The sequence below is a fragment of the Neltuma alba genome, unplaced genomic scaffold (assembly GCF_004799145.2).
Source record: "Neltuma alba isolate B1F8T4 unplaced genomic scaffold, ASM479914v2 tig00011348_pilon, whole genome shotgun sequence".
In the NCBI taxonomy this organism is placed as follows: domain Eukaryota; kingdom Viridiplantae; phylum Streptophyta; class Magnoliopsida; order Fabales; family Fabaceae; genus Neltuma; species Neltuma alba.
The window spans coordinates 617,148-689,236 of NW_021636048.1; the positions used below are offsets into that span (position 1 = coordinate 617,148).

At 36.9% G+C, this 72,089-nt stretch overlaps 3 protein-coding genes, 1 long non-coding RNA gene and 1 pseudogene across 4 annotated transcripts; 3 read left to right on the forward strand and 2 right to left on the reverse strand.

Annotated features, from left to right (window-relative positions):
- Positions 1-10,718: 10,718 nt before the first annotated feature.
- LOC114712349 (uncharacterized) lies at positions 10,719-11,703 on the forward strand. The gene is made up of 2 exons (XR_003737229.1): positions 10,719-10,755; positions 11,519-11,703. It is a non-coding gene; the product is annotated as an uncharacterized LOC114712349 (long non-coding RNA).
- Positions 11,704-17,966: 6,263 nt separating this feature from the next.
- On the reverse strand, positions 17,967-18,320 carry LOC114712354 (uncharacterized). Its single transcript, XM_028896874.1, has one exon. The coding sequence runs from the start codon at positions 18,318-18,320 to the stop codon at positions 17,967-17,969; it is 354 nt and encodes a 117-aa protein (XP_028752707.1).
- A 17,414-nt stretch (positions 18,321-35,734) lies between these two features.
- On the reverse strand, positions 35,735-38,136 carry LOC114712356 (uncharacterized; the record flags this gene model as incomplete). Its single annotated transcript, XM_028896875.1, has 2 exons — positions 37,561-38,136; positions 35,735-36,400 (listed from the first exon to the last, which is right to left on the reverse strand). Coding segments are annotated over exons 1-2 (1,242 nt in total), but the record flags the coding sequence as incomplete, so codon positions are not given.
- Positions 38,137-40,311: 2,175 nt separating this feature from the next.
- LOC114712357 (uncharacterized) lies at positions 40,312-48,288 on the forward strand (annotated as a pseudogene).
- A 51-nt stretch (positions 48,289-48,339) lies between these two features.
- LOC114712358 (uncharacterized) lies at positions 48,340-48,726 on the forward strand. The gene has a single exon (XM_028896877.1). It carries the CDS (start codon positions 48,340-48,342, stop codon positions 48,724-48,726), a length of 387 nt encoding a protein of 128 aa, XP_028752710.1.
- The last annotated feature ends 23,363 nt before the right edge of the window (positions 48,727-72,089 follow it).

The window sequence follows — 72,089 nt, forward strand, 5'->3', positions numbered from 1 at the left end:
TCTTATCGTGTGCATACGGTTAAGAGGCTTTCTTATTACTTGGATATTGTTGTTGCTTTAGGTTATTTTGTAGGTGCACGAGGGATACTGTAACATCCCAAATTTTGGCTCATAGATACAAGTAATAGCACAAGGAAAGGATGATTATTAAGTCCAATGCAACGAAAGTCCCGGAGATCCCTTAGAAGGAAAAAGAGATTTTCTAAGGGCAAACATGTAAAACAATAGTGTTCGGGGACTAAAGAATGATGAACTGGAAACAACTAAGGGCCAGAGGTTATGCCAGAAACTTGCAAGAGATGGCTCCAAAGGTTAGGCCTAAGGAGGGACTAAATTGCAAAGAAGAGATTCCTAGGCCAAGTAGGGACCTAATTGTAAATAATAAAAAATTCTGGCCAGCCAATGCTCAGAGTTAGCAAAAAGGGCCCAAATGACTTAGAAAAATTCCAGAAAAATGGAAACAAGATCCCAAAGCTGATATAAGGCTGGAAATGACATAAATGCCCTGAAGTCATTCCAGGGTTTTAAGCAATTTGAGATAGTAACTTAAATTGAATTATTTAAGCTATGAGACAGCCTCAAATAATCAAGAAAAACTGGGAAACAGTAGTTGAGGAATTTACACAGATTGTAAAATTAATTCCGTTCCCAGAAACTGACGAGGTTAGCTTTAATTAAATTTAAAGTCTATTTATACCTTATCCAGGGAAAGTCAAAATAGTCGTTTAAGGTTTGACTTTTGGCTTAAGAAAAATTAGAGGAAATCCCCGTGATGGAAGGGAAAGAATGAAACCCAGAGATAGATTGACGGAGTTATGAGCCAGTAGAAAAGAATTCGGCAAAATCGACCCTGATTAAATATGATTCAATTAATTAAGTCACTAAGGAGAGAGGGATGGGATATTCCTTTCTCTATAAGTATATCACGAGGAGATTAAGTTAAGAGTTAATGGAAGATACATTGGCAATGCTCAGAAACTCAGAAGGGAGCCGGATCGACAATGTCGGGTCCCTTAGGGTCAAAATGGTAAATTTATGAAAAATTCTCAAAAATTCTCTAAAAATGGAAAAAGGGTAAATTAGGGGTTTTTAAGCCATATATTATGTTTTGGGAGTAAAAATAACCCAAAATAAATTATTGCCACATTTCTAAAAAAAACAGCGATTTTTGAAGAAAATAGTGAAAATTGAGGAAATATAATTATTTTAATTATATAAGGGCCTCAATAATTCAAGAAAAAATATGGGTAAGTTCCTTGGGAATATATTTGAATTTATAAAATTGTTTCCAAGCATTAGAAACGAAGGAAATAATTTATGGGGAATTTACTTCCGAAATTCTATTGGTAAAAGCCCGATTTCGGAGGAAAAGTGTGAAATAAATAGTTAGAGGTTATGAAAAATCCCCAAACTTTCCAGATCATACTTTTATATTAACTTTGGATTTTTCATGGAAAGAAATGAATTTTTGGAGGCTCCGAGCTATTTTTCATCATAAAGGCCCAAAAGGAGAAAATCGGGTAATGGATTACGGTTGGGATTGAACTAGATTAATCCCACTGCTTCCAAACCAGATTTGGGGCACTTAGTTAGCCCAAATAATTAGAGGATTTCATACTCCCTAAGCCCATGCACATGGTCTAGTTGGTTGGATAAGGTTTAATCATGACTTAGCAAAATATCTCAAGCAAGCTTGTGAAATAAGCTTGCATATGTGGCTGATCGTTTCCCTTCCACTTGGTCTAAAATTTTGAAGATATTTTGGGCAGGAAAATGCTGATTAATAGGAGAGAGAGAAGGCAGCACATGTGGCAAATTTCTTAGAGAGGAAACAAAGATCAATGGCTAGGATTAAATCGGAACCGACAGCCAGGATTTGTTCTAACTTTCTATAAATACCCCTCCCCACCCCTTCATTTCGTCCAAGAACCTTGAACCCATGGGGAAGCTCTTGCAAAATGATGTCTAGAGAAAGAAAGAAGAGGGAGAAAGAAAGGCCAAGTGATCCCAACCTAGATCAAGCTCTAAAACAAGGTACGAGTACTGTTTTTGATGTAGTTTCTACCTCCCTTGTTATTTTTGAGCTGGTGGTTGGTTTGATTGGATTTTTGATGATTGAAATCCTATGGGGAGGTTCTGCACGAAATTTATTGGAATAGGAGAAGATGATATGGATGTTAAAAGCATGTTTAAAGGCTTAGAAACAACAAGAATCAAGTGGTTCTATGTTGATTTTGCAAGAGACCCAACTTTCCCTTAGTTTGTGATTCTGTTCGGCCTTGACTATTCTGAATGGTTAAGATTGGATTTTGATTTTTTTTGAGCTTGGAAATAGATTCTACATGCAAAATTATTTGGTAATTGCATGTGGAAATAATTTTAGGAAGGTTGGAATTGAAACTCAAAAGTTAGAGTTCGAGTATGTTCAAGAAAGAATCAAGTAGAGATAAGTTGATGACTTGATTCTAATAATTGTTTTGCATCATGTATTGATGTGTTTAGGACCTTGGAACATCCAAGAGGATGTTTAATGGTGTTGACCAAAAATCCATAGGGTTGGAAAGACAAGGGAATCAAAGAAAAAGCAAGAGGAAAGCTATGTTACAAGGTAATGAACTTACCTATATTGTGTGCTGGATGTGTATGCTTGCATGATGTGACTAAGCTATGATGAAATGTTTGCAAGTTCATGTTATATTTTGCCTTGGCAATATGTAATGGAATCATAAATTGCTTTAGCTTACTTTTCATGGCATCCATATGTTAATGTTATAACATGTCATGATGTGCATTATGTCTTGCATGCTTATGGGTAGTGTTTGCTACTGAGGTTCTCCTGAATCTCACCCCTCCTTAACTAACCATTTAGGACAATCAATGGTGGGCAATAATGACATGGGAGGCAAGGAGAAGGAAGTGGAGAATTATTGATGTTAATGAATGATGTTATTATTCAATGTATAATTCTCCTATTATGTAATTTATGTTATGGATGCCAATGATGCCATGTATTTAATTACAGTGTTTAAGGGATGAATAGAAATGTATGAGGATGATTGGAAAAGTGCAAACCCAATTCATGTATGCCAAAGAAATAGAAAGAATTAAAGTAAAAATAGGTTAAGGGATAAAACGTAGGTCAGAAAGCAGTGAGTTTGTAGCTCCAGTTTGACCTATCAAATGAATGAGTTAAGCCACAAAATTTGGTAGATTCATAGTACACATCCCAAGCATTAAAATGAGAGGTAGATTGCCTTAATTGGATGTGTACACAAAGAGATACAATTTTTATGGAATTAGTTATGAATTTTTGAAATTGGACCTATAATATGGAATTTGAACAGTGAATAGTAATCGTATAATTATGTTGAAATTTTAAATCCACGGGCTTGTGTCATGACTTGCTTAAACCATAACACTTACAAATGCGCACTCTGAGGGGTTAAAGGTAGGATGTTTCAGATACACATGATCATTTATATTTGGGTGCATGTGAGAAAGAAAAGATTTCTAATCCAAAGCAATTTTCACCAGCTTCCACTATTAGAGTATCTTCATGTGACTTCAAGGCATCAAGATCCTTTTCCAGTTCTTGCCAAGATCCATCACATAACTTGTCAAGATTCAAGAACAAATCTTTTCGAAGAGGGAGGGAAGCCTAAGAAATGCTCATCCAGTAAGAGGCCCAACCAGCCCTCCAAAGTGCTCAAAGGATTTATAGCTTCAAAATGCTTACATGGAGGATGATATGGATTATTGCTTGGACGATGACATGGACACATGTGGAGCTTGGCATGACATATGGGAGGCCATTCTGAAAGCCACCATGGCATGTGAGTCATTAGAGTGTAAACACTTGGACCTTAAGAAAGACAAGAGCGTGTTCTAAGAGCCTAAAAGGAGATTTGAATCCAATTCCTATGTAATTAAAGGCCCAACACAATCATATGTACCCCGAGGAGTCCATTAGAGCTATAATCATTTAAATTAGGGCCCAAATGCATTGTGTTATGGACCATAAGAGTTCCAGAACGTGATTGAACCATATTTAAGCCCAAATGGGTGTCTAAAAGGCCCATACATGCTTATAGATGTGAATAGCAATTATGAAGATCTATTTGGAAGGTCCAAGAAGATTGAAGAAGCATCAAGAGTGATATTATATGATATTAAATAGGATTCTATTTGTTTTAGTTAGTTTCTTATTTTACAGTTTCCTATTTTGTATTGATGAAGTCAAAGACTCACTTATTTTGTATTGCATTAAGTAGTAGAGAGTCAAATAATATCCTTCTCATTAATGAAGGGATCCTGCCAGGTGGTATGTGATCTAGATTATTCTATCTTGACTAGCAAGTTAGAGTATTCTAGAAAGTCTTTTGATTTTCCTAATTTTGTTGTATTTTCGCATCTATTTTTGATGCATTTTATTTAGTTAGTGTCTTAGGCTCTAAAAACTTATATTGGGCTTTTAGGGCTTAGGTTATCAATTAGGATTTTCATATTAGGTTTTTCAAGAGTCTTAGTCTATAAATAATTCAGTATGTATTCTTTTCAAGGAGATGATTTTGAATAATCAATAAAATGAGAATTTTATTTCTCTTTGTGTGAGCCTTGCTTGCAGCCTCGTATTCTCGTGAAAATACTCGACAGTATCAAGGGAGTGATCAACCTTGTGGTGTCTTCATGGCTAGGGTTGTAAGAGACAGGTTCTCTTAAGGTCCTACCTAGATCAACCGTCCGTTCGTTACTTGATTCTAGCCGATCTGTTCCCCTCTCATGTCACATATCCCACTTGTCTTAAAGATTTGAGATCCTTCTTAGGGCATGCAGGGTTTTACTGGTGATTTATTAAAAATTTTAGTAAAGTTGCCCTACCCCTTTCTACTTTGTTGAAAAAAGATGTGGAATTTAACTTTGATGACAATTGTAGACATGCCTTTCATACTCTTAAATCTATGTTGTTTTACCTCCCATTCTAACTTCACCTAACTGGGATTTACACTTTGAATTATCATGTGACACTTCTAATTTTGTAGTATGGTGCCATGCTTGGTCAAAAAGAGGTGAAGCAATCCAGAGTCATAGCTTATGCTTTTAAAACACTTGACCCAGCTCAAGTTAACTATACCACCACTGAGAAGGAGATGTTCACTATTGTTTTTGTCTTAGATAAGTTTAGGCAATATCTAATCAATTCTCGAGTGGTTGTGTTTACAGATTATGCAGCTGTCCACTATCTACTCAAAAAGCCACAATCCAAGCCAAGATTGATATGATGGGCTTTGCTACTGCAAGTGTTCGACATTAAGATAAAGGCTTGAGCTGAGGCAGTGAATCAAGTAGCCGATCACCTAAGTAGGCTACCAGAGGACACAAGGGGAGTAGACTCTTCTAAACTCAATTGTGATTCTTTTCCTGATTCCGCTTTATGTGCTATGGTTGTTAAAGAGCCTTGGTATGCTAATATTGTCAATTATCTCATGATTGGACTCACCCCTTGATATAAGGAACGGATACGGATCGGCTAGAAACAAGTTAGAAAACTAGATGAACGATCGAAGGTAGAACCTTAAGAGAACCTGTCTCTTACAACCCTAGCCATGGAGACACCACAAGGATGATCAGTCCTTGATACAGTCGAGTATTCCCACGAGAATACGAGGCGGCAAGCAAAGCTCACTCAAGAGAAATAAAATTCTTTAAAATTCATTCATTCAAATCTGATTTTCCAATTACAAAAAACGTAGCCTTATATAGGCAGGAAAAGAACAATCTAGAATCAAAACCCTAGGTCATAAATGCCATAAATGTGCCTTAATGATGATTGACTATCTTGGTTGGCACCAATTAAGGCTAAAGGAAATAGGAAATTACCTTTTCTTGAAGAAAAAGGCTGCTACCTAAAAATAAAAAACTAACCTAAAATATTCTTATGCAATCTTTGACCAAAAGGCCTTATTTAATGCAAATAAAAATGGAAACTTAAAAAAACGAAATTAAACCATAACTAATACATAAAGACACCTTCTTGATTCTTCTTGAATATTCTTGGACGTCACTTATGCTCCTCTTCCAAGGCACATGCTTGTCACATGGTATTTTGAGTGAATTCTTTAATTTGGACTGCACATGGGCCTTGTACATCATCTTGTTTGGCTTCTAGCAATGTAATCACCATGTTTGGACCCTTGATGGGTTGATTGAGGGATGCTTCTTCCAAATAAATGGGCTCTAACTCTTTAAGATCTTTTATCAAATAATTCAGCGCCTCTTTCATAGATTTGGTCCTTGCTCTTGTCATTGGGCCTACAATGCCTTGTAATGGGTCTTTTAGAATATTGGACTTCCATCTTTTAGCTTGGGCTCCACGCTCCATGTTTTGGTCTTCCTTTGATGCTTGATCATGCCATGCTCCTCTATCACCCCTCCTCTTATGTCTAAATTTTAGGAATAGAAGCTTTGAAGTGAATCCAAACACTACATATGGGATGCCCTCATTTGTGGAGAAAGTGTAGTGATCAAGTTATTAGGAAGTGCGTGCCAAGTAAAGACTTCGAGCCCATAATTTCAGCTTGCCATTCCATAGTTTATGGGGGTCATTTTAGTGCAACGAGAACATCTAGGAAAATTTTAGATTCTGGATTTTATTGGCCAACCCTTTTTAAAGACTCTTCTACATTTTGTCAGTCCTGTGACAAATGTCAACGTTTTGGAGGGTTAGGAAAAAGACATAAGATGCTTCAATAGCCTTTATTGTTTGTAAAATCTTTGGTGTTTGAGGTATTGATTTCATAGGGCCCTTTCCTTCATCTTTTGGTTTTGTATATATTTTGTTAGCTATATATTATGTGTCCAAGTGGATAGAAGCAATACCTTCTACAAAAGATGATGCCCAAGCTGTTTCAAAATTTCTTAAATCACATATTTTCTATAGGTATGGGATCCCTAAAGCTGTAGTGAGTGACAGGGTACACATTTTTGTAATAGTATTGCTGATAATCTATTTGCAAAATTTGGTGTTACTCACAAAGTCTCCACTGCCTATCACTCCAAACTAATGGTTAAGCTGAAATTTCAAATAGAGAAGTGAAGCATACACTGAAAAAGATAGTAAAGCTTTCTAAGAAAGACTGGAGTTTACGCTTGGAAGAAGCACTGTGGGCTTACCAGACTGCATATAAATCACCCATTGGTATGTCGCCTTACCATTTGGTCTTTAGGAAAGTTTGCCATCTACCAGGAGCTCGAGCACAAGGCCTATTAGGTAGTCAAGTAGTGCAACATGAACATAGAGTCTTCTGGAATGGAGAAGAAGCTGTAACTGCAAGAGTTGGAGGAGCTTAGATTAGAAGCTTATGAAAACTCCAGACTCTACAAGGAGAAAACAAAGTTTGTACAAGACCGGGGAATCCTGTGGAAGCACTTCAAAGAAGGCAACTGAGTACTATTTTATAAGGCCCAGTTCACTTTCAAGTAAGGGAAATTCAACACTCGATGGGACAGTCACAAGGGTGCACAACTTTGGCATGGTTGAGCTTTTACATAAGGAGACTGGAGCTAGATTCAAAATCAATGGCCATCTATTGAAGCTCTACCATGAGAATTAAAAGCCTTCTTAACCCCCAGGTTGTTTCTTTCCTTCACTCATTTATATATTTTTGCCCTATTATTGCTTGTGATATATTCTGTGCATTAGTATACTGAATGAGTGTGGGGAAGAAACCACTTTAGTGGTTTAGTTTTAGTGTAGTTAGTAATTTTTCAATTCAATAAGACCCCCCTTTTAGTTCTAATCTCTGCTTTTTCTCCTTATGTGCTTAACTGCTATAATGCTGCCAATCGATAGATTATCTGATTTTAATTGATAGAGAAGGTTCCCTACTCTAGTTTGCATGTTGTGCTACTTGTCTTGAGCTTATTAGGCACCGTTTGATCTTTTATTATGCACTTGAAAGTTTTTGGAGTATCCAACTGCCTCATTTGTTTTTATGTCTTTATTTCATTTCTTCTGTGTTGTTTTTGCTTGATTTTGGTGTCTCTGGCCACTTTTGCCGCGACAAACTCTAGCTGTCGCCACAACGAAGCTTGCTCAGTTTCAGTGTGTTGCTCTCGGGACACTTTCACCGCAGCAAACTTCCAGTTTCGCCACGGCCATGTCCTAGAGCTATGGTTGTGTACCTCTCCGGACACTTTTGTCACTGTGAGGTCCCTTTTCCTTCCTCTCTCAACCTCTCAGGATGGTTTCACCGCGCGAACATGACATTTCGCTGCAGCAAAACACTAAATTTTGTGCAGACTAGTTGCCCTTGAACCCTATTGTTCAGTGTGCAATTACCATTCTACCCTTAGCCTACCCATTCAAATTCTTTAACTCCTTTATTGTCTTTTCACTGCCCCACTCCCATTAAACCGTCGGCCACCCCCTCTTCTCCCTTACGTTATGTTTCTCCTACATTTCAAAACCGTTGGCCTCCTTCACCATTGCTTTTTTTCCGCCTCTCCCTATTCTTTTCTCTCCATTGTAGCCACCATGCTCTCTATGTTCTCTCCCCACTACCACCTTCTCTGCATTTAGACTCCCTTGTGTTACTTCCCCATTGCTGCCTCCTTCCCTCTCTGCGCAGGATTTCCCCTCTGTTTCAGTAAGTTCCCTTTTCTTCTTCTCCTTCCTTTGTTCTTTCTTTGTTCTGATTTCCTGTTGTGTTTAGGGTTTGTTAGTTTTTCTGTTGAGTCCCCTTAGTTTGTTGTGGGGTAGGCTTGTTTTCATTTTAGATTCATTCACGTAGTATTCAAGCTATCTAATTATTCATCGTGCATTTTGTTTTTATATGATCCTTCCATTCAAATGTACAAGTTTTTGGTAAATTGAAAACCTATGAATCATTGGATAGCCATTTGTTATTGTCTAGGTTGTTAATTTTGGTTTCCTGGGGTCTTTCTAGTTGTTGTTTGTTTTTGTGCTTGTTTAGTGTGTTTTGTGTGTTGTGTATAGAAAGTTGCCTCGTATTAAGAACCCTGCAACTATGTCTAAATCTGATTCTGGGGATGAGTACACCTTCAAAGAGCTCTATGAAAAGATTGACCAAAAACCTCTTCTTAAGGAGCGACCCTTCCCTTTAGACCCCCTAGACAATCCTTTTGACCACCAACTCTAAGCATCCCAATTGACTGGTTTAGTCTAGCAATGTTCTATAGGCAATGACGCCTTTGTTTGCCATTTCTACACCTATGCCCTATTCTATAGTGCCATGATTATTGATTTTTCCAATGTCTGTGTTCATCGTTCTTTTACCGCTGATAACATCCGATAACATTATCGTCTTCTACCTTGTTGCCATTGTCATTTTGTAGAATATAAACATAACTATCCCTATGACGCTGTAGTCCAAACCCTGTGTCATGAAGATGCCACTTGGCATCGCCCCCGCACTACAGAACAATACTTAAGGTGGTCCGAATTCCAACCTAAGGCTCTTTCTTGGTTGCACTTAGTTTGCAACAACATCATACCCACCACCCACCTAGCCAATATCCCTAAGCGCCAAGCCTTATACATCTACCTTCTGATGACTGGTCGATCATTTGACTTACCCGACACCATTTACTCAGCTCTCCATGATGCCATCAATACCTCCAAACTCACCAATAGCATCCTTTTCACACACCTTGTAACATCCCAATTTTTTTTATTTTTCTTATTCCTAGTGTTTAGTTAAGTTTAGAAGGAGTTTAATGCTTGATAAATGAGTTTTATTCTCTATTTATTTAAGAAAAGAGAATTATTGAAAATAAGATTTATAAAATATGTATATGGAAATTACTGAATAATAATAATAATAAAACAGATTAAAAAAAAGAAAAAGGAAAAAAATGGGGTACCAAACTATAATTTTGTCCCATTTTAATATGGGGTCTTTAACTGGAATTTATGCCAAAATATTATTTTAACCGTTGGGGGGCCAGAGAGAGAAACATTTCGACGTCTTTCTTTTTCACCTTCTCCGACGCCTTCTCTCATTTTTCCAGTAGGGTTTCAACTTTGCAGATCATTTTGGTAAGCCAAATGACTTCTCTTCATTAAACTCTCTTCATGAAAGTTTTTTCACTCATCTAAATCTATCTAATGATGGTAGTTTTATACTGTTTAGAGATAATTTTTGGGTTTAGGGTTTGAAGCAAGTGTTGAGTTTTGATGATAGGTAAGCATAATATTGTAGAGCTATTTTAGTAGATCATTTCTATCAGTTTAGTTTTATTTATTGACTGACCTAATATTTTTAAATGAATTATTTTAGTTAAACAGATATTTATTTATGAAAAATATGATATTTATACCATGAAACTGTTGATTAAATTATTTACTTAGATGCATTTGATGTATATTGAATTTCTAATGGTTGGTTTTTGAGATTTAAAGTTAAAACAGGATTTTTGAATTTTAAATATGATAATTTCAGATTTAAAAATTTGAGAAAAATCTGTATTAAAGTAAATACTTTGAAAGGTTTAAATGAAAATTTTGGATTGTGAGGATATATAAATTTTGTGCTAAAAGACTTAATTATGGGTTATGAGAGGTTTGGGTTTAGCATAGAATTAGAAATTTTAACTTATATATATGTTTTAGTTTAAGTAATTAATTAAATAGCTTGTGTATTGATATGTAAATGTATTAGTTGTGTAGATTAAATTATTGGGCTATTGGTATGAGTACGGGGTTAACCTTGTGGTAATACTTGTTCTAGACAAGAGGTAACCACTTTCCACTTATTATTCATGCTCGTAGGTTGTTTGTGATTGATTTTGAATTATAAGGAATTTATGAAATATTATTGAATTACGATGTGAGCTATGAAAATATGTTGTTATTGAAATTGTCTTGTGAGACTTTTGTTGCAAAAGATATATGTTTACTATTATGATGATCTCAGGTATTATTAGTTAATTGAAAAATGGAAAATCCCAATTGATTTTTACATGTTGATGATTGTTTATGAATGCAATATTTTGAGTGTTGATATATGAGGGGTGGCGGATGTTGATGATGGGTACTATAACAAAGAGGATATAAGGGGGTGAATTATGTACATTTGAGGATATAAGGTGGTAGGCCTATCAGGTGTACACTGATTGGTCCTTTGGCCCAATTATTCATTATAGGGCATTGACACCCTACTAGTAGACTAGAGGGGGAACCCATGGTCCAGTCTTGTGCTCTGTGGATTTTGGCCGGTTCATATCACTTGATCGGTGAGCTTGTCTAATTACCAGTCACATGGATGAGGATTTAGCCCATGGGTTTAGTCAGAGGATATAAGGTGGGTGGATATAAGAGAGGTGAAAAGATTATTGATTGTACTTTTTATATGCTTTGACAATATGAAATTTGTTGGAATACTATGAATTTGCAATTGTCTCACTTGACACGTCACGAGCACTTACTTGTATGCTTGATAAGTAGGATTGTTGGTTACTGAGACTTTTGTCTCACCCCGTTGATTTAACACTTTTCCAGGTGATAGTTCCCGTTCGGGTCAGTCAGGGAAGGCTCCGGAAGCTTGAGCTGCTATTGCAAAATTGTAGCGCTTCCACTCTTTTGATTGTGTTGGATAGATGTATATTGCCATGATAGGGCCCATTCCACATACTCTGATATGTTTGAGATTGATTATTTTGACAGTGTACTTTTGAGAACTGTTACTGGACTGTATGCTGGTAGAAGGCCGGAGGCCTTTAGGCATTTGCATGTGATTTCTTTTGTTTGATATGAATGGTGAATCCACAATGATCTTTGACATCAAATGACTTTTGATTTGTTGAAAGTTATGAAAGGTACTATTTAGTAAAATTGTGTTATGGGCTTATGGTTGAGAATGATATTCTAGATTCATAATACCCAAAGCCCTATCCATTATGAATATCTTTTTGGACGTAGTTAATTTAAAAAAGTTCTTTTAACCATGATAGACATATTTATGGATTGGTTTAACTCTTTTTCTATCATGGTTAATCTCATATGATTTAGGATGTTTATATAACCATGATAGTATTTCTAAATATTTTTATAAAGTTTCTTTTCTATCATGGTTAACTTTTTGATATTGATTAATTTATAAGTGTAATAGTTTCGTTGTTACACACCTCGTCACTGATCTTTTCCGTGCTGCCAATGTTCCTGAGTATGACAATGATAGCTACTTCGAGCCAGCCCCCTTTTTCGATATGACCACCTTAAACAGCCCTGTCATTGGCTCACCCCCTCCTATCCAACCTGTCTATGATGTTGGAGCAGCTCTTACAGCTGGTGTACCAGCCCATGAGGGCTAAGAAGGCCAAGAAGGTCAAGAAGCCCCTGAACCTATTACTTCAAACACCATGGCTGATGATATTGATGAGCTGGCCAAGCATGTCCACTAGTTGCGCGTCACACTCCTCCAAGAGATGAAGAGGCAAAAGGACCGCAATGCTCTCTATGATCGAGACCGGTATTACCACTATCGTGTGGATGCTTTGATTGTTGACCGATTGAACTTCCTCCTACCCCTTGAGAAGGATGACCCACAGAGCGGAGCCGGGATGTCTGGAGTGAGCACTTCTGGTACAGGACCATCTAGGTCTGGGGTAGATGACCCTAGGATGCAACGATAGTTTTTGTTTCTGTGTTTGCTTTGTTTATTGTTTTTACTTTTTTTTTGTGAGTTGGAGTTTCTGGATACTTTTTAAGCTTTTTAGTGTGTCAATTGCTATGCACGATACTTGTTGGATGCTGGTTTAATTGGTTAGATTTGCTGTTTTCTTTTCTTTTGTTTTGATCCCCTGCTCTTTTTAACTTGTCCTTTTTGTTTTGCTTGTACTCTGTCACCTTTCTCCCTCCTCTTTGTGAATTCGATGTGTTGTGCTTCAATTTAAAATTGGACTTCACAACTTCTAGTTCACTCGTTGATTGGTTTGCATGTACTGGTTTAAACATTAAGAACAATGTCATGTTTAAGTATGGGGGAGGGATCTCTATTTTGGAGTTTAGCAAATGCTTCATCATGCATCTATTTTGGCTCCTTAAGTGCTAGAACTAATCAATTGTGTGCATTTTTGAAGTTAGTTTCCAGGGAAATTTGAAAATTGCATTGCATTTTGTCTTTTCGCCAACCTTCGCCGTGGCAAACTTTTAGTTCCGCCATGGCCAAGTGCTTCGTTCTCACTCATCTTACTTCTCTACCATACCAAGCCGTGCCCAACTTATGGTTCTCCGCGGTGAAGCAGGTTTATTACCAGATATACCTCTTAGCCACTCTTCGTCGCGGTGAGGGCTTCAAAAAAAAAATCCCTAAATGCTCCTGCATTTTTAAAAATTCTTGGAAAATTCAAATTATACTTGTGCTTTTAGAAGAAAACTATCCATGCTTTTAAATGATGGTTGAACTTAATTAAATCATTCCCGGTTTTGACAAAAAAGTAAATGAGGTTGCATTTTGAAAATAGGACTTGAGATTGATTAATCGAGATACTACACTTGTTGGAAGGATATTTGGGCCTAAATTCATTAAATGTGTGTGAATCTATTTAACTTCATATATCTCTATAACTTGTTTTAATTCTTAATCGAAGCTTCATGGATCAACATCTTGTGAACATGATAGAGGCATTCATTAAGAAACCCTTGTTACCTAAACACAAGCCCAAACACTTTACCATCACCAGCCCCTTTGAACCATCACTTTAAGTACATACATACAAATAAAAAGTAAATATTTTATTTTGTTTTAGCTTTGGTTTTTTGTTAAAAAAAGAGAGAAAAAGAAAAAAGAAGAAGAAGAAGAAGAAAGAGATGTTTGAGAAAAGCTAGAGAAAGAAAGAAAATAAATAGTGATATAAAAAAAAAGGGGAGTTAGTATCTTGAAAAACTTTAACTCCTTTCTTCGGAGATCTTTATGTTTGTTTCATGAATAGAATAATTGTAATGTTTTATACTCAATCCTTCTTTCTCTTCTATCCCATCCATTTCACTTGACCCTTACTAACCATTACAAACCCTAAAAGTCCTCTTGATTTGCAATTTGTGGTTCTTGTGGTGAATAGGTAGAATTATCACAAGCTTATGGTAGAGATTGGACTGAACAGATTTAGAGTGAAATAATCCCAAAACAAGTGAGTTGAGAGCTAAACACATACCCTTGGGATAAATTTCTTTTGCTTAATCTTTTGGATTAAATACTTATAGTGTTTACTTTCTTAGCGTATCCTTGTTTTACTGTTGTCAATCTCCATGCGGATTTCTTACTAATTTTCTACTCTCGTCTTTAAGCATGTTAGTATTTGTCATTGCACTTGTACCTTTTCAAATTATTTTTGTGGGCTTTGTCCAGGAGTACAAAGATCTAAGTGTGGGGGAATATGATTGAGCTCAAATTGTTTATATTATTTGATGACATATTATAGGTTTTTGTTACTCTTTTTGGCTCATTTTGATGGTAGTTGTGCTTATTTGAGTTTGAGAGCCCTTGTTTTGAAGTTAGTGGTATTTGATGGTAAAATTGTCATATTTATTCATTAATTGTACTTAGTTGATTTTCGAGATGATTGATTCCTCAAACGATTACTTTTCATTTCAGGACACTCAAGAAGTAAAGCTAAGAGTTATAAAGGGTGCGTAACACACAAAAGGCAACATTAACATCTCTCTTAGATTTTGCCGTGGCCAACTCCTGCCTTTGCCGCAGTGAAATCCAGAACTTCAACCAAATGACTTCTTGGCCATGGTTTGTCATCGCGAAACCATACCTTCGTCGTAGTGAACTCTTCGAATTAGCAACCCAGACCCGAACCATTTTTAGAAATTCTACCTACCCACTCACACAAATCGACCCAGTACACTTCATTACTGGTTTAGAAACCCTATTTTTAGGGGAAGTGACATTACTGATCCACATATAGCCTCCATTTTGTTCTCTCTCATCTCTATCTCATCCAACCCTAATATGTTCTTCCATTTTTCCACTGAAATCCTCCACCATGGGAAGCTCAGATTCATTCCTAGTTGAGATGCTTCAGATTTCTATGCGTGGCTAGGCATTTCTTTTCCTCTTGAAGGTGTAGCAATGGTTGGAGTTCAATGAGCTAAGGAGGGGAGTAGTTTAATCTTAGTTCAGCTATAAGTTTATGAATTTCTAGGTTTAAAGTTTGTGGTTTGTAGTTGAACTATCTGATTATAGTTGTAATTAGTCCTAGATTTCCATTTGTGTAGTGGATTGATTTTTATAGAACTTTTGAGGTTAATTAGATGAAGTATCATGTATGCTAATTGTGATCTTTTCATTCTCTCTACTCTTGCACGGTTGTGTTTTGACATTAAGTTGATTTTTATCACATTTGACCAGTTGCATTAATCAAATCTTTCTACACACACTAAGGACACTTAATAGAATCTTGAGTAATGGAGTCCCATTACTTAAGATTCTGGACTCAAAGAGTACTTTGAGGTTTACCAATTGAAACTTAGTGATTTCTACTCCCATATCAATTGATTTTGAACTATGACAGCCTGAGCACACTTTCAAGAGGATTTTTATCATTGTTTGGTTATCTGTTTACCATCATTCATTTCCTATTTCCCTAAAATCTAAAAATATTTTTTATCATTCGATTCAATTCACTTAATGTTTTCGAAGAACCAAAACCCCTTTTTACATTCAGTTTGCACTGCATGGCATCCAAGTTAGCTTAGATCTAGTTAATAAGCTCCAATAAAGTGAAATGACCCACGGTTGCATCCTATAGTACAATTATTGGATACAAATTTTGATTTAACCTCCAAGGTCAAGAAAAGGTTTCGAATCACTTAGCCTACTGTTACTCCTTGCTAGACTCATTTTTAGTAAAATCTCAAAAGTTGCATTAGGACACTCATAGTTCAAAACCATTGTGAAAAGCATAAGAAAGCTTAATCATTTAAAATTTTTAATTGCCCAAAACCACTTTCTTGCAACTCCTTAATAGGTAAAGTCAAAATCTATTGAGAAATTTTCAGTTTGGAAGCAACAGGGGTGAGTCAAAAGTTCAAAGGTCCTTTATGAGCTCAGGCTGCGACCTGGTAACAGCGAGGTCGCGACTTGAACAGAGGGAAAATTTTGAATTCAGAAAGGTTTAAGGTCACGACCTGAACCCAAAAAGTTTAGAAAATACAAATGAACCAGTTTGTTCGAAACCACCTTTTGCAGAAAATATAATCCCAAGCTGTTCAAAAACTAGTTAAAAAGTAGATTAAACAACCAGCCCAAACTCCACTTAATCAAAATCAAAACTCTAGAAACTAAAACCCTAGAAAACATAGAACTAAACTGAACTAGGAAGAACAAAAAGAAAAACAGAGCAAACCTTGAAAGAGCGGCAGGAAAAACGAAGTTCATTGAAGAATGGCTTGAAATATGGATTGCAAGGGATGAATTCCAAAGGCAAGAAAGCAACAGCAAGCATAGGAAAGCAGGTCGGTGTTTAGGGAGATGAGGGGGTGAAGAAAAGACAGGTTTTTTTTTTTGAAGAGGAAGAGCAGTTTCAATTGAGAAGATTGAAAGGGGAGGCAGTTACAGGAGAAGGGAAGTCATGACTCAAGGAGGTAGAAGGTCAATGCGGGTTATGGAGAGTAAATGTGTGAGGGAAGCAGCAAAGGAGAGTTATGTGTGGTTTTACAAAGGGAGGCTAGGGTTTTTGGTCCTTGGGGTGAACCAGGTTGGAATCTGAGTAGGTTCAAAGGGTAAAGAGGCAATTAGGATGCATATAAGTAAGGGTAAATAGGTGAACTTAATGAAAAATTCTGACTTTTCATGTCAGGTCGCAACTTGAGGGATGTGAGGTCACGACTTCAGTAGACAGAGGGGGTTTCAGGAAGGCTCTAGGTCGCGACCTAAAAACATTGAGGTCGCGACCTCAACTTAGAGAGCCTTTACCTATTGTCTTCCCTAAGTTGTGACTTGAGATATATAGGTCACGACTTCAACTTACAGAAAGCTCCTCTCCTCAGACTAACCTCCAGGTCGTGACTTTAGCAGACAGGTCACGACCTGAGATCACAGAGAGGTCTCTGACATTCTAGAACCTAAAAAAAAAATTCTATTCTAAGTCCCTAAACCAAAACCACTCATAACAACCCAACTCAGCAATCCATCACCAGATTCTCAACAATTCAATACAAAACTTCAAAAACAAGTGATCGAAGACTGGGGAAAACTTCAAAAGTTTCAAAAAATTTTAAGAAAATCTGGCAAGTTTCCACAAGAACTATCCATAATAGGGAACAATCCAACAAACAAAGTACAAAACCACTTTAAAACCTCCCTCCCCCTATATACTCAAAGCAATGTCCACATTGCAGCACACAGTCACACCAAAGCACAAAGCCCAAACACAAAAACAATGAAGGTGGAAGTTGTGAAGTTCAGTTTGAGATTGAAGCACAACACATCACCTTTCTAAAAAGAGGAAAGAGCTAAATGCAAGGTGAGAAAACTCAAGAATGCAGAGAAGTGTGTGGGGATGATAGATTATAAGCATAATCACAATCACATCAAATTCAAGGCTAGGGCAGATTATTGAAAACAAACATAACAAACGGAATTTAAAAACTACTTCTATTTCACAGCCTTAAACAGTCACAACAAGATAATTTGGGCACAAATAAATTCATGTGAAAAGTAAGAGGTATAGGAAAGGGATGACCTGGCCTTAGGAAGGCGAGGCGGGCTCTTCATAGAGCTTGAGGAGATGACCATTGCATCGTAACATTTTACTCGTGGTCTCCTCCTTGAGCTCTATATCCCGAAGTTGTGAACTTTCGTAACAATGTATGGTCCATCCCAGCTCGTCTTGAGCTTACCCTTCTTGAATTTGAACCAAGCTTGATACCTCAATACTTTATCACCCTCCTTGAACTGCTTCCTCAAGATGTTGGCATCATGGACAAGCTTGGTTTTTTACTTGTAGATGTTTGAGCTGTTATAGGCATCTAACTGCATTTCTTCCAGTTCTTGAATCTGAAGGAGTATGTTCAGACTAGCTTCCTCCAAATTAGTGTTGCAGCTCTTAACCGCCCAGTATGATTTATGTTCCAGCTCCACCAGAATGCAACAAGACTTCCCATAGATGATCCGGTACAGAGACATTCCTATTGGTGTCTTGTAGGCGGTGCAATTGGCCCACAATGCATCGTCTAGTCTCAAGCTCCAATCTCTATTAGAGGGCTTGACAATACGTTCCAGGATGCATTTAATCTCTCTATTAGATACCTCAGGTAGTCCATTGGTTTGTGGGTAGTATGGAGTGGACATTCTGTGGGAAACCCCATATTTAACTAACAAGTTATTAAGTAGCTTGCTGCAGAAGTGGGTTCCCTGATAACTGATTAGCACTTTAGGTACTCCATATCTACTGAAGATAGTAGACTTCATTAATTTGGAAACTTTAAGTGCATCGTCCTTTTGCGTAGGATAGCTTTTACCCACCTAGAGAGGTAATCGATAGCTAGGAGTATGTAGGTGTAATCGTGAGAAGGTGGAAAGGGGCCCATAAAGTCTATTCCTAAAACGTCAAAGATCTCATAGAATAGGATCGGTTGTTGTGGCATTTTATTCCTTCTACTAACCCTCCCAAATCATTAGGATCTATCACATGCCTTACAAAAAGTGAATGCGTCTCTAAATAGGGTAGGCCAATAAAAACCTGGATCTAGCACTTTCCTAGCTGTTTTTCTAGCACTAAAGTGCCCTCCACATAAGGTATCACGGCATGCTTCTAGGATGGCTTGAGCCTCTACTTCAGAATGCATCGTCTAATCACTTGGTCAGTACATATTCTCCATAGATGCGGTAGGTCCGAAATATAGTAATAAGCTTTGCTCTTAAGCTTTTGAGCCTTAAAAGTAGTCAGGTGAGAAGGGATTAGACCAGTAACAAGATAGTTGACTAAGTGAGCAAACCATGGCTGAGAAATAGCTAATGCACATAAAGACTGGTCAGGGAAGGAATCACAAATAATGTCAGAATCTAATACTCCCCTTGTCTCTAGTGGTAGCCTATTGAAGTGATCTACTACATGGTTGACATTGCTGGCTCTATCTTTTAGTTCCACATCAAATTCCTGTAGCAATAACATCCACCTTAAGAGCCTCGGCTTCGATTGAGGTTTGTGGAAGAGACATTTCATTGCTATGTGATCTATAAATACAACCACCTTGGAATTTATGAGATAGGGTCTAAGCTTATCGAGTGCAAAAACAATTACAAACAATTTCTTTTCAGTTTCTAAGCTGCATCTAGAGTTTTAGAGGCATAAGCAATCACTTTAGAAATAGAATTCTCCCTTTGACCCAACACTGCCCCCACACTCAAGTCCGAAGCATCAAAGAAATTTCAAAATGTAAATCCCAGTTGGGAGAGGTCAAAATAGGAGGAGTAGCTAGCCTATTCATCAATCCATCAAAAGCAAGTTCACATGCATGATCAAATTGAATATCAACATCCTTTTGCAGCAGTTTGGAAAGAGGTAAAAGCAATTTTACTAAAATCCTTGATGAACCTTCTATAGAACCCCACATGTCCTAAAAAGGATCTCAACTCTTTCAAGTTGGTCGGGTAGGGCAAGGAAGATATCACCTCCACTTTAGCTTTATCAACCTCTATTCCTTTTTCAGAGATCAAATATCCTAGCATGATGCTTTGATTAACCATAAAATGGCATTTCTCATAATTTAAAACCAGCTTTCTCTCAATGCATCATGCTAAGATTTTATCAAGAATTTTCAAGCAATCTTTAAAAGAATTCCCATAAACAGTAAAATCACCTGAACACTTCCATGCATTTTTTAATAAATTCAGCAAAAATGGATAGTATATAGTATTGGAATATGCCAGGGGCATGGGAAAGACCAAAGGGCATTCTTTTGTAAGCATAGGTTCCAAAAGGACAAGTGAAAGTGGTCTTATCCTGGTCCTTGGGGTCTATAGGAATTTGAAAATATCCTGAATATCCATCTAAGAAACAGTAATGACTCTTCCCCACTAACTGTTCAAGCATTTGATCAATAAAGGGTAAGGGAAAGTGATCTTTCCTAGTAGATTCATCTAGTTTCCTATAGTCAATGCAAACTCTCCATGAGTTTTGCACCTTAGTTGGGATGAGTTCATGATGTGAGGGGACGTATGGACTGGCTAGAATCAAGTAACGAATAGATGGTTGATCTAGATAGGACCTTAAGAGAACCTGTCTCTTACAACCCTAACCATGAAGACACCACAAGGTTGATCAATCCCTTGATACTATCGAGTATTCACACGAGAATACAAGCATGCAAGCAGAGCTCACACGGAGAGAAATAAACTCAGTTCTCATTCATCTAGGTCTGAATTCAATTACAAAAAACGTAGCCTATATATAGACAACAATATAACACTCTAGAATCAGCATCCTAAGACATAAATGCTAGGGATGATGCCTCATTAATGATTATTTGACTATAGGAGGCACCATTTATTACATAGAAATAAAAGGAAATAACTTAAATTTCAAGAACAAGTCTGCTATTTAAAAATAGGAAAGTAGATCAGAACATGATCTTCTAGAACACTCCTTGACAAAACAAATGTAAGTCATAATCAATTCATAATGATGCCTTCTTGATCTTTCTTGAAGGTTCTTGGATGTCACTTATGATCCTTGTCCAAGGCACATGGTATTTTAAGTGAATTCTTCAATCTGAACCCCACATGGGTCTTGTACATTATCTTGTTGGGCTTCTAGCAATGTGATCACCATTTTTAGACTCCTTTTAGACTTGTTAAAATGTGCTTCTTCCAAATAAATGGGCTCTAGCTCTTTTAGCTCTCTTATTAGACAATTTAAGGCCTCCTTCAAGCTTTGGTCTTTGCTCTTGTCATTGGGCCTCCAATGCCTTGTAATGGATCTTTTGGAATGTTGGACTTCTTTGTTTGGGCTCCTTGCCCATGCTCTTGATCACACCATGCTCTTCCATCAGTTCATTGTTCTTGTTTTTAACTACTATGATTCCACTCTTTTTTGGCACAACTTATACCGTGACACCCATTCACTATCAGATATAGCATAAATAATTCCATCCCTCAAAAGTTTATCTACTTCTTTCCTAACCACATCAGAAATTAGAGGATTCAACCTTCTCTAGCTTTGCTTAATGGGGTTGGAATCCTTAGTCAATAAAATCCTATGGGTACACACACTAGAGTCAATTCCCTTAATGTCAGCTAGTTACCAACCCAAAGCCTTCCTATTTCTTTTAAGAATTTCCATTAGACTAGTCTCTTCATGTTCAATTAAAGAACTAGAAATAATAATAGGCAATTTATTCACAGGCTCAATATAAGCATACTTGAGGTTGGGAGGTAAATCTTTTAGTTCTAAAGTTAGGGGTTGAACAATAGAGGGAATTAGAGTAGGGAAATCAACAGAGTTAGAGCAACTCCCCTTTTTAGATCCTTGCAAAATGCACTCGCCAGCTTCACTTGGATTCACTATGCTTGCTTCAGTCCTATCAGATGTTGCACCAAGCTTGAGTTGGTCTACAACAGCAACAACCTTAGGTTGGTTCACCTCCATACCTACATCATTATTAGAGACTAGATCATTCAAAAATCATAAGGTATGGGGTGTAATCTTAGAATGTGTATGAGTAACAATTGAGTCAGAAAGTGTTGGCCCTTTAACCAAAGTCTTCAGGACATGAGGTGGTGAAGCAATTGAAGTTTGAAGTTTAGGAGGTGAAATAGGGGGCTCAAGTCATGACCTCACAACTCCAGGTCACAACCTCACTTCACAAAGGCCACCTTCTAGAAAATTCATGTCTAAAGTCGCGACTTGAGAATCCTCAGGTCGCGACCTCAACCCGCAGAGGCTCATATCCTCAGATTTTGTTGCACTCTTAGTAGTAACTATATCTTGAATACCTACATCATTAGCTAATATACCTTTTCCAAGGCCAACATTAGTAGTAAACACAAAAATGGAATCAAAACTTGATGGAAAAGAAAAATCTTGAGAAATAGAAAGCATGCTATCAATTTCTAAAGAATTAATACATGGCACCTCATCTCCACAAGTGCTAGAGAATGAATAAACAGAAGAGAGGGAATTAAAGTATTAATCATATGCACTCAAAGATGAGTCAAGCTCATCAAGATTCATGTGATGATGCAACAGAAGAATCAATCGATTTAGGAAAACACATGTAATCACCATCATGCATTCACAGCTCATGCTCATCCCTGGCTTGCTCAACAGCTAAATCAATGGCATTTAAACCCATGAATGCAGAATTATCAAAGGGGTAATGCATGGCTTCATTCATATTAAAGGTTACAACATGATCTCCTACTTCTATTATTATACAACTATGCTTCATGCTTATGATGGTTTTGGAAGTTTGCAAGAAAGGTCTTCCTAAAATCAGAGTACTCTCATTTGCAAGTTCATTAGACATGTCCAAAACACAGAAATCAGTAGGGACTACTAGGTCTTTAACCTGAACCAGAATATCTTCTATGATTCCCTTGGGGTACCTGATAGACATATCTGCTAATTGGAATACTACACTTGTGTCTTTAATGCCATTTATCCCTAAAGCCAAATAGACTGACCAAGGCATGACATTTACAGCAGCCCCTAAATCTAACAACGCTCCCTTGATGTGAACCCTTCCTATTGTACAGGAGATGGTGTCAAATCCAGCTTTAAATAAGGATGACACATTAGCACTCACTTGAATTCTCTTGAGAGGCCTAAACGTTTGCTTGTCATTACATAGTTCCTTTAATACTTTAAAGTATTTAGGGTTTCCTCTCAAGAATTGAATTATGGGCACATTAATTTCCAGCTTGTTGAAAAGAGTGTAAGCATCAGTAGCAAGCTCAGCATCAAACTTTTTCTTACCGGAGAAATAAGCTTTAGGAAAAGGGAGATCTTTAGCACTTACCTCCTTACCTGAAGGTTTAGAGGCTCCTTGTATGCTCATCTCTGTCTTGTCCTCTTTCTGTTTGCCTTTGTAAGTGGAGCTCTCCATGATATTTTTATCTTTTGACATAGCTTCTTGAGTTACTTGGTCACATGCTGGAGTTGGCTTCTCTTCTAGACCAGTCTGTGCTCTTGCCCTCTTCATGAGCTTCGCTTCTTATGAGCTTTCAGATTTGCCAAGTCTCATTAGGGAAAGCAGAAGGCTGCCAACATCTTGATCAACTTCAATCTTTTTACCATTTCACCCTTAAAGTGAACTTTCCTACCACTTCGTAGGGTTATAGCATTGAGGCCCTTTAGATTGATCACTATATTGGAGGGAATGCTTCCTCTACTCTTGGCTTGTATGTCATTGACCGCGTTAGACAGTTAGGTCAAATGACAAGTGATATCAGTGTTTTTCAAGGTAAGCTCCTCTAATTTCTTGTGCATATATGGGTTGTCTTTCTGCATCCCTTGCAATATGGTAGTTGTGGAGACAAACTGTCATCACTCTCCTCTGTCCTTTAATGTTTGTCATCTGTGTAGCCATACTCTTCAAAAGTTGAGAAGTGTCATCCCCTCTTAGTGGTGGTTGAGATATACCATAGCCTGTTAGGGGGTTGCAACTATTGCTCTTGAAGGGTCTTGAAAGTTGCTTGAGGAAGCCCCAGCGTTGTGAAACTAATTGTCTTGGAACTAATTTGGCCTATTTGCTCCTCCTCCCCATTTAAAGTTTGGGTGGTCTCTCCAATCAGGATGGTAGGTATTGAAGCAGGGGTCTCTTTTCTGATATTGCCCTTCTTTATTTTGGTACATTACATTGACTTCTTTCACCGGCCCAGGACAATTTCGTGTAGTATACATCAGAGAGTTACAACCCCCACAACTTGTAGCCACTAAAGCAAGAGATTGTGGCTTGTTGGAGCAAAGACTTTCAACTGTATTTGCGAGTTTAGACATGTCTTAGGCTAGCTTGACTAAAAGTAGATCTCTTTCAACTCTGTGATTCCTTGGATCCCTTGAGCCTACATGCTATCAGTTGAGAGCAAAAGTTCTTATAAACTCCCATGCAGCTCGTGGTTCCATATTCTCCACATATCCATTTGCAACAGCATCCAAGACTTGGGCATCATAGGGCAACAATCTATTATAGAAATATTGTATCCAGTGCTCCTCAAGGATTTGATAATTGGGGCACCGGGTAAGCATTTCTTGAAACTAACTCAAGAATTTGAAGAATAACTCGAATGGTTCTTGCTTAGCTGCTGAAATTTCCTTTCGAGCAGTTGAGATCTTGGTAGAGGGGAAATACTTGTCCAGAAATGCTTTCTTCAAACTAATCCATGACTCATAAGTATTGTCTAGGTAGAGTGGCAGGTTTATGTACCATTCTTTTGCTTTTCCCTCTAAGAACAGGTGAAACACTTTCCACATTACATTGTCAATGCTCGCTCCCATTGGCTCCATGGACAAACCGTGCCTGTAGAGAGTCCGGAGATCAAGGTACAGGTTTTCTCCTGCAAGACCATGAAACTAAGGCAATGAGTGGATCAATTGACCTTTAATTTCAAAATTTGCATTAAAAGTAGGAAAAGCACTAGGAATAGGTTCAAAATTCCCATCAGGTTGAGTTAATTCTTGATAGTTCTACCCCTAAGTTGTCCAGGGATCTTATTCTAGCCATTATTCTCTTCCTACCCTTTATTACCACTATTATTAGGTTTATTATGATTGCCATTCCCATTTCCACCATTTGAAGGTATTTCAGCCATGATTTCCTCTTTTACTTCCTCACTCTCACTAGATGAATGGGATTGATCTCATAACAGAAGTGGGCTATGGGATCTTGTATGTCTACCTCTCCTACCTCTACGTGCTCTGGGCATGCACAATTACTCAAAATCAAGCACAAATAGAGTGAAAGAGAAAAGTAGTGTCAAAACTTTGATATTTACCAAGTGTATATGTCAAAACTGCAGCAAACTCAATGATTTCAAATAGTGCTTAGTGAGTTTGAGGTTTATGAAGTACTATACACTCTCAAAGTATATACAGAAAGCAAAGATGTGCAAAAGAGCAAGTCTGGACACTCAGAATATATTTTCAATGTAAAACCAGCTCAGGTCACGACTTGGGGTATCCAGGTCGCGACTTGGTGACGCAAAGAGCAACCCTGAAAGGAAATAGGAAATGAGGTCGCAACTTGAAAAAGTCCAGGTCGTGACTTGAACAGACCAAGAGCAACATTGAAAAACATAAAGCTGAGATCGTGACAAGCCACAAGTCAGGTCACGACTTAAGCACTGAGGTCGCAACTTCAAGAGTATGAGGTCGTGACTTCACTTCGTGGAGAGCTACTTTCATGAAACCTTTGAAAAATTCACTAAGTTTCTTAACCAGATGCTCAACAAACTATGCACAAAGTCCAAAACATCAAGCAATTGGCCAAAACACTCAGGATCAAGTCAGAACAACATACAAAATGCTGTGCAAGAATACAAATGCCAAAGTATAGAAAAGCAAGGTATTTGTTTCTATTTGCAAAAATTTTTATGGTATGAAATGTAAAGGCTAAGTTCAAAAACTAAAACCCAATGAGAATCGACCCAAATTATAATGGTATGAAAAACCAATTACTAGGGAACCAATTTCTTGGCTTCCCGACAACAGCGCCATTGATCGAGACGGAATTGTCACCTTCTGGGTCTTCAAAAATTATGATTACACCAAATAATGTAGTATATTATCAACCCAATCTTTATATGGTTTTCTCAAATGTTTTCTAATGTTTTGTAACAATTTTACCCTCATTATGCATGCATTTATATCCATTTGATTAATTGAGTCATACATTGCTCTGTTTAAGGGGTAAAAAAGGGTCATTTTTCTCTTCTAAATTTTAATTGCCTTGATCTGTAATCAGTTGATCTTTACAAAGCTCTTTGTTGTAATTTTCAGGTAATTAGAGAAGGACTCAAGAGTCATGATAGAGCATGGATGGAGCCAAAATGTTACAAGGACCAAAACACAAAAGTTAAGAGTGTTCTGCCTCCCCAGGTCGCGACATGGAATACTTAGGTCGCGACCTGGATGCCATTTTATTGAAACCACGTGTTTTGGACCTAAGTAAAGATGCGAGCTCTTTGTCTTCCCAGGTCAATGATAAGAAACCTCTCAGGTCACGACCTGACCCCCAGAGTCATGATTTACATTCCTGAGGTCACGACCTGAGTGCGTTAAGTGAAGCTGTGTATTTTGGAATGAGTTTCTGAGCTTTTATACCTAAGGAGGGCAGCCACCACGAAAGGGAACTCTTCCATTCTGCAAATTTGCACAAGGTTGAGCCAAAGCTTCCGTTTTTCTTCATCTCTTCATCATTTTCTGTATTTCTAAACTGATCAAACCACTCCAACACCCTTCTTCTCCATTTTTCCAACCTTATTTTTAGCTTTAACTATGGTTATTCATTCCTAAAGCGATTGCAATTGGTTTGAAGGCATGAGAGGCTAGACCCTTAGCCTCTTGGTGATGGAAGACAAAGCTTGAGCTCAAGGACTTAATTAGGGAGTTTTCTTTCTATAATCTAAATCATTGTTTAATGCTGTGTTGAATTTTTCAGATTTAGGAACTTTCTACACTTGTATCAAACTTGGTTTATGATTGTAAATCTTGTGTTTAGACTATTCTATTGTATTTGGATTGGATGATGTTAATGTTGATTAATCTATTTTAATATTTCAGTTTGAATCCTTGTGTTCAGTTTGATTATCAATGATAATTGTTGATTAATCTGAGTGCTTGGTATTCTGTGGCTATCGATTGACATTCAGAGGGCATTTGCACCATTCATTCATTTACAGTCTAAGTGGTTTTTAGCAGTGTCTTAAGAGGTGTTAATTAACTTTGATTAATGTGAGTTTTCATTAATTAAGACATTGGACCCAAGTGATTACTTGGGGTTTTCTTCATACTTAAAGGTTTTCCAAACTCCCAATCATTCTAAAGAGCAGTGATAGCTGAGCTTTCATTATCAAGAGACTCTTTAACAATAATTCTCTTTTAATCCAAAACATTTCTTCATTCATTCAAAATACCAAAAATAGTTAATTTTCTACACTTTACATTTGTTGCACCACTTTTAAAACAACTAAAACCCTCCTTTTTACAATGTTTTTGAAACCCAATTTAGACTAGGATTTCCAATAACAAGCTCTTCAAGGAGAACGACTGGTTGTATCCTATACTGCATTTTATCTGGTGCAACTCTCTTTCTTGACGATCTGGAAGGCAACAGTCCGGCACATCGATCAATGACGCCGTTGTCAGGGAGCCATTGATTTGGTTCCCTAGTAATTGGTTTTCTTCACCATTGTGATTTAGATCGATTCTCGTAAAGTTTTAGTTTTTGAACTTAAATCTTGCATTTCATAGCATCAAAAGTTTTGAGAAATAGAACCAAATATCTTGTTTTTCTATACAGTTGCATTTGTATTTTTTTGCATAGCATTTTGCATTTTATTCTAGCTTGATCCTGAGTATTTTCCAATTGCTTGAAATTTTGAACTCTGTGCATAGTTGTTCAGCATCTGGTTGAAGTACTTGGTATTTTTCTTCAAAAATTTTGCGAAAATAGCTCTCTGTGACCTTGAGTCGCGACCTCACATATTTGGTGTCATGACCTAAGTGTTTGAGTTCTGACCTGACTTGTGGCTTGTTGCGACCTCAACCTGCTGTTATCTAGTATTGCTCTCGGTCTGTTTAAGTCACGACCTGGGATTTTGCAAGTCACGACCTCAAATTTTTTTTCTTTCAGGCTTGCTTTTTGTTCATTTGATTCGCGACCTAATCTAGTTTCCCACTGAAAATCTTCCTGAGTGTCTAGACTTACTCTTTTTGCATAACTTTGCTTTCTACACATACTTTAAGAGTGTATAGCACTTTATACACCTCAAACTCACTGAGCATTATTTGAAATCATTGAGTTTGCCTCAATTTTGAACTACAAACTTGGTAAATACACAGTTTTGAACTTACATCTTTCTTGATCTCTATCTGTGCTTGAATTCTTGAGTAATTGTGCATGCCTAGAGTGTGTAGAGGCAGGAGAGGTAGACCTACCGCATCTCGTAGACCACCTATTTTACGAGACCTAGCCCATTCATCTAGTGAGAGTGAGGAAGTAGAAGAAGAAATTATGGCTGAAGTACCTCCTCATGGTCCAAACGATGGGGATGGGAATGGTAACCATAATAGACCTAATAATGGTGGTAATGAGGGGCAAGGAGAAAATAATGGCTAAAATAGGATTAATGAACAACCTAGGGGTAGAACCATTAAGGAACTAACTCAATCTTATGGGAACTTTGAACCTATGCTTGGTGCTTTTTCTACCTTCAATGCAGATTTTGAAATTATAGGTCAATTGATTCACTCATTGCCTAAGTTCCATGATCTTGGAGGAGAAAACCCATACTTGCACCTTCGGACTCTTTATATGCAATGTTTGTCCATGAAGCCAGTAGGAGCCAGTATTGATGATGTCATGTGGAAGGTTTTTCACTTATCTTTGGAAGGCAAAGCTAAAGAATGGTACATGAACCTGTCACTCTATGTGGACAATGCCTATGAGTCATGGACCAGTTTGAAGAAAGCATTCTTGGATAAATACTTTCCCTTTACAAAGATTTCAGCCGCCCGCAAGGAAATTTCAACGGCTAAGCAAGAGCCATTTAAGACATTCTTTGAATTTTGGAGTCGATTTCAAGAGATGCTTACCTGTTGCCTAACCATCAGATTCTTGAGGAGCACTTAGTGCAATATTTCTACAATGGGTTGCCAACATATGATGCACAAGTTTTGGATGCCAGTGCTAATGGGTTTGTGGAAAATATGGAGCCAAGGGCTACATGGGAGTTAATAAGGACCTTTGCTCTTAATAGACAACATGTGAACGCAAGAGATTCAAAAGACCCCAAATCTGAAAGAGATCCCCTCTTGGTCAAGTTAGCACAAGACATGTCTAAACTTGCCAATACTGTTGAGAGTCTCTGTTCCAACAAGACTCAATCCCTTGCATTAGTAGCTACAAGTTGTGAATTTTGTAGTTTACCAATGCATACTACTGCTAATTACCCTGGGCCGGTTGAAGAAGTGAATGCCATGTACCAAGGAAGAGAGGGGCAATATCAGGAAAAGGACCCCTACTCAAACACCTACAACGCTGGTTGGAGAGATCATCCAAACTTCAAATGGGGTGGGGAAGCAAATAGACCAAACCAGTTCTAAGGCAATAAGTTCCACAATCCTAGGGCCTCCTCAAGCACATTTTCAAATCCTTCAAGAGCAGTGGTGACAACTCCACCTAACACCATGACATCTCAACCACAGCCAAGAAGTGATGACACTTTTCAGCTTTCAAAAAGCATGGTTGCTCAGATGACAAACATAGAGGGGCGAATGAAGGAAAGTGATGACAAGTTTGTTTCCATAACCACCATATTGCAAGGGATGCAAAAAGATAACTCAGATGTTTATAAGAAACTGGAGAAGCTCACTTTAAAGAACACTGATATCACCAGTCATTTGACTCAATTGTCTAATGCGGTCAATGACATACAAGCTAAAAGTGGAGGCAACATTCCCTCTAACACAATGATTAATCCAAAGGGGCTCAATGCCATAACTCTAAGAAGTGGTAAAAAGATTCACTTTGAAAGTGAAAAAGTAGACAAGGATGATTATGCACAAGGGGTAGAGAGTCCTCCACTTTCCCCAATGAGACTTGGCAAGTCTGAGAGCTCGAAAGAAGAAGAGCTCATGATGAAGGCAAGAGCATACATTGAATCGGAAGAGAAGTCAACTCAAGCACAAAAGAAGCATCTCAAGTAGCTATGCCAGAAGATTAGAGCACTGTAGAGAGCTTAACTCACAAAGATAAGCAAAAGGAGGACAAGCCAGAAACCAGCAACCAAGGAGTCTCTAAGCCAGTAGGTAAGGAGGTATGTGCTAAAGATCTACCTTTTCCTAAAGCCTATTTCTCTGGTAAGAAAAAGTTTGATGCTGAGTTTGCTACTGATGCCTACACATTGTTTAACAAACTAGAAATCAATGTGCCCATAATTCAATTCTTAAGAGGGAATCCTAAATACTTTAAATTACTTAAGAAACTGTGTAATGACAAGTAAAGGTTTAGGCCCATTGAGAGAATTCAGGTAAGTGCTAATGTGTCATCCTTATTCAAAGCTGAACTACCGGTTAAGTGTCAAGATCTTGGGTCTTACACCATCCCCTGCACCATAGGAAAGGTTCACATTAAGGGAGCATTATTAGATCTGGGTGCTGCCATAAACATCATGCCTTAGTCGCTTTATTTGGCTCTAGGGATTAATGGGATCAAAGACACAAGTGTAGTACTCCAACTAGCAGATAGGTCTATCAGGTATCCCAAGGGAATCATAGAAGACATTCTAGTCCAAGTCCTTAGTATTCCCTGCTGATTTCTATGTTTTAGATATGTCAAATGAACTTGCAAATGAAAGCACTTTGATTTTGGGAAGACCTTTCCTGCAAACTTCCAAGACTATCATAAGCATGAAACATAGCTGTATAATAATGGAAGTAGGAGACCATGTTGTAACATTTAATATGAATGAAGCCATACGTTATCCTTTTGAAAATTCTGCATTCATGGGTTTAAATGCTATTGATTTAGTTGTTAAGCAAGCTAGGGATGAGCATGAGTGATGCGATACAGCAAGCTAACTCCTCAACTTCCAATGATCCATTGCAAATCCCAACTGGACCAATCACAAGAGCAAGAGCTAAAAGAATTAAGGAAGCTTTGAGTGGGCTAGTGCAAGACACCTTGACAAAGCAAATGGCATTTATTGGAGTATCAAATCTGGATAAAAATGCTGAGGATGTCACTAATGTCATTTGGGCTGAAAATGGAGCTACTGATCATATCTTGGGCTTGGAGACTTCAATTTAAGGAGCTTGGATCAAGTACAACACATGAGAAGACTCATTTGGGCCTAATTAATCATATTTTGGGCTTGATATGCTGATTATATTTCATTAAATGCATTTGTGCGAAAATTCATAATTAGTTGGCAGATTTGACTTTTGAATTTCCAAGTTACCTAAATCAAGTCCTTATGAATTTATTATGTTTTGATTTTCTAGATTGCATTTAATGCTTTTTAGGTCAGATCTTGAATGTATCCTCTATAAGATATTGTAACCCTCATTTTGGGAGGAGATTTGGAATTTTGAATGAAAACTTGCATTTTGCAATTTCTGATTGAGAGGAGTTCTCTCTAGGGTTCTTCATTGAACTAACAGACTTATCAAGGCTTGATCAATCTTGTGGCGTCTTTCAACACTTCGGGTCCTTGTTCTTCCGTGTTCAAGGGTTCAAGTAGATCACCAAACCTTTGTTTACGTTCTTGGGGTGCGTATATTCAGATCGGTTGTGGGTTCGTGGGATTTTTCCCTTGTGGGTTCTCACCATCTTGGTATCAGAGCTTTGGATCTAAACTCAGGTCATATTTTTCTGTTAGTTTACCTTCATTTTCGTTCTTCATTTGGTGCCTTTTCTTGTGTCTGTTCGTCTTCTGCGTTTCTGTTCATCACCGAAATTGTCATCCTTGTCCATTCACTTTTCCGTTGAGTTTTGTGAAGTTTAATAGGTCATTTTCATAGTTCGGAATCCCTTCTTTCGTCTCGTTTTGGTTTCATCTAAATCCGACTTTTGTAGGGCAAGTTATACCCATTTGAAAAGGACGCGTTTTCTGGAATTTCTGGGTTCAGATTGCTTGTTCTGTTTTGTTTATGGTATTTTTGTGATTTTCCTTGCATTATTCAGTGAAAAAAAAAGAAAAGAAAAGGGAAAAGACAAGAAAAAAAAAAAGGAAAAAAAAAAAGGTACCTAAAAAGAAAGGGACAGAAAAAAAAAACGAAAAGAAATTATAGTGCTGGCAGTGTTTTGAGCAAATCATCTTCATATCCAAATTCTATTTTGGCTTTTGCAATACTTGTGTCAATTGAGTTTCTGACTTTTCTTGAAGGTCCATATTCAATACTCTTAATTTCTCAAAGTTCCTAAGTGTTGGCTGATTCTGCATATTGTGATTGCTTTGTTTAAATTGTTTAGTTCTTTAAAGAGCCTCAAGAGGGATTTCAGAGTGGAAAAAGGCAAGAGTGATATACCTCAATTTAAAAGCCAAGTTTGAGTGAAACACGAGTGTTGAGTGTCATTCTTGAGGGAAACACGTGAGGAAATTTGTGAGGAACTTTACTTCACTAACATAATTAATTTTCCTTGAAGTCACAATGTCTAATGCAGATGGGACATCTGGTGGTAGTGGAAATCCAATGAATATTGAAGACACCCTTAGGGCAATGCAGCAACATTTTCAACGGATGAATGTGGTTTATGGAGAGATAAGGGATAGAATGGATAGACAAGATGAAAGGATTGTAAATCTGCAAAGAGCCCAACCTAAACCTAGAAGGCATGGAAGGCAAAGGGAGGTTTCTATGGATGACTTTGAATCTGAAAATAACAAAGTTGGTGGTAGTGAGGATGAAGTCAATTCTGAATCTGAAGTTGAACTGATAAGGAATAGGCATAGAGGGGATAGGTATGGGAGAAGATATGGGAGAAATAACCCAAGGGAGAGAGATAGAGTAGATGGGAACCTTGGGAGCATCAAAATGAAGATACCATCATTCCAAGGTAGAAATGATCCTGAAGCCTACTTAGAGTGGGAAAAGAAAATAGAAATGATGATATAAGGGACGGATATGGATCGGCTAGAAACAAGTTAGGAAACTAGACGAACGATCAAAGGTAGGACCTTAAGAGAACCTGTCTCTTACAACCCTAGCCATGGAGACACCACAAGGATGATCAGTCCTTGATACAGTCGAGTATTCCCACGAGAATACGAGGCGGCAAGCAAAGCTCACTCAAGAGAAATAAAATTCTCTAAAATTCATTCATTCAAATCTGATTCTCAATTACAAAAAACGTAGCCTTATATAGGCAGCAAAAGAACACTCTAGAATAAAAAACCCTAGGTCATAAATGCCATAAATGTGCCTTAATGATGATTGACTATCTTGGTTGGCACCAATTAAGGCTAAAGGAAATAGGAAATTACCTTTTCTTGAAGAAAAAGGCTTCTACCTAAAAATAGGAAACTAACCTAAAATATTCTTATGCAATCTTTGACCAAAAGGCCTTATTTAATGCAAATAAAAATGGAAACTTAAAAAAAACGAAATTAAACCATAACTAATACATAAAGACGCCTTCTTGATTCTTCTTGAATATTCTTGGACGTCACTTATGCTCCTCCTCCAAGGCACATGCTTGTCACATGGTATTTTGAGTGAATTCTTTAATCTGGACTGCACATGGGCCTTGTACATCATCTTGTTTGGCTTCTAGCAATGTAATCACCATGTTTGGACCCTTGATGGGCTGATTGAGGGATGCTTCTTCCAAATAAATGGGCTCTAACTCTTTAAGATCTTTTATCAAACAATTCAGCGCCTCTTTCATAGATTTGGTCCTTGCTCTTGTCATTGGGCCTACAATGCCTTGTAATGGGTCTTTTAGAATATTGGACTTCCATCTTTTAGCTTGGGCTCCACGCTCCGTGTTTTGGTCTTCCTTTGATGCTTGATCATGCCATGCTCCCCTATCATTCCCTCCCTGCTCAAAAGGATTCGTCCTCGAATCTACAGCATCAAAGAGAGATAAATCAGTCACATTAAATGTAGCACTTACATTACCGTAGGAGCTAGGCAAATCTATTTTATAAGCATTATCATTGATTCGCTCCAAGACTTGGAAAGGGCCATCTCCTCTTGGCTGCAACTTAGACTTTCGTTGTTCTGGAAACCTCTCCTTTCGCAAGTGTATCCAAACCCAGTCTCCAGGCTGAAAGACAACCTTCCTACGACCTTTGTTAGCTTGCTTTGTATATTGCTCATTCTTTCTCTCGATGTTGGCCCTCACCTTAGCATGTAATTCCTGCACAAACTCAGCCTTTTTCTTGCCATCAAGGTTAGCTCGTTCACTAGAAGGCAAAGGCAGAATATCCAAAGGAGATAGAGGATTAAAGCCATAAACAATCTCAAATGGAGAGAAAGAAGTGGAAGAGTGAATAGCCCTGTTATATGCAAATTCAATATGAGGCAAGCAGTTGACCCAATTCTTCAAGTTCTTTTGAATTATTGCACGTAACAAGGTAGTGAGTGTTCTATTGACGACCTCAGTTTGCCCATCCGTTTGGGGATGTGCCACAGTAGAAAACAGCAACTTAGTTCCAAGCTTACTCCACAAGGTCCTCCAAAAATGGCTAAGAAACTTTACATCCCTATCACTCACAATGGTTTTAGGCAATCCATGCAATCTAACAATTTCTTTGAAGAACAAGTCAGCAATATGCACAGCATCATTTGTTTTAGAACAAGCAATAAAATGAGCCATTTTACTAAATCTATCCACTACAACAAAGATACTATCTTTCCCAGATTGAGACCTAGGCAAGCCCAACACAAAATCCATAGAAATATCTACCCAAGGTTGGGAAGGCACAGGTAGAGGGGAATATAAACCATGAGGTTGAACCTTAGACTTTGCATGCCTACATGTCACACATTTAGCACAAACAGACACAACATCTTTGCGCATACCAGGCCAATAAAAGTGTTCATGCAAAAGAGCTAATGTTTTGTCAACACCAAAGTGACCCATCAAACCACCACCATGAGTTTCTTTTACAAGCAGCTCGCGCATAGAGCAATTGGGAATGCACAATTTATCTTTCTTAAAAAGAAACCCATCAGATCTATAAAAGTCATTCACCCCATGCTTTTCACAAGAAAGCCAAATTTTGGAAAAATCACAATCAGAGTCATACAACCCTTTCAATAATTCAAATCCAAGTAATCTAGCATGAAGAGAAGTGATAAGAGAATACCTCCTAGAAAGAGCATCAGCAACAACATTCTCTTTACCTTGCTTATGCTTGATCACATAAGGAAACGTCTCTATGAATTCCAACCAGCGAGCATGCCTCTTGTTAAGCTTACCTTGAGACTTTAGAAACTTCAAACTTTCATGATCAGAGTGAATAATGAATTCCTTGGGCCATAAATAATGCTGCCATGTTTCTAAAGTTCGTTTTAAAGCATAGAGTTCCTTGTCATAAGTAGAGTAATTCAAAGAAGCTCCACTTAATTTCTCACTGAAGTAGGCAATAGGCCTAGACTCTTGCATTAGAACAGCACCAATACCAATCCCAGAAGCATCACATTCAATTTCAAAAACTTTATTAAAATCAGGTAAACACAAAAGTGGTGCATTGGTTAATTTCTCTTTCAAGGTATTAAAAGCTGTTTCTTGTGTTTCACCCCATTTAAATGTCACATGCTTCTTAACAAGCTCATTTAGAGGTGCAGCAATAGTTGAAAAATCTTTCACAAACCTCCTATAGAAACTTGCTAGTCCATGAAAACTCCTGACTTCATTGGCATTCTTTGGGGTTGGCCAATCTCTTATAGCTTTTACCTTTTCCTCATCCACATGGATCCCTTGAGCACCTACAACAAAACCAAGAAACACAACAGAATCCATGCAAAAGGAGCATTTCTGAAAATTAGCATATAAGCTATTCTCCCTAAGAGTTCGAAACACCTCATGCAAGTGAATAACATGGTCATCTATTGTTTTACTATAGACAAGAATATCATCAAAGTAGACAACCACAAACTTCCCAATAAATGAACGAAAAACATGATTCATCAAGCTCATGAAGGTGCTAGGTGCATTAGTTAACCCAAAAGGCATAACTAACCATTCATACAATCCAAATTTAGTTTTAAATGCTGTTTTCCATTCATCTCCCTCTTTCATGCGAATTTGATGATAACCACTCCTTAGGTCAATTTTAGAGAATAAAGTAGCACCATGCAACTCATCCAACATGTCATCTAATCTAGGAATGGGGTAGCGATACTTAACTGTTATTTTGTTGATGGCTCTACAATCAATGCACATTCGCCATGAACCATCTTTCTTGGGCACTAGAAGTACTGGAACAGCACATGGGCTCAAACTTTCCCTTACAAAGCCTTTCCTCATGAGTTCATCAACTTGGCGTTGAATCTCTTTAGTTTCTTCGGGATTGGCTCTATAAGCTGGTCTATTAGGTATAGAAGCTCCAGGGATGAAATCAATCCTATGCTCAATTCCTCTTAAGGGAGGAAGCCCATCGGGAACTTCATCAGGGAATAGGTCACCAAATTCCTGCAACAAAGCCACAACACTAGAAGGCAAAGAGGGGTTAAGTTCGTTAGTAGAAAAATAAGCATCCTTGTACACAAGCACCAAGACTCGCTCACTCACTAATGCTCTCTTAACCTCACTTTTTCCAGCAAATAGACTCTCTTTCTTTTGTTCATTTTTCTCATATTCATTCCTTCTTTTCTTTTCTTTTTCTGTACTCTCTCTTTTTTACTCCACTCACTTATCTTTTTGCATTCCTTCTCAATCCTCACTTGGTCATCATAAGCTTCTTTAGGCCTAAGAGGCTTCAATACAATGATTTTTCCACTGAAAGGTACAGAATAACAATTTTTGTAACCATCATGGTGAGCTCTACTATCAAACTGCCATGGTCTTCCAAGCAAGAGATGTCCAGCAAGCATTGGGACTACATCACATAAAACTTCAGCATGGTAGTTGCCAACAGAAAAAGAAACCAAAACTTGCTTAGTGACCTTAGCTTCAGCACTATCATTCAACCATTGCAATTTATAAGGCTTAGGATGCTTCATAGTAGGTAAATCCAACTTTTCAACAAGTAAGGTACTAGCAACATTGGTAACACTACCACTATCAATAACCATGCTACATACCTTATTCTTTATGAAGCACCTAGTGTGGAAGATGAGCTCTCGCTGCTCTTGCTCTTTATCTTCCTTTGGTTGCATGTTTAGGGCTCTTCTAGCCACTAATGCTTCTCCCTTAACGGGTTCAGCTTCATCAATCTCCAATTCAGAATCAGTCATCAAAGAAGGCATGTCATCATCACTTTCATCGCTAGAATGCATACTGTCATACTCGCCATTATCTTTGAGAATCATGGCCCTCTTATTGGGACATTGGGAAGCAATATGCCCTTTTCCATGACATCTAAAACATTGAAGAGAAGAGGTTCTATCAGTAGAAGAAGTTTTAGAGTCAAGTTTCTTACCGCCATCAATCTTGGGCTTGGATTCCTCCTTGGCTTTTGGTGTGAATTTTGCAACATCTTTAGCCTTAGAATCCTTCCACGTGGATGCTGATCTAGAGTCCCTCCAACCATGAGATGAGGATTTGGAGTGTTTTTCTTTATACCGCCTCTCAACTTTGATGGCTTTATGCACTAGCTCTTCTTTATCAACAAAAGTGTACATCTCAACTTTGTCTCTAATTTCAGGCCTTAACCCATCAATGATTCTGGTCATGCTTGCTTCTTCTCCTTCTTGTACTCCAGCTCGCATTTTAAGAAGGTCAAGTTCATGCACATATTCATCTACAGTCATAGAGCCTTGGCCAAACAGTCGTAACTTTCTGTTTAGCTCTCGGTAGTAGTAACTAGGGACATATTTGTTGCGCATGAGTTTCTTTAGCTTTGACCATGTATGAGGTGGTCCTTTGCCCTTAAGGCGCCTTTTAAGCTGTAAATCTTCCCACCAAACAATAGCATAGTCAGAAAATTGATATGAAGCAATTTTTACCTTCTTTTCTTCTGGCCAGTCATTCATCCTAAAGATTTGCTCAAACTTCATCTCCCAATCAAGGTATGCATCTGGATTTATATTACCCTTGAAGGTAGGGTACTTGATCTTTGGGTCATAGGTGTCCAAATCACGTTTTTTAGGACTGCTCCTATTCTTTGAGGATGAAGAACCAGATCTAATCACCTCCTCATCACCACTACTTGCTTTGGATGCTTTTAGCTCCTCTAGCTCCAACTTGAGTTTGAGAAATTCATCTCTCATGGCTCTCATGAACAGCTTAGGATCTGTGTTGAATTCTTCCACATTGGCTTCTTTGTCACTCATCTTGAAATTGAAACGTTAGTGTGATCAAAGAGAAATGAAATAGTAAGAAGGGACCTTACCACTCTACTCGCGTGTTTCACTCGAGAAATTGTAGTGTCACTCGTGTTTAACTCAAATCTGGCTCTTAAATTGATGTAATAACACTCTCGCCTTTTACCACTCAAACTTGCCTCCTATAGTATTCTTGATTGAAACTCAACAAAATCAAGAGACAATGTTAGTAAATGGTAATCTCCACAACCAGAATTGCAAGAACCAGAAAATATAAGAGATAAGAAAGGAACATGTGATAAAAGAAGAAGGATAGGTACCAAAAATGTCAAAGGAAGGAAAAGAGGAGGGAAAACGTAAAAGGGAAAAAAAAGAAAAGAAAGGAGAATATGGAAAGCTATGAATTAGAAAAGAAAGAAGAAAAAAAAAAGGAAGAAAATATTTAGGAAAGGTGCTACCTTGAAAATAATTTAGGAAATTGGGCACCTTGCAAGAAAAGCAAATCAAGTTAGGAAGGTGAGATATGGAAGGAAGGAAGCAAATAGGAAACTTGAAGGAAAAGGAAAGAAACTCAAATTAAGCAATACGGAAAAAAAAAAGGAAAGGAACAAAAAATAGGAAACAAGAAGAAATTAGGAAACATGCAAAGAGAGGAAATAAGAACTCTTACCACCCAAGTTTAACGATTTAGGAAACTAGTTGTGACTTGTAATGGAAGCTCTTCTCAATTTTAGGAAACTCATCTTTAACATTGCAATTCTCAAATCTGCAGCTTCTTCTCTTTCTTTCTTTTTTTTTTTTGAATTTTCGGATTTTTTTTTCCTTTTTTTTTTTCTAGCACTCCTTTTTTTTTCACAACACAACACCTTTTTTTTTTGTTTTTTTTTGGTGCACGAATTTTTTTCTTTTTTTTTTTTTTTTTGCTGCTCAAAGGAACACAGAAAGTCACAAAAAAAAAACACAAATAGGAGGTGGAAAGGCAAAGAAACAAATTGATGGAAGCAAGGGATGAAGAACGAATGATAGAATTAAGAAGATGAAACAAGAAAACAGAAATAATAGATAAAAGGATAGAACTTGAATTCTAGCAAACCTTAGCTCTGATGCCAAATGATATAAGGGACGGATATGGATCGGCTAGAAACAAGTTAGGAAACTAGACGAACGATCAAAGGTAGGACCTTAAGAGAACCTGTCTCTTACAACCCTAGCCATGGAGACACCACAAGGATGATCAGTCCTTGATACAGTCGAGTATTCCCACGAGAATACGAGGCGGCAAGCAAAGCTCACTCAAGAGAAATAAAATTCTCTAAAATTCATTCATTCAAATCTGATTCTCAATTACAAAAAACGTAGCCTTATATAGGCAGCAAAAGAACACTCTAGAATAAAAAAACCCTAGGTCATAAATGCCATAAATGTGCCTTAATGATGATTGACTATCTTGGTTGGCACCAATTAAGGCTAAAGGAAATAGGAAATTACCTTTTCTTGAAGAAAAAGGCTTCTACCTAAAAATAGGAAACTAACCTAAAATATTCTTATGCAATCTTTGACCAAAAGGCCTTATTTAATGCAAATAAAAATGGAAACTAAAAAAAACGAAATTAAACCATAACTAATACATAAAGACGCCTTCTTGATTCTTCTTGAATATTCTTGGACGTCACTTATGCTCCTCCTCCAAGGCACATGCTTGTCACATGGTATTTTGAGTGAATTCTTTAATCTGGACTGCACATGGGCCTTGTACATCATCTTGTTTGGCTTCTAGCAATGTAATCACCATGTTTGGACCCTTGATGGGCTGATTGAGGGATGCTTCTTCCAAATAAATGGGCTCTAACTCTTTAAGATCTTTTATCAAACAATTCAGCGCCTCTTTCATAGATTTGGTCCTTGCTCTTGTCATTGGGCCTACAATGCCTTGTAATGGGTCTTTTAGAATATTGGACTTCCATCTTTTAGCTTGGGCTCCACGCTCCGTGTTTTGGTCTTCCTTTGATGCTTGATCATGCCATGCTCCCCTATCAAATGATCTTTGAGTGTCATAGTTATTCTGAAGCTAAAAAGGTGAAGTTGGCAGCAATAGAATTCACTGATTATGCCATTGTTTGGTGGGATAAATTGGGTATTAATAGGAGGAATAATGGAGAGAGGCCTGTAACAACTTGGAGCGAAATGAAAGCTCTAATGAAGAAGAGATTTGTTCCCAACCATTATTTTAGAGAGCTTTATCAAAAGTTGCAGACCCTTACACAAGGTCCTAGGAGCGTAGAGGAGTACAATAAGGAGATGGAATTGGCCATGATAAGAGCTAATGTGCAAGAAGATAGAGAAGCAACAATGGCCCGATTTCTAAGTGGGTTGAACAAAGATATAGCTGATATAGTTGAATTGCATCATTATGTAGAACTAGAAGACATGGTGCATATGGCTATTAAGGTGGAAAAGCAACTCAAGCGAAAAGGTGCTTCAAAATTTCATTCTGGATCAACTTCTTCTTTCAAACAGAATTGGAAGAAAGGAGAAAAAGCTATCCAAAAGGAGACCACTAGAGGCAAAGAAGAAGCTTCATCAAAGAGCAAAGGTAAATCTGATTCCCAAACTTCTAGAAATAGGGATATAAAATGTTTCAAGTGTTTGGGTACAGGTCATATTGCTTCTCAATGCCCCAACAAGAGAGTTATGATTCTGAAAAATAATGAAGTTGTGACTGAAAGTGAGAGTGAAAGTGATGACTCCATGCCCCTACTTGAAGATGCTAGTGATGATGGGATTGAGTATGCTGTGGAAGGAGAATGCCTTGTGGTTAGAAGAGCCTTGAATTGTCAAGTGAAGGAAGATGAGTTGAATGAGCAAAGGGAAAATATTTTCCATACTCGCTGCCTCATTAATAACAAGGTATGTAGTTTGATAATTGATGGTGGGAGTGTTACAAATGTTGCAAGCACTACAATGGTTGAGAAATTACATTTGCCCACTGTTAGACACCCTAGACCATACAAGCTGCAATGGCTGAATGAATGTGGGGAGATTAAAGTTGATAAGCAAGTTCTTGTTTCTTTTTCAATTGGGAAGTATTGTGATGAAGTATTATGTGATGTTGTTCCTATGCATGCTGGACATATACTTTTGGGAAGACCTTGGGAATTTGATAGAAAGGTAAAGAAAGATGGGCTTACAAATAGATATTCTTTTGTAATGAACAACAGACCCATTACTCTTGTACCATTGACCCCAAAGCAAGTGTATGAGGATCAACTTAAGATGAAAAAAGAGAGAGATAAAAAAGAGAGTGATATGAAAAATGTGAGAGAGACATCAAAAAGAAATGGGAGTGAAAAGGAGAGAAAAGATGAGAGTTCAAAAAAAGAATTTCAGAAAAAAAATGAAGAGAGAAAAGAGAAAAAGAAATTGAGTTTTTATGCAAAAGAAAGTGAAGTGAGGAATGCCTTTTTGGCTGAACAACATTTGCTTCTCCTTGTTTACAAGGAATCCTTTTTGGATACTAATGACATTAACTCTTCCTTTCCAAGTGTTGTTAGTTCTTTATTGCAGGAATATGTTGATGTGTTCCCAGAGGAGATTCCACCTGGATTACCACCCATTAGAGGAATTGAGCATCAAATTGATTTCATTCCAGGAGCAACAATTCCTAATAGGCCAGCCTATAGAAGCAATCCATAAGAGACAAAGGAACTTCAAAGGCAAGTGGAAGAGCTCATGGCAAGGGGATATGTTAGAGAAAGCTTGAGTCCTTGTGCTGTTCCGGTACTTTTGGTCCCAAAGAAAGATGGAACTTGGAGGATGTGCATTGATTGCAGAGCTGTGAATAACATCACTATAAAGTATCGCCATCCCATTCCTAGATTAGATGATATGCTTGATGAATTGCATGGTCTATTGTCTTTTCTAAGATTGATTTGAAATCTGGATACCATCAAATTAGAATGAGGGAAGGGGATGAATGGAAAACTGCTTTCAAAACAAAACATGGTTTGTATGAATGGTTAGTTATGCCATTTGGGTTAACTAATGCACCTAGTACTTTCATGAGATTAATGAATCATGTTTTGCGTGCTTTCATTGGGAAATTTGTTGTGGTTTATTTTGATGACATTCTGATTTACAGCAAGAATCTTGATGAGCATTTGAATCATTTGCATTGTGTGCTTGATGTTTTGAGAAAGGAAAAATTGTTTGCAAATATGAAGAAGTGTGATTTTTGTATGGATAAAATTGTTTTTCTTGGCTTTGTGGTGAGTGCTAAAGGAATAGAAGTTGATGAAGAAAAGATAAGAGCTATTAAAGAATGGCCAACACCTAAAAGCATAACTGAGGTGAGAAGCTTTCATGGTTTGGCTAGTTTTTATAGGCGCTTTGTCAAAGATTTTAGCACACTTGCTGCACCACTCACTGAAGTTATTAAAAAGTCTGTTGGTTTTAAATGGGATAAAGAACAAGATGTTGCATTCATTAGGCTTAAGGATAAATTGTGTTCTGCACCTGTATTAGTATTGCCTAACTTTAACAAAACTTTTGAGATTGAATGTGATGCATCTGGAGTTGGAATAGGAGCTGTTTTGATGCAGGAAGGAAAGCCAATTGCTTATTTTAGTGAAAAGTTGAATGGAGCAGCCTTGAAGTATCCAACATATGACAAGGAGCTCTATGCACTTAAAAGAGCATTAGAGAATTGGCAACACTACCTTTGGCCTAAACAATTTGTAATTCATACTGATCATCAATCTTTGAAGCACATTAAGGGTCAAGGTAAGCTGAACAAGAGACATGCAAGGTGGCTGGAATTTATTGAGACATTTCCGTATGTCATCAGATACAAGAAAGGTAAAGAAAATGTGGTGGCTGATGCATTGTCAAGAAGGTATACTCTTCTTACTACTCTAAATGCTAGGTTGCTTGGTTTTGAATATATCAAGGAATTGTATGCCATTGATGCTGATTTTGCTGAAGTGTTTCTTGCTTGTGAAAAGAAAGCATTTGAAAAGTTTTATAGGATTGATGGGTACTTGTTTAAAGAAAACAGATTGTGTGTGCCTCAATGTTCTTTGCGAGAATTACTTGTGAGAGAAGCACATGGGGGAGGATTAATGGGTCACTTTGGTGTGAAAAAGACTTTGGATGTTTTGCATGAACATTTCTTTTGGCCTAAAATGAAACGTGATGTGGAAAGAATCTGTGCTAAATGCATAACTTGTAAAAAGGCTAAATCTAGAGTCTTGCCACATGGTTTGTACACCCCATTACCTGTGCCTAGTGAACCTTGGGTAGATATATCAATGGATTTTATTTTGGGTTTACCTAGGTCAAGAAAGGGTATGGATTCCATATTTGTGGTTGTCGATAGATTTTCTAAAATGGCACATTTCATTGCTTGCCATAAAACTGATGATGCCACATACATTGCTGATTTGTTCTTTAAGGAAATTGTAAGACTTCATGGTGTTCCTAAAAGTATTGTTTCTGATAGGGATACAAAATTCTTGAGTCATTTTTGGAGGATTTTGTGGGGTAAGCTGGGTACTAAATTATTGTTTTCTACTACTTGTCATCCACAAACTGATGGACAAACTGAGGTAGTTAATAGAACTTTAACTCAATTGCTTAGAACTGTGATTCAAAAGAACTTGAAGAATTGGGAAAATTGCTTGTCATTCATTGAATTTGCTTACAATAGGAGTGTGCACTCATCTACTGATTATTCTCCTTTTGAAATAGTGTATGGTTTTAATCCACTAACTCCCTTGGATTTATTACCATTGCCTATTGATGAGAGGGCCAGTCTTGATGGGACAAAAAAAGCTGAAACAGTGAAACAACTTCATCAAAAAGTGAAACAACAAATTGAAAAGAAAAATGAGCAATATGCATCCAAGGCTAACAAAGGAAGAAGGCGTGTTCTCTTTGAACCTGGTGATTGGGTGTGGGTGCATATGAGGAAAGAAAGATTTCCAGCTCAAAGAAAGTCCAAATTAGCTCCAAGAGGAGATGGTCCATTTCAAGTGCTTGAAAGAATCAATGACAATGCTTACAAAATTGATTTACTTGGTAAGTATAATGTTAGTGCTACTTTCAATGTGGCTGATTTATCTCCTTTTGATGCAGGTGATGATTCGAGGTCGAATCCTTTTGAGGAGAGGGGGATGATGCGATACAGCAAGCTAACTCCTCAACTTCCAATGATCCATTGCAAATCCCAACTGGACCAATCACAAGAGCAAGAGCTAAAAGAATTAAGGAAGCTTTGAGTGGGCTAGTGCAAGACACCTTGACAAAGCAAATGGCATTTATTGGAGTATCAAATCTGGATAAAAATGCTGAGGATGTCACTAATGTCATTTGGGCTGAAAATGGAGCTACTGATCATATCTTGGGCTTGGAGACTTCAATTTAAGGAGCTTGGATCAAGTACAACACATGAGAAGACTCATTTGGGCCTAATTAATCATATTTTGGGCTTGATATGCTGATTATATTTCATTAAATGCATTTGTGCGAAAATTCATAATTAGTTGGCAGATTTGACTTTTGAATTTCCAAGTTACCTAAATCAAGTCCTTATGAATTTATTATGTTTTGATTTTCTAGATTGCATTTAATGCTTTTTAGGTCAGATCTTGAATGTATCCTCTATAAGATATTGTAACCCTCATTTTGGGAGGAGATTTGGAATTTTGAATGAAAACTTGCATTTTGCAATTTCTGATTGAGAGGAGTTCTCTCTAGGGTTCTTCATTGAACTAACAGACTTATCAAGGCTTGATCAATCTTGTGGCGTCTTTCAACACTTCGGGTCCTTGTTCTTCCGTGTTCAAGGGTTCAAGTAGATCACCAAACCTTTGTTTACATTCTTGGGGTGCGTATATTCAGATCGGTTGTGGGTTCGTGGGATTTTTCCCTTGTGGGTTCTCACCAATGAGCTGCATATGCATGATAGTTATGACATGAGTTCACCTAAGTTGATTGATTCTTCTGCTGCATCATCACATGAATCTTATGAGCTTGATTCATGTTTGAGTGCATATGATGAATATTTCAATTCCCTCTCTTCTGTTTATTCATTTTCTAGTTCTTACGGAGATGAGGTGCCATGCATTAATTCTTTAGAAATTGATAGCATGCTTTCCATTTCTCAAGATTTTTCTTTTTTGTCAAATTTTGATTCCATTTCTACATTTACAACTGATATTGGCCTTGGAAGGAGTTTGTTAGTTAATGATGCAGATTTTCAAGAAGTGGTGAGTGCTGAGACTAGAGTAAAATTCGAGGATATGAGCCTCTGTGACATAAGGTCGCGACCTGAGGATTATCAAGTGGCGACCCCATACCAGAACTGTGACGAAGGTGACCTCTGTCAAATTGAGTCGCAACTTGAGGGTTCCCAAGTCGCGACTTCAACCCAAGTATTCCAAGAGGGTAGCTTTCGTGATGTGAGGTCATGACCTGGATATATGAGGTCGCAACCTGATTCAACTGTTTCACCTCATGTCTTGAAGACTTTGATTAAAGGGCCAACACTTTCTGATTCAATTGCTACTCATACACATTCTAAAATTACACCCCATACTTTATGATTTTTGAATGATCTAATCTCTAATAATGATGTAGTTATGGAGGTAGACCAGCCTAAGGTTGTTGCTTCTGTAGACCAACTCGAGCTTGGTGCAACATCCAATAGGATTGAAGCAAGAATAGTCGATCCAAGTGAAGTTGGCGAATGCATTTCAAAATGGACTACAAAGGGGAGTTTCTCTAACTCTGTCTATTTTCCTACTCTAATTCCCTCTAATGTTCAACCCTTGACTTTGGAACTAAAAGATTTACCTCCCAACCTCAAGTATGCTTACCTTGAGCCTGAGAATAAATTGCCTGTGATTATTTCTAGTTCTTTAATTGAGCATGAAGAGACTAGTTTAATGGGAGTTCTTAGAAGAAATAGGGAGGTGTTGGGTTGGCAATTAGCTGACATTAAGGGAATTGACTCTACTGTTTGTACCCATAGGATTTTACTAACTGAATATTCCAAGCCAATTAAACAAAGCCAAAGGAGATTGAATCCTCTAATTTCTAATATGGTTAGGAAAGAAGTTGACAAACTTGCAAGAGCTGGAATCATATACGCTATTTCTGATAGCGAGTGGGTGTCACTGGTACAAGTTGTGCCAAAGAAGAGTGAAATCACAGTAGTTAAAAATGAGAATAATGAACTCATCCCAATTAGGAAGCTGAATAACGCCACTAGGAAAGACCATTTTCCCTTACCTTTTATTGATCAAATGCTTGAACGGTTAGCGGGGAAGAGTCATTATTGTTTCCTAGATGGATATTCTGGATATTTTCAAACTCCTATAGACCCTAGGGACCAAGACAAGACCACCTTCACTTGTCCCTTTAGAACTTATGCTTACAAAAGAATGCCTTTTGGTCTTTGCAATGTTCTTGGCACATTCCAATACTGTATGCTATCCATTTTTACTGAATTTATTGAAAAATACATGGATGTGTTCATGGATGATTTTACTGTTTATGGAAATTCTTTTGAAGACTACTTGAAAAGTCTTGACCAAATTCTAGCACGGTGCATTGAGAAAAAGCTGATTTTGAATTATGAAAAATGTCATTTCATGGTTAATCAAGGCATCGTGCTAGGTAATTTAATCTCTGAAAAGGAATTGAGGTAGATAAAGTCAAAGTAGAGGTGATATCTTCTTTGCCCTACCCAACCAACTTGAAAGAGTTGAGGTCCTTTTTAGGACATGTAGAAGGTTCATCAAGAATTTTAGTAAAATTACTTTACCTCTTTCCAAACTGCTACAAAAAGATATTGAGTTTCAATTTGACCATGCATGTGAGCTTGCTTTTGATGAATTGAGGAATAGGTTAGTTATTCCTCATATTTTGACTTCTCCCAACTGGGATTTGCCTTTCGAGATTTCTTGTGATGCTTCGAACTTGAGTATGGGGGCAATATTGGGTCAAAGGGAGAATTCTGTTTTGAAAGTGATTGCTTATGCCTCTAAAACTCTAGATGCAGCTCAGAAAAACTATACCACTACTGAGAAGGAATTGTTTGCAATTGTTTTTGCACTTGATAAGTTTAGACCATACCTAATAAATTCCAAAGTGGTTGTGTTTACAGATCACGCAGCAGTGAAATACCTCTTCCATAAACCTCAATTGAAGTCGAGGCTCTTGAGGTGGGTGTTATTACTTCAAGAATTTGATGTGGAAGTAAAAGACAGAGCTGAAAATGTCAACCATGTGGTAGACCACCTGAGCAGACTACCTTTAGAAACCAAGGGAGTACTCGATCCTGATATTATCTGTGATTCATTCCCTGACCAATCTCTAAGTGTATTGTCTGTTTCTCAACCATGGTTTGCTCACTTAGTTAACTATATTGCTACTGGTCTAATCCCTTCTCACTTGACCACCTCTCAAGTTCAAAAGCTTAGGAGTGAAGCTTCCTATTATATATGGGATCCACCGCACTTATGGAGGTTATGTTCTGAGCAAGTTATTAGACTGTGTATTCCAGAGGTAGAGGCTCGAGCCATTCTGGAGGCTTGCCATGATACCTTATGTGGGGGGCACTTTAGTGCTAGAAAAACAGCTAGGAAGGTTTTAGATGTAGGATTTTACTGGCCCACCTTATTTAGAGACGCATTCACTCTCTGTAAAGCATGTGATAAATGCCAACAGTTTTGGGGGTTAGTAGAAGGAACGAAATGCCGCAGCAACCTATTTTATGAGATCTTTGATTCTTGGGGGATAGATTTTATGGGCCCCTTTCCACCTTTCCTCAGTTACACCTACATTCTCCTAGCTGTAGACTACCTCTTTAGGTGGGTAGAAGCCATTTCCACACGTAAAGATGATGCATCTGCGGTTTCCAAATTTCAGAAGTCTACCATCTTCAGTAGATTTGGGGTACCTAAAGTGCTAATTAGTGATCAGGGAACCCACTTTTGCAACAAGTTACTCAATAAATTGTTAGCAAAGTATGGGGTTTCCCATAGAGTGTCCACCCCTTATCATCCTCAAACCAATGGTCTGGCTGAAGTATCAAATCGAGAGATCAAACGTATCTTGGAATGGATTGTCAAGCCCTCCAACAAAGACTGGAGTTTGTGACTAGATGATGCACTGTGGGCCTACCGCACCGCCCACAAGACCCCAATCGGTATGTGTCCATATCAGGTCATCTATGGTAAGGCCTGTCACATTTCGGTAGAGTTGGAGCATAGATCATACTGGGCGGTAAAGAGTTGCAATGCTGATTTGGAGGAGGCTGGCATGAACCGACTCCTTCAAATTCAAGAACTTGAAGAAATGCGGCTATATGCCTACAACAGCTTAGATATTTACAAGCAGAAAACCAAGCTTGTCCATGATGCCAACATCTTAAGAAAGAAGTTCAAGGAGGTTGACAAGGTATTGAGGTATCAAGCTCGATTCAAATTCAAGAAGGGTAAGTTCAAGACGAGGTGGGATGGACCCTACATTGTGACGAAAGTGCATAAATTCAGGATGATAGAGCTCAAGGAGGAGGCCACAAGCAAAATGTTTTAGTGCAACGGACATCTCCTCAAGCTCTACGGAGAGCCCGCACCGCCTTCTTAAGGCCAGGACCCAAGAGTTATGATAGAGCATGGATGGAGCCAAAATATTACAAGGACCAAACACAAAAGTTGGGAGTGTTTTGCCACCTCAAGTCGCGACATGGAATACTTAGGTCGCGACCTGGATGCCATTTTACTGAAACCACATGTTTTGGACCTGAGTAAAGATGCGAGCTCTCTGTCTTCCCAGGTCACGACAAGAAACCTCTCAGGTCGCGACCTGACCCCCCTGAGTCATGAGCTTACATTCTTGAGGTCACGACCTGAGTGCGTTAAGTGAAGCTGTGCGTTTTGGAATGGGTTTCTGAGCTTCTATACCTAAGGAGGGCAGCCACCATGAAAGGGAACTCTTCCATTTTGCAAATTTGCACAAGGTTGAGCCAAAACTTCCATTTTTCTTCATCTTTTTATCATTTTCTATATTTCTAAACCGATCAAACCACTCCAACACCCTTCTTCTCTATTTTTCCAATCTTATTTTTAGCTTTAACCATGGTTATTCATTCCTGGAGCAATTGTGATTGGTTTGAAGGCATGAGAGGCTAAACCCTTAGCCTCTTGGTGATGGAAGATAAAGCTTGAGCTCAAGGACTTAATTGGTGAGTTCTTGGTGATGGAAGATAAAGCTTGAGCTCAAGGACTTAATTGGGGAGTTTTCTTTCTATAGTCTAAATCATTGTTTAATGCTGTGATATGAGGCGAACGAACGAACAGACCGGCTAGAATCAAGTAATGAACAGATGGTTGATCTAGGTAAGACCTTAAGAGAACCTGTCTCTTACAACCCTAGCTATGAGGACACCACAAGGTTGATCAATCCCTTGATACTGTCAAGCATTCTCATAAGAATACAAGGATGCAAGCAAAGCTCACACGGAGAGAAATAAACTAGTTCTCATTCATCTAAGTCTTGAATTCAATTACAAAAAACATAGCCTATATATAGGCAATAATAGAACACTCTAGAATCAGCATCCTAAGACATAAATGCTAGGGATGATGCCTCATTAATGATTATTTGACTATGGGAGGCACCATTTATTACATAGAAATAAAAGAAAATAACTTAAACTTCAAGAACAAGTCTGCTATTTAAAAATAGGAAAGTAGATCAAAACATGATCTTCTAGAACACTCCTTGACCAAAAAAATGAATTTAAATCATAATCAATTCATAATTATGCTTTCTTGATCCTTCTTGAAGATTCTTGGACTGTCACTTATGACCCTTGTCCAAGGCACATGCTTGTCACATGGTATTTTAAATGAATTCTTCAATTTGAACCCCACATGGGCCTTGTACATCATCTTGTTGGGCTTCTAGCAATGTGATCACTATTTTTGGACTCCTTTTAGGCTCCTTAAAATGGCTTCTTTGAAATAAATGGGTCTAGCTCTTTTAGCTCTCTTATTGGACAATTTAGGGCTTCCTTTATAGCTTTGGTCCTTGCTCTTGTCATTGGGCCTCCAATGCCTTGTAATGGATCTTTTGAAATGTTGGACTTCTTTGTTTAGGCTCCTTGCCTGTGCTCTTAATCACATCATGCTCCTCTATCATTCCCTCCCTGCTCGAAAGGATTCGTCCTCGAATCTGTAACATCAAAGAGAGATAAATCAGTAACATTAAAAGTAGCACTAACATTACCATAGGAACTAGGAAAATCTATTTTATAAGCATTGTCATTGATCTTTCTCTAAGACTTGGAAAGGGCCATCTCCTCTTGGATGTAACTTAGATTTATGTTGATCAGGAAATCTCTCCTTCCACAAGTGTACCCAAACCCAATCTCCATGCTCAAAGACAATCCTCCGACGACCTTTGTTAGCTTGCCTAGCATATTGCTTATTCGTCCTCTCTATGTTGGCTCTCACCTTAGCATGTAATCCCTGCACAAACTCAGCCTTTTTCTTGCCATCAACATTTGCTTGCTCATTAGAAGGCAATGGTAATATATCTAAATGAGACAAAGGATTAAAGCCATAGACAACCTCAAATGCAGAGAGGGAAGTAGAAGAGTGAATAGCTTTGTTACATGCAAACTCAATATGAGGCAGACAATTGATCCAATTCTTTAAGTTCTTTTGGATTATTGCACGCAACAAGGTAGTAAGTGTTCTATTGACTACCTCAGTTTGCCCATCAGTTTGGGGATGTGCCACAGTAGAAAATAACAACTTAGCTCCTAGCTTACTCCATAAAGTCCTCCAAAAATGGCTAAGAAACTTCACATCCCTGTTACTCACAATGGTTTTGGGCAATCCATGCAACCTAACAATTTCCTTGAAAAGCAAGTCAGCAATATGGATTGCATCATTTGTTTTAGAACATGTAATAAAATAAGTCATTTTACTAAATCTATCAACCACAACAAAGACACTATCCTTTCCAGACTGAGACCTAGGCAAACCCAACACAAAATCCATAGAAATATCTACCCAAGGTTGGGAAGGTACAGGTAAAGGGGAATACAAGCCATGAGGTTAAACCTTAGACTTTGCGTTCTTACGTGTGACACATTTGGTATAAACAAAAATGACATCTTTCCTCATATGAGGCCAATAAAAGTGTTCATGCAAAATAGCTAATGTTTTGTCAATACTAAAGTGACCCATCAAACCACCACCATGAGTTTCTTTTACTAGCAGCTCATGCATAGAGCAATTAGGAATGCACAATTTATCTTTCTTAAAAAGAAACCCATCAGATCCATAAAAGTCATTCACCCCATGCTTTTCACAAGAAAGCCAAATTTTGGAAAAATCACAATCAGAGTCATACAATCCTTCCAATAATTCAAATCCAAGTAATTTAGCATGAAGAGAAGTGATAAGAGAATACCTCCTAGAAAGAGCATCAGCAACAACATTCTCTTTACCTTGCTTATGCTTGATCACATAAGAAAACGTCTCTATGAACTCCAACCAGTGAGCATGCCTCTTGTTAAGCTTACCTTGAGACTTTAGAATTAGAAGAGCACCAATACCAATCCCAGAAGCATCACATTCAACTTCAAAAACTTTATTAAAATCAGGTAAACACAAAAAAGTTGTGCATTGGTTAATTTCTCTTTCAAGGTATCAAAAGCTGTTTCTTGTGTTTCACTCCATTTAAATGTCACATGCTTCTTAACAAGCTCATTTAGAGGCGCAGCAATAGTTGAAAAATCTTTGACAAACCTCCTATAGAAACTTGCTAGTCCATGGAAACTCCTGACTTCATTGGCATTCTTTGGGTTGGCCAATTTCTTATAGCTTTCACCTTTTCCTCATCTACACGGATCCCTTGAGCACCTACAACAAAATCAAGAAACCCAACAAAATCCATGCAAAAGGAGCATTTTTTAAAATTAGCATATAAGCTATTCTCCCTAAGAGTTTGAAACACCTCATGCAAGTGAATAACATGGTCATCTATTGTTCTACTATAGACAAGAATATCATTAAAGTAGACAACCCAAACTTCCCAATAAATGAACAAAAACATGATTCATCAAACTCATGAAAGTACTAGGTGCATTAGTTAACCCAAAAGGCATAACTAACCATTCATACAATCCAAATTTAGTTTTAAATGCTGTTTTCCATTCATCTCCCTCTTTCATGCGAATTTGATGATAACCACTCCTAAGATCAATTTTAGAGAATAAAGTAGCACCATGCAACTCATCCAACATGTCATCTAATCTAGGAATAGGGTAGCGATACTTAACTATTATTTTGTTTATGGCTCTACAATCAACACACATTCGCCACGAACCATTTTTCTTAGGCACTAAGAGTTCTGGAACAGCACATGGGCTCAAGCTTTCTCTCACAAAGCCTTTCCTCATAAGCTCATCTACTTGGCGTTGAATTTCTTTAGTTTCCTCAGGATTGGCTCTATAAGCAGGTCTATTAGGTAGAGAAATTCCAGAAATAAAATCAATCCTATGCTCAATTCCTCTTAAGGGAGGAAGCCCATCAGGTATCTCATCTGGGAATAAATCACCAAAGTCCTGCAACAAAGACACAACACTAGAGGGCAAAGAGGGGTTTAGATCGTTAGTAGAAAAATAAGCATCCTTACACACAAGCACCAAGACTTGCTCACTCAACAGTACTCTCTTAACGTCACTTTTTCAAAAATTAAACTCTATTTTTGTTTCACTTTTCTCATGTTCTTTCTTTTTCTTTTCTCTCTCTTTAGTTTTTTCTTTTCCACTCTCTTCTTTTCTTTCAACTCATTCATTCTTTTGCAATTCTGCTCAATCCTCACTTGGTTCTCATAAGCTTCTTTTGGCCTAAGAGGCTTCAATACAATGATTTTTCTATGGAATAGGATAGAATAACAATTTTTGTAACAATCATGGTGAGCTTTGCTATCAAATTGCCATGGCCTTCTAAGTAAGAGATGTCCAGCATGCCTTGGAACCACATCACATAGAAGTTCAGTATGATAGTTCCCATTAGAAAAAGAAACCAAAACCTGCTTAGTGACTTTAGCCTCAGCACTATCATTCAACCATTGCAATTTATAAGGTTTAGGATGCTTCATAGTAGGCAAGTCCAGCTTTTCAACAAGTAAGGTACTAGCAACATTGGTAACACTACCACTATCAATAACCATGCTGCATACCTTATTCTTTATGAAACACCTAGTGTGGAAGATAAGCTCTCGCTGCTCTTTCTCATCATCTTCCTTTACATGAATATTTAGGGATCCTCTAGCCACCAAGGCTTCTCCCGTAACAGGTTCAGCTTCATCAATCTCCAATTCAGAGTTAGTCACAAAAGAGGGTATGTCATTATCACTAGACATACTCACCATTGTCTTTGATAATGATGGCTCTCTTATTGGGACATTTAGAAGCAATATGCCCCTTTTCATGACATCTAAAACATTGAAGAGAAGAGGTTTTATAAGTAAAAGAAGTTTTAGAGTCAAGTTTCTTACCACCATTACCCTTGGGCTTTGATTCCTCCTTGGCCTTAGGGCTAAATCTTGCTACATCCTTAGCCTTAGAATCCTTCCACTTGGAGGTTGGTTTAGAGTCCCTCCAGCCATAGGATGAGGATTTGGAGTGTTTCTCTTTAAACCCTTTTTCAACTTTGATGGCTTTGTGCACCAACTCCTCCTTATCAACAAAAGTGTACATCTCAACTGTCTCTAATTTCAGGTCTCAGACCATCAATAATTCTGCTCATGCTTGATTCTTCATCTTCTTGTACTCCAGCATGCATCTTAAGAAGATCAAGCTCATGTACATACTCTTCTACTGTCATAGAGTCTTGGCTAAACAGTCGCAACTTTCTATTAAGCTCTCGATTGTAGAGACTAGGAACATACTTCTTGTGCATGAGTTTCTTTAGCTTCTCCCATGTACGAGGGGGACCTTTGCCCTTAATGTGTCTCTTAAGCTACAAATCTTCCCACCAAATAGTAGCATAGTCAGAAAACTGAAATGATTCTTCAGGCCAATCATTCAATTTGAAAATCTGCTCAAACTTCATCTCCCAATCAAGATATTTATCTGGATCGGTATTACCCTTGAAAGTAGGATACTTGATCTTCGGATCAATTATGGCCGTGTCATTTTTGGAATGTTTGCTCCTGCTCTTTGAAGTTGACAAACCAGATCTAATCACCACGTCATCATTACTATCTGCTTTGGAAATCTTTAACTCTTCTATTTGTATCTTGAGTTTGAGAAACTCATCTCTCATAGCCCTCATGAATACTTTGATATCTGTGTTGAATTCTTCATTATTAGATTCTTTCCTGCTCATCTTTAACCTGAGATGTTAGTTGAAGCAAAGAGAAAAAGAAATAAAAATAATGGACCTCACCACTCTGCTCGCGTGTTCCAGTCAATCAATTTGGTGCCACTCATGTTTCTCTCAACTTTGGCTTTTATATTGAAGTAAAACACTCTCGCCGTTTACCACTCGAGCTTGTCTCCTGTAGTATTCTTGATTGAAACTCAACAGAAACCAAGAGACAATATTAGAAAGTGATAACCAGAAATTGTAAGAGCCAGCAACTATGTAAAAGAGGGGAAAAGATAAGAGATGAAAGAAGAAGGATAGGCAAAACATGAGGATGGAATGAAAGGAGGGGAAAAATAAGGAGAGAAGAAGTTTATGAAAAAAAATGGATAGGGAAAAAAACGTGAAAAAGGGAGGCAGGAATTGAAAATGAAAATAAGGTTGTGAAAGTAAAGGAAAGTAGGAAACAAAGTAATTAGGAAAGGTACTACCTTGAGAAAACTTTAGGAAAGTGAGTACCTTGCAAGAAAAGAATTAAAATTAGGCAAGTAGTATGAAAAGGAAGGAAAAGGAATAGGAAACAAAAGAAAGAAGGAAACTTGAAAAAAGAAAATAGGAAAGTAGTATGAAAAGGAAAGGAATTCAAAATAGGAAACTAGATTGAAAGAAAAGGAAAGTAGAAATGATATGAGAGGGGAACGGACCGGCTAGAATCAAGTAATGAATGGACAGTTGATCTAGGTAGGACCTTAAGAGAACCTGTCTCTTACAACCCTAGCCATGAAGACACCATAAGGTTGATCACTCCCTTGATACTATCGAGTATTCTCACGAGAATACGAGGATGCAAGCAAGGCTCACACAAAGAGAAATAAAATTCTCATTTTATTAATTATTCAAAACCATCTCCTTAAAAAGAATACATACTGAATTATTTATAGACTAAGACTCTTGAAAACCCTAATATGAAAATCCTAATTGATAACCTAAGCCCTAAAAGCCCAATATAAGTTTTTAGAGCCTAAGACACTAACTAAATAAAATGCATCAAAAATAGATGCGAAAATACAACAAAATTAGGAAACTCAAAAGACACTAACTGAATTAATCATTGGGCTAATAGAGAAGCACATTTTTGCCTAGCTAACTAGAGATCTTCTTGATTCATTCTAGAATGAGTTGTCTTCATAGGATTAATATTCTTATTTCTTAAAAGGCATTTGGATAGAAAAATTCCTTATTCTTCCATAAAGGATGAGGATGTGAGAACTTATCATGCCCATCAACACATAAAGATAACAGCTTGTCTCTGATATCTGCATATTGTGAGGGTACTTGACTGATTTCTAATACTTGGAGTGTAAACATATGGACTAAAGAATTTTTTCAATTGTAGTCCATGAGAAGTGATCTACAAGTGTTTGGTTTTGAAGAATGCATCAAAACCAAAAAGCATATCTCTATCAGGGAGATAACTTCCCAAACTCTAACCCATATAGTACATCTAAGGAAGAAATGAATACCAATTCTTTTTCTGGAGATGAGTTCTCTTTGGAAGGGTTTTCCATCTGCAGTGGTGAATAGTTGATGAAAAGGAGCCCAAAATTGTTAGGGAAGAATATGGGGCTTAATGATAATGGCACATGAACCAGTATGAATGCGGGCTATAGCATGGATAGGCTTATCATGCTTTTCAGGGAAGACTTTTACCTTAACATTGGATCAAGGTGTATTGTTAATTTTAGACATTCCTAAGGATCGTAATTATCTAAGAGAGTTGGTCATAGGATTAATGGAAAAGATGGTCTTGGGATGGTAATTATCTTCATCTGAAAAGGAGTCCTTTGAATTAAAAATAGGCAAGATGTACTGAGTATCTTCATCTTGCTCAAACTACTCTTCCAGAACAGATTCTATGTCTTCTTCATAAGCTATTGGGAGTGTATTTTCTAAGGATTCAAGAATCTTAATTTCTATTTTTCTTTCTTTTAGACAAGATTCTGCAAAGTGAACTTTTTGGCCACAGAGAAAACATCAATATGCTTTTCGAGAATTAGGAGACCTCCTTTTGAAATATCTAAAGACTTTTTCCTTGATTTCTTGAAGAACTTATTTTTCCTAAAATGAAATTTCTTCTTGGAAGTACAGTCACAGTTTTCCTTATTCTTGCATTTAATGCTGAGATAGGATCGATCATGTGCAAGTTTGAACTTTACATTTTCTTTCATCATAGTTTTGAGAAGTCTCTGCTGGTTACATAACTTATCCAATGTAGCTAATGCTAGTTGATAGATTTCTCCTAGAGAAAGTTGTGAAACTCCTCTTAGGAGTGATGCTATCATTCAATGAAGTACTGGCTAAAGCTCTTCTAGTAAAGATACAATAAAGACATGTCGCAGTTAAGGTTCTTCATATCCTTATAAGAGATAATACTTTTTCAGACATTTGTGAGAAATGTCTTTACAAATCTCTTTTGTCAAGAGAACAGCACTTCATTTCAAAGTAGTCTTGGTAGTATCTTTTTAAGATGACATTGAAGTCACCTAGTAATTCTCTATGAATAGCACGAAGAAATGACCCAGGGCTTTTAGATCCTAGAAGTTGCATACAGACATAGAGATTCATCTGAGTAAGCCATTCTTGCAACGAAGCAGTCATATAAGAGACAAATTTTGTAATTACTTGTCTAATGGTAATGCCTGGTCTTGTCATCTAGAGGACTAGCCATGCTCCAAACTCATGAGGGGAAAAATCATCAAAAGTAAACTAAGGACCAGAGGATGGCCTATGGTTATATTGTTCTAACTGAACATTTTCTTCTTGAACTTCTTCATCTACAAAATAGAAGGATCTTCAACAATAGGATTATTATGAGATAATTCAGGAAGTGATTCTCTTGGTTGGTCAACCATAGCAAGTTTTTACAAATCAGTAAGACATTATTCTATAGAGTAACTTTCAGCTTCTGTTTGGGATAAAGTTCTTTGTCATTGCTTTTGTAGAAGTATCTTCAATCATCTCATCAGATGAAAGAAAGTCATACTGATTTTTATTGAGGAATGAGATAGATATTGAAGAAATGGGAGCAGCAATAGTGGCTTTTCCTTTATCTTATGGATTATAAATTTGAACAAATGTCTTTAGCAGAGATGAAGGAGGAGTTCTTATTTTCAAAGGTCTTTAACGCCTGATATATGAAAAGGCAAGGCTAGTATATGTAGGAGCTGTATATGTTGGGGTAGATGTAGTGGCTGAGAAGAGAGGTTAAGTAGTCAGAGGATGAGGTTGAGTACTAGAAGGGTAAACAGTCTTTTTCTTTGATGGTTTCTTGGGTTCTCTAAGATGTTAGGTATATTGGGAAGCAGTTCTAAAGACATTGTCATAATTTGTTTCTAGAGGCTTGTAGACATCATACAGAGTAGGTGGCGGTGAAAGATATGGATATGGGGAAAATAATGTTTCTATGGGTAGAGGTATATGGGACTGGTACTATTGCTGAGATTGTTGTTTCAAACCTTCTTCTACGTGCTTTAAATCTTTTGACAATTCATCCTCTTTCCTGTAAAATTTTTTACCAAAGCATATGTGATATATGTAAGATCTTAATTCCACATCTAGCTGTTGAGATTGTCTAGCCAGCTGATGATGAAGCTTTTGATTTCCTTAGAAATACTGTCAAATCAGGTCTTTATTTTTTTGCATAAAGATTCTAGCTTAGAATCAATCCATGAAGAAATTTGTTTTGGCTAGTAGCATTCTCTGTTTGCCAATTCAAAACTTCTCAGTAGGGGAGAGAGAGACTTAGAAGTACCTTAAGGGTAACTTCTATTAAAAAACATAAATTCATGAAGGGACCTTAGTATTTTTATTGTATCTTGCTTCTAGTGCTAGAAATTCTTCTTTATAAGGCTTAAAATGAATCATCATGACCTAGCTCTTTGAGTAATTCCCAAATAGTCAAATCTTTAGTTAGGGCTTCAAGGATAGGTCTATTAATGGTCTGCTATGAGGCTCTCTCACTTTTATCTTACCTTTAAGGCTTTTATAGAGTACAAGAAGACTGAGCCTTTTTCTTCTTTCTACAAGACTTCTTTGAACTGAATTCAATAAGATCATCATCATCAAAATTGTACCAAAAATCATGATACTGGCAATCACAGTTTAGTTCACACATACTTGGATCAAGATCCCAGATAAAGTGTCTATTCATATGAAATGCAAAAATAGGTAGTCCTTCAGATGTGAAATGATCAACTGAAGGATACTTATTACTCTCATAGATGGGAATGATAATAGCAATTCAGGCATTCTTTCAACAAGTGGGGTTGTAGTATGAACATCAGCTGGAGTGGAGTGAAACTCTTTTTCATAGTTGTTAATCCATTCAAGTTGCATGATTTGAGAAAGTTCTTCTGTCAAGATCTGTCTTGGAATATTAATGATCGCTGGGTGATAACTCTCATATTTGACCTATATTTCCTAGCCCAAACTTATGTTTTTGTAGCTTTTAATTATATAATTTGGGTTAAGTTAGAGGTTTTTGTACATCAAGTGTATAAGAGTTAATTATGTGTCTTGATATGATAATTCTTGAGTTTTATTCATTCATTGGCTCTTATGTACCCTATATATATATTTTGGATTAGATGACTATAAGTTTAATTTGACTATTATAGGTGATCAAAGACTGAAAAAATCAAGAAAGGAATGACTCTGCTTCACTTCGCCACTGCACACTTTGATTTCAGCTATGGTGAATGTGCCCAATTAAAAGCACAGATTCACTAATCCAAATGGCATCATTTTGGTATGTGCTGTGGTGAACATGAAGGAACGCCATGGCGAAAGGACCAAAATCTACATTTAAATATTAGATCACACCAAAAACTGAATTTAGTGTTTTCTTCCATTCCTTGCTCAACTTCTCTATCCAGAACTCTCTCACTTCGTCCCTCTTCACTTCTCTATTATTCTTCATTATCAGATAATTCATCATTTCTACTCTAATTCCTATTTTTTACCGATTATTCTCCTTCATTCTTCCTTAGATCATTGCTACCATGGCTATTGAAGTTGCTGAGCTTGGTAAAGCTATGATTTCAGTCATGAGAGGTTAGATCTTGATTCCTTGATGTTCAATAAAGCCAATTTGAGTTCCTGAAACTACATTGGGAGTTTATTCTACCTTATTCTTAGTTTCACTCTCTACAATCATAGATTGTAATTTCTAAGGTTTAAATATGTGATTTGTGATTGTAATGAGATGTAATTTGGTTGAATTATATTGAGACTAAGATTTGGATTTATTCTGCACTTTAATTGATTGATTGATTGGGTTGGTATTTCCTTCTGTTATAATGATTCTTTCATCTCAAATGTTTGAATCTCTTGATTGATCGATTAGGGTTCTAATATTGTTAAGTCAGATAGTGGAATACTTTTTGCAGAGCATAATCCATATTAGGCATTAAGATGAGTTTGATGAGTTAAGGTTCTAGCTTATTGAATTTATTGTGTGGAGAAGGTAATCACAAACTAAGTCTAATAAAGAAATTGAAACTTAGTCAAGAGAGGAACTAGGATGATTGGTAGATTTGACCATCAAGGATAATTCATACATTGAATTCTTCCTCACTCATAAGACCAGAAATTATAGAAAGCTTAGATAATTTTCCTTTTAGTCATTAGTAGATTCACTGATTGCATAATCAACTCACATATATTAGTTAGTTAATTTGATATTTGTGCTAGATTACTAAAACATTCATAGGTTCTTTAAGAGTTGGACATCTAGATTAGTGGCACTACATTCCATTTAGCTTAGTTTTATTTGATAGTCAAGCGGCAAGGCCCATCAAATTTTGGCGCCGTTGCTGGGGAACCTAGTTCTTTGGTAATCATGTGTCCAAATATCATTTTAATTAGGTTGCATTGTTGCATTTCTCTTGACTTGTGATTTCTAATTTATAAAATTTTCTGAAAAATTCAAGAAAATTTTTTGAGTAGTGTCATTCTTTGATTTAATTGGTGTTCTTGCTTGTTCACTTACTGGAAAATTGCTGTTAAAGTCTATCTTGGTGATTAGGGAAGTGGTTTAGTTGAAGAGATTGATTGAAGCTGTTGTTCTGCATCAAGAGTGTAACATCCAAACTTTTGAGCCTAGAAGTACCAGAAATAACCTAAATTGGATAGGCTACTAGACTCTTTTTGAGTAGAAGTCTCAAAGATGAGAAAGGAAATCAAAGCAGTTTTAGGGACTAAATTGCAAAGTAAAAGTTTTTAGGGGCTCAAGTATAATTAAAGCTAGAGAATCTAGTAAAGTCTCGAAGGCCCAAAAGAGAGAAAAGAGGCTAGATACAGGCTAAAAGTTAAGTTGGAAATTTCAAAGAGAGGATTGTATAAAGTTAAGTCCAAGCAAGGACTAAATTGTAAATTCAAAAAGTTATAACCAACATAGGTAAAAATGAAAGAGTATACAGAGAATTCCAAGAAAATCCTAAAAAATAGGAAATAATATTCTAAGGCTCTTCTATGAAGAAAAAAGACGAAAATACCCCTGAGGTAGCTTAAATGGAATTTATAAGGTTATGGCCAGTAAAAAGTACATTGTTTGAGGTAATTATTTAAAATAGCAAGAGACCTCTAAAATGTATAAAAAAATGAGGTTAAATGGTTGAAAGATTGTACTAATTTATAAAATTAGTCCTGTAACCAAAAGGCCAGTGGAATGGCTTTAATAAATTAAAGAGCCGGTTTTGCCGATAAAAGGGCATTTTAGTAAATGAATTTTATACAAGGCTTAAAGGGAGTGTTGGGGCTTAAGAAAATTCATAGATATTCTTGAGAATTAAAGAGAATTTATGGAGTAGATAAAAGAATTTTCTGAGCTCTGGAAGGCCATAAAGAAAGTTGGAGAAACGTGGGCCAAGTAAATTTGAAGGAAACTTAAGGATTAAGTTTTGATCCAACAGCTAGAATCTAATCTCCCTTCTCCTCCACCATTTTTATGACACTTGGCACCTTCTAGAAGAATGAGGTAAGCATGATGCAAGAAAGTGATGCAATGATGATGCAAAAGTCCACTTGAACTTCCAAGATTGCCCTTACTCCTCTTTTTAGCTACCAAGGGCATTTTGGTCTATTCAAGCCAAATTTTTGGCTATAAATAGACCCTCCCTCCTTCACATTTTTGGCCAAGCTGAAGAATACTAGGGTAAACTCTTGCAATTTTGATTCTTGAAGCTTAAATCAAGAGGAAGACACTTACGTTCATCAACCAAGTTTAGATCCAAGGTTAGTAAGTTGTTTCCTCTTGTTTCTTGCTTTGAATATTTGGTTTTTATGGTTGAAAAGTTTGGTCTCCCTTAGGGCAAGGTGCTGGCTGAAATTAATAAGAGTTAAGGGAGGATGATTTTGATGTTAAACTTGGTTAGAACACATTGATTAAAGGTTGTTTCAAGTGGATTTATGTGGAAATTGAAAGAATTATGTGATGATTGATGCCTGTTTCGAATAAGTTACTCTTCATATCTGATTCTAAGATTTTGCATGGTTAAAGTACACTTTGTAAGATTTAAATCCATGGGTAGGACACTTTATTTGGATATGTGTACGATTTATGGTAATTTTTCAAAGTTAGAGTTTGAAATCTGGAAACATTATTGAACTTTTGAAAGAGTGTCAAGTTCCATACAATTCCGGTACTGTTCAATGTAGAATTGGTTCCTGAAAATATTTTTTTTTTTAAATTTAACTTAAGGAGCTTTCAGTGAGACTTAGAACCACTCAATTTTGATTTTTCTAGAATTAATTATGAATTTTCAAAGTTGAGCAAAAATTCTGGAGTTTCTGCGTGAACAGTACCCGTGAACCAAAATTTCCATATTTGATATTCTTGAATCTAAGGCCATCTAAAGTGGTCCTAATTGACAAGAAATAGATCCTAAGGATGGGAAATGATGAGATTTATATTAGAAAAGTTAGAAAGAAAACACTAAGAGTAAGAGAAAGGGTTGAGGTTCAAGAGCCAGTCTTGAACTTTATATAATCTAGTGGTCCTAATGGATTGTATGATCATTATGGTTATGTTTAGGACCTTTGGAATATCCAAGAGGATATTTGGTAATCTTAACCAAATGCCCATATGGTTGGAAAGTCAAGGGAGTCAAAGGAAAAGCAAGAGGAAAGCTTGAGATGCAAGGTAGTGAACTTACCTATTTGTCATTGCTTGATGTTGTATGCTTGTATGTTGTCGTGTACATGTTATTGAATATTATTGTGACATGTTTTAGCTACTGTAATTGCCATTCATGATGAGTAGATTATGTCTCCATGTCCATGCATCAAGAAGTTAGCTTTGAGCATGCTAATATGTCACTAATTAATAAGAAAATAAACAAGTTACGTGTAGTGCATGAGCACCCATCTAGCATGATTAATATGGTATTGTTTGCTACTGAGATTCCCCTAAATCTCACCCCTCCCTAACCAACCATTTAGGTCAATCAACGATGGGCACTAATAGCATGAGAAGCAAGGAGAAGAAAGCAGACAATTATTGACGTTAATGTTTGAGATTATGTTCAATGCATAATTCTCCCATGTGGTAAATTTATGTTGTGAATGACATCAATTAAATGTATGTGTTTATAATGTTTATGGCATAAATAAAAGTGCATGAGTATGAATGGGAAAGAGTGAGCACATGTTATGTATGCTAAAGAAATAAAAAGAATTAAAGTAAGGAGATGTTAAGGGATAAAACGTAGGTCCTGGAGCATTGGTTTGTAGCTCTAGTTTGACCTATCAAATGAATGAGTTAAGTCACGAGATTTGACAAACTCATAATACACATCCCAAGCTTTAAAATGAGACTAGATCATCTCAATTAGATGTGTATACAAGAAGATAAGAATTTCTAAATTTGAGGCACGGAATCTGGAAAGTCCAGATTTTACCAAAATAAACAGTAATATTCATTGATTAAACTATATGAATTGGGCAAGGATAAGTCCAATTGGATATTTTTTCCTTAAATAACATTGAAAGAGCTTTCCGTAGAATTTTGGAACACCTCCATATGATTTTTGTAGAATTAGTTATGATTTTTCAAAGTTTGACCTGTAATCTGAAATTTGCCGAGTAAACAGTAATTTCGGAAAAGTAACGTACTAAAGGAGATTTTAAGCTCAAGACCATCTAATGTGGTCAAAAAGGATTCTAAATGGATTCTAAGATATTATATAAATAAGGTGTGACAAAGAGTGTGATTCTGTCATCTTTTGTCATGGCACAATTTGTTGTTCACCGCGACACTTGTGAACGAATAGTAAGAAGGTGATTTGGCCAAGGATTGCTACGGCACTCTCTGCTCTTCGTCACGACGCACGACCCTGCTAATAATTTTTTTTTTTCTTTTTTGCACTTAATATGATTTGTTTTTCCTTATGTTTCTTGGGTTCTTTGACATTCTCTTGAGTGTTTTAATCTAATCTTGACTTGCACTCATTATTTCCTTAATTGGTTCATTTAAATTCTTGATTTTTGAGATTGCGTACTTGTCGAGTGTTTAATTGTTAAAGTGGTTCAAGTGTTGTATGACCAAATCTGGAAATGAAACAGTTTTGCCACTTGATACTAAGGTAAATAAGACTCTAAGAACACTTAAGAAAGAAAGGTTACTTGAGAGCACTAGTGGTTTACATTTTGAACATTCTACACCTTTTACACTTCCAATTTCATCACATTCGAAATATTCTTGTGATCCTTTTAAATTTGCTAAATCTGATTCTTCACTTGATAATTACATAGATCATCATTTTGTCATGGATCAGAATAATATGCCAAGGGTAAGGCAACACCTAGGGTTAATGAAGTTCATAGTGAGGAGGAAAGACTAATCTAAATAACAATGGACAAGAGCAACAAGCTGAAAATAATAGAGCTAATGTTAGGCATAGGAGTAGAAGAGAAATGAATTCTTCTAATGTTGATTATAATCCTTATGGCTTCTACAATTTTAATACTGACTTTGAATTAAAAGGAGCTTTGATAAGTGCCTTACCGAAATTTCATGACAATGCAAGAGAGGATCCACATAGGCATCTCCAAAACCTCCGCATGATATGTTCTTCCATGAAGCCTTTGGGAACCCATCTTGATGATGTACTAAGTAGAGCCTTCTTGTTTTTTGTGGAAGGCAAGGCTAAAGAATGGCTACATATAGTGCCTTAACATTTTGCAACACTTTCATGGGAGCAATTGAAGAAGTAATTCTTAGAAAACTATTTTTTTACTTCAAGGACAGCTAGGATGAGGAGGGAAAAACAAGGAATTAAAGAAAGTCTATATGAATATTGGACAAGATTCATAGCTCTTCTTGCTAAATGCCCACACCATCAAATTTCTCAACAACATTTGGTTCAATACTTCTATGATAGATTGCTAGATCATTAAAAGTCCACCATTGATGTTGCTGCTGGTGGTTCTTTGATTAACTTAACCTCTCAAGGGGCATGGAATTTGTTAGGAAAAATGGTTGCAAATAATCAAAATTTTGGAGTTAGAGATACTGCACAAGTATATGGGGTAGGAGCTTAGCAAACGGATAAAATTCTAAATAAATTGGCTGTTTTAAGTGATCAAATGGCTTGTATACAAAAGGCCATGCAAATTTAAAGCCACCAAGTTAAAGCCCTCCATACTACTCTCATGACTCCAGCTCTTGTTCCTATCACTTGTGACGTGTGTGTCAGTCCTATGCATACTACTCCTAATTGTCCCTCTATGGTTGAACCTATAAAAGTAGCTACCATGAACTTCCAAAGACCCAACCAATTCTCCCAAAACACTTGTAATAATGGTTGGATGGGAGACTTCACACCTAAGTGGGGTAGTAATGATAATAGAGGATTTCAAGGTGGCTAAGGCAAGGAGAATGTGTATAAAGGTGCTGGAAATTCTCAAGGACAGTTTGGAAATACCTCTATGGGTAATTATGTTGGACCATCTACAACAAGAGAGATCCCGATTCAAAAACTCAATAAGGAGGACACTTTACTAAAGATGATGAGCAAGTTGTATGACAAGGCGAAGCAACTTGAGATCAGAAATAATAACCTCCAAACCTTTGTTACTCAAATGGCAACTTTTAAGAGTGAGTAGGATGCTAAGAAGGGAGAACTACCTTCCAACATTGTTATTAATCCTAAAGGCTTAAATGCCATAAGTTTGAGGAGTGGGAAACTAATTGGGAAGAAAGATGAGGAAAGTGAAGTTGAAGAGGCTATTTTGAATGAAGGTTTGCAATCCTAAGAGCAAACCTCTACAGCTGTACCTTTATCTGAAAGTATGAAGAAGAATAGCAAAAAGAAAAAGGCCACCACACTTGTTAATGACAAAGAGGATGTTGGGCTGCTAAAGAGAGCCAACCTCACACAAAAGAAGCTGCCAGTAATAAAGGTAATGAGGTAAATCTCAATGAACTTTCCTTTCCACATTCTTATCTTTAAAGCATGAGAAAATCTAACTCTAATAATAAAGAAGATGATGACTTGTTTGAGCTATTTAGTAAATTGGAAGTTAACGTACATTTACTTAAGTTGGCCTCCAACCTAAATATGCTAAGATATTGAGAGATCTTTGTAGGTATAAAAAGAAATTCAAGCCTAGAGAGATGGTCTAACTATCTTCCAATATGAATGCACTTTTTAAACCCCAATTATCGGTTAAGTGTTAAGATCCGAGGAGTTTTATTATACCTTTCACCATAGGAAAGGCTACTATTCCAAAAGCCTTAATAGACCTAAGAGTTGCCATTAATATGATGCCCAAGTTAACTGGCACATCTTCAAGCACCCCATGTGGATATCTAACGGCATGATCCTACATACTTCTATGTTTTGGATATGTCTAAAGTAAACATGAATGAAGGTGCACTAATTCTTGGTAGACCTTTCATGAGAACTGCTAATATCAAAATTAAAATAAAGGAAGGTTCTATCACTATGAGTGTAGGTGATTTTAACATGTATGAAAGCATGAAACAACCTAATAAAGACTATTCTTTACATGATGTGCACTTTATTGATGAAGTTGATGATGATTTACATGTTAAAAAAACTAGTGCTTCTCATATGGTTATTGAGTCTTCTAATGCACTTATGGTCCATTCCCCCCATTCTACCCCTTCTTCTATTTCCCCCTCCTATGGTAGTGATTTGTTGTATTCTAATGTTTGTCTGTTGGATTACACTTCTTCCACTCTATGTAATGTTTCATGTAACGATACTATGCTTGTTGAATCTCCCATTAACCCAAAAGTGCTTGAGAAAGATACTTCTTGTGATAATTTTGTAGGGTTTAGTGGAGCTATGAGGTCTCAACCTAGGAAGCCACTAAACCTGATCAAACCATTGAAGGAGATAGGACAACGTATTAAGGTCTTGTGTGAGATTCATCATCTACCTTTAAAAGAAGAGGAATAATTGAACCATACAACTGATTAGTTAACAAGTCCACTTCTCCTGCTATATGCTTCGTCCTTGGATCCTAAGACACTTACTAAAGGAGCTTTCCAACTTGATAAAGAGAAGTATGACATTAGTGACTATTTCATGTGTTACACCTTGTTTATTACCCCATCATACAATAATTGAAACCCATTAGGATCATTATATGAGCCTTAAGTATGAAAAAATTCTCAAAAATTTGAAACTTTTTCCAAATTTTAGTCCAGGTTGTGACTTGGTACCTCTAGGTCGCGACTTAAAGTCACAGAGGCAACCTTTGCTACCAGATTGTAACTTGAGATTCCCAGGTTATGACTTGGGCTCACGAAAAGTCCTTGGGTACTATTCACCGTTCACAAAATTTTTTACCAAATTTGAAAATTCATAACTAATTGTAGAAAAATCAAAATGAGGTAGGTCCAAGTTCTATAGAAAGATCTTGACATGCTCTTTAACAAAGAAATTACTCATTGGTACCGAAAATTCATACATCAATCCCAGATTTTGTTCGAAATGGTACTGTTCAATTGGTCATTTTTCAGTTTTTTTAGATTCATGCCCAACTTTGGAAAGGCACAATTTTCTATACAAAACTCCAAATTTGATGAATTATCACTTCTTTTAAAGCTAAAAATGAGATCTAGTAGCTTGCTAAATTCCAGATTTAGATTCATTCAATTGCTCAAAATCTCATTAGTCAAACTTGACCCTTTAAAGGTCAACTTTTATCCCTGTTCCATACAATTCTTGCCTTTTCTTTTCCTTTCCTTTCACCTAACCTTTCCAATCACATAATACATACGTAAACATGAGCCCTTACTCAATTGCTTACATATAAAGCATCCTTAATCATTGATATAATATTCCAACATAGCTTATATTAATACATAATAACTCATAATAATTTACAAAAATAATTTCAATAACACCAAGGTCAATTATGCTCCAAATTGAATCTCTTTATTTTCTCCTTGCTTGATATAATCCCTAGTTGGTGAATATTAGAATATGAAGGAATGAGATTTCAGAGAAATCTCAGTAGCAATGAATCATAATCATCATGTTAATCAAGCTTTGCATAATGTATTATGTCACATTACTTCAAAATATTCTCAAGTCATTTATCATGCATTATGCCATGAAAGAAAACAAGCATATAATCATATTGACATATCATTATGGATTTGGCCAAAGCATATCAGGCATCATAAAATCAACCATTTCTTTAACGTAATCCAATCAACACAAAGCAAGCAACATAAATATATTTAGCAAGCAAGAAAAACAATCAAGTTATAGATTCAATACTACCTCTTTTACTTGATATAGTTCAGCCTTCTCAATGGGCTAGTGTTTTTCCTTGATCCTTCTCCACAGAACCTATCAATTCATGCATAAACACACCTCAAATTATCAATAATTCAAGCGTAAACACAATTGCTTGACATTAAGTTCAATTGACCTTCTTTTTTCTTGATTTTTGACATAATTAATTCCTCATTGTTTTCATATATCTCTTGGTCCATCCCCATACAATTTTTTTATGTAAAATCCAAATATCAAATTAGATTTTACAAAATCACATTCCTTGCCCTTTATTTTACATTAACTGAATAGGGGTAATATATGTTTCAAAAATTTTATTTTTGATTCTAATGATTTTAAACACTTTCCCTTGGTGTTTTTCTATACAAAAACACCTTTTAAACTCATTGCAACCATCAAAACACATCAAACAAACTCCTACCCTAAGAGCAGGTATTGGTCGAATTGATTCCTTAATAACCCTAACTTGGTTTTCTTCTAAAAATCAATCCAAACATCCCTTAAACATAATGATTCTAACTCATTTTTAGGGCTTCTATTGTTCCCTAACACAAACTCATGTAGACTGAAAATGGGCAGCAATTTCCTCTTAGAAAACAACTCAAACTTTCAACCAAAATATGTTTTAATCTTAATCATAATAAAGCTTAAACATACCTTGATGAATCCTTGGCTAAAGCTTGGTGATTTCTCTTTCAAATACACTCACTAAGATCAATTTCAAAGCTTAAAAGAACATTTGGACAGCACCTCCCCTCTTTTGTCAATTTTTAACCTATTTTAGTGTATTTTAGGAGGTATTTATAGAAAAATTTGCTGCCCTCTTCCGCTTCACTTGTGGCACAAAATTTTGCCAACAAAATGGCCATGTGGCTGCCATCTAATGCCACAAAATTTCAGATCATGCTATGTGTCCAGTCTCCAGAATATTCCACAACTACTTTTACTAAAATTGGGCTTAAATCCAATTAATTATTGGGTCACTATTTTGCACAAAATTCTAGGCTTTCCTTGGCCCAAAATAAAGCCCAATTCTACATCAAAAAGAAAGAAAAAGTGAGACCCATTCATAATTATTAATTCCAAATAAAAACGAAGCTTATCAATTACTATTCACTAGTAATTTTTTATAATCTTTCTAGACCTCCAAAATCATATTTTTCTTCATGAAAAATCTTCTTTTAATATAAAAATATGATCTAAAAATTTTTAGGATTTTTCTCTATCTCTAATTATTTATTTTGAATTTTCCCCTAATAGGCCCTTAATCGATAAAACTTTTGGAAATAAATTTTCTAAAATAATTTCCTATACTTTTATGGCTTAAAACCAATTTTATAAATTCCAAAAAATATTTAGATAATTATTTCACATTTTTTCCAGAATTATTGAGGCCATTAACTATTAAAAATAATTATTTTTACCTGATTTCCACTATTTTTCTTAAGGGAAAAAACGGACCGGACCGGCCGGTTCAATTAGAAAATCAATGAACTGATCTACAGTCCGATCTAGTTTAAATGTTGGATTGGTGGTTTATTGAATCGGTGAAGAACCGGTTTAATTGGAAAAAACCGGTATTAAACCGGGTAAACCCGGTTCAGTGGGTTACTCGGTTATTTTTTTTTTTGCCTGCCAGCTATCTTAAACGGCACCGTTTTATTAAAAAAAAAACTACCTCTTCTCTTTTTTGGTTTTCCTATCGAGTTCCCTCTTTCCCTTCCCTCCCCTGATTCCCTCCCCTCTCGCTCGCGCAGCATTGGCTCCTCCCTCCTTCAATCGGGGAAAAAATTGTGGAAATCATATTTTAAGCAGAGAAAAGAAGATTCGAAGGTTTGAAGAAGAGATACCTATTTCCCAGATGATTCACGAGTCATATTTTCGAGATTGAACCAGTGAGAACTTAAACTAAGCGTGTGAATTCTACAACCAGAGCATTATGGAAGAAAAAGAACAACTTTTGACTGCAAATTTCGCTTACTTTTCACTGCCTATTGGATCTTGAAGCTTCCCTTAAAGAAAACAAAATCATGTCTATCAATGACCACGAGAGAGAAAGCTGACAAGTGCCAGGGGCAAATATGAACACGAGCAAAGGCAAATTTACAGACGCAAAAATCTTCACCTCTTGCCGGAATCTTCTTTATTGAGATTTCAAAGCCAATGAACACCATAAAAAACGGTGGACATAAATTTAGGGGAATTTAAAGTTGATTTCCACAATCTTCTTTATTGAGGTTTCAACTTTTTGATTAGTAATCTTCTGGTAAAAAAAAAAGTATTGATTAATAATTAATATGATATTTTTAATATTATGAATTAAATTATATTATTTTAATATGACTGGTTTGACCCCGATCCGACTAGTAACCCTTAACCCACTGCCTTGACCGGTTTAATTTCTGGTCCGGTTTTTTGTTCCTTGATTTTTCTCAAAAAATCTCTGTTTTCAGGAAATTCTATAAAGAACTATTGTCACGCTATTTTCATCCTCAATTGAGGTTCCAAAACCTCTAATTCACCTTTTTACTATTTTCTGAGAATTTTCTAGAATTTTTCTGTTTTGTCCTTCCTAGACCGATAGTTTCAAAAATATCAGTTTAGACCCTATCGGAGTCTCACATCAAAAGTTGTTTTGCTCATCTATCTACTTTCTAACTTGGCTCTCATTCTAATTTTTAACTCCCTATGTCAGGGTAAACTTCTCAGGATGTGACATCATGGTATATATTCCTTATTACTCCACACCTTATGAAAACTTCAAGGAGACTTGGATAGGACCTTTTAAGGTGGTCTTAAAGCTCTCAAATAGAAAATATAAAGTGAAGGATGGCTTTGGCAAGCATTTTCACTCAAGTGCTAACCACCTCCGCCTCTACTATACTAGTTACAAGCCTCTATAACTAAGCTTGTATCTCTCCTTTCTCTTATTCTTATGCATCTAGATTGAATTAACTTCTTTATGTTGTTGAACAAGAGTGGAGGAGGGATATACCAGTAGAAAAAGATAGTTTTTGAATTTTTATGTGATGCTTTGTTCTTCCATTTTACTGTTTGCATTTCCAAACATACTATTTGAGTCTTATTTTTGGGTTACATTAAGGACAATGCAAGATTTAAGTATGGGGGAGTGTTTAGTACTTTGTTTGCTTTTGTGTATATTTGTGTGTTTTGTTTGTATTTGGTTTTCAAAAAACTCTTGTAGCAAAAAGGGCTCAATTTTTTTCAAAAATTTTCTGCACTTTTGGACTGAATTAGCTATGTTTTGTATCTCAATTGCATTTTAGTTGATTTTGACTCCTTACTTATTGAAATAAAGTGTGAATGTCATATGCATTAAGTTCTAGTTATGGTCCATAGCCTAAGCTTGATGAATGTGATAGGAACAGAAGCTTAGTTGGAAGGATTTGAGCCTATTATTCATTTTCCTCATGTGTGACATATCCACCTAGTCCGCTGCATTTGCATTGATATGATATAGAGGACATGGGCATTCATTAAAAAAAAGCTAGTTTGCCCAAAAAAAGCCAACATTAAACATTAATCCTTTGTTTAGCCTTTCAAGCCCATCATTTTTATTTCTTCACCCTCTTATATGGGAATGAACTCAATTGTGTTGCATCTCAATCTTTTCTTGAGTATCGTGACATTTCATACTAGTGAAATGCAAGAAAGTCTACCATTCTGTGAATTTCGCCACGGTGCAGTCTGCCGAGCATCACAACGCTCGAGT

Bases quoted from the DNA above. Each gene is read 5' to 3' on its own strand.
- LOC114712354 (XM_028896874.1), bottom strand. From the start codon at position 18,320: ATGTCCACTCCATACTACCCACAAACCAATGGACTACCTGAGGTATCT.
- LOC114712358 (XM_028896877.1), top strand. From the start codon at position 48,340: ATGTGTCCATATCAGGTCATCTATGGTAAGGCCTGTCACATTTCGGTA.